Source organism: Pinus tabuliformis, chromosome 6, assembly GCF_031772625.1.
Source record: "Pinus tabuliformis cultivar Carrire ecotype Pingquan chromosome 6, CPIR1, whole genome shotgun sequence".
Taxonomy (NCBI): Eukaryota; Viridiplantae; Streptophyta; class Pinopsida; order Pinales; family Pinaceae; genus Pinus; species Pinus tabuliformis.
Window position 1 is genome coordinate 1,356,573,816 of NC_142292.1, and position 72,089 is coordinate 1,356,645,904.

The following is a 72,089-nucleotide window of genomic DNA, read 5'->3' on the forward strand; positions in this document are numbered from 1 at the left end:
GATTTCACCCCTTATGGGAGTGACTTTTGGGAATCCCTTTCTAATCTATGTAAAGTATTGAGAAAATGCATTGAAATGAACCTCCCAGTGAGTCTCAAGAAATGTGAATTTCTATTGAGTGTGGGGATTGTCTTAGGCCATTTAATCTCCAAGGAGGGCATCTGAGTTGACCCCCAAAAAATTTCCATCATTGAGAAGGTTCCTATCCCTTAGAAACAAAGAGACGTCAGAAGTTTATTTGGGCTAGCTAGCTATTACAGAAGATTCATCAAGGATTTTAGTAAGTTGGCCCCACCATTTTTTGCAATGTTGGATAAGCATTCAGACTTCTATTGGAGAGACAAATTCCAAGAGGGGTTTGAGAAGCTGAAAGAGAAGTTGACCACTTCACCCATCCTCAGAGGGCCAAATTGGGCATTTCCCTTCCACATCCACACTGATGCATCATATAAAGTTGTAGGAGAAGCCTAGGACAAGTGGAAGACAAAATTCCCTATGCAATATACTTCATCATTAAGAAACTTTCTAAGGCTGAGATGAACTACACAGTCACTGAAAAGGAACTTCTATTTGTCGTGCATTTTCTTAATAAGTAGGCACTATATTATTGGATATTAAGTTTTTTTTCACATTAACCATGCAACCATCAGATATTTATTTAAGAATCCTGATGTCAATGCTATAATAATTAGATGGTTGTTATTATTGAAACAATTTAATTTGACTATTATTGACAAACCAAGAAAGGATAATGTGGTTGCATATTTTATGTCAAGAATGGCCTTTCCTGTTGGAAATGAGGAGATGGTGGATGAACACCTCTTTTCCATCTCAGTGTTATATCCTTGGTTTTCTAATATAGAAAATTATTTGGTTGTTGGGAGGTTCCCTCCTAATCTATCCTTCAGGGAGAAAAACAATATCATTAGAAAAAGTGTCCATTTCACTTAGATTGGGGCAAATCTCTTTAAGTTGGGACCAGATCAGATTTTGAGAAGGTGTATGAGAGAAGAGGAGGTATTTGAAATCCTCTCAGCATGCCATGATGGACCCTATGGGGGGGAATTTTGTTGCTAAGAGGGCAGCCTTTAAAGTCCTACAATTTGGTTACTACTGGCCTACTCTACATCAAGATGCAAGAAGGTACACCATCAGGTGTGATGAGTGCCAAAGGATGGGAAAGCCTACACCAAAGGATGAGATGCCCCTCCAACCTCGAGTGACCTTGAAGCTATTTCATTGGGCCCGTTGATCCTCCAACTGGGCAAAATAGGTATATCATTGTGTGCGCTAACTACTTGACCAAGTGGGTTGAAACAAAAGCAGTAAAGGAAGAAATTAAAAAGAAGGTGATTGAATTTATGAGTGAGAACATCTTCTACAAGTTTGGTTTTCCAAGGGAGTCAGTCACTGATCAAGGGACACAATTCACCTAAAATTTGATTGAAGACATCATGGAGTAGCACTAGATAAGGCATAGGAAATACATTGCTTATCACCCTCAGGAAAATGGGCAAGTGGAGATCACAAACAGAGCATTGGAGAACATCTTGACTAAGGTTGTTAGCAATAATAGAAAGGATTGGGAAGAAACACTTACAGAAGCCACTTGGGTCTACAACACCACATGGAAAACCACCACTAGATTTACTCCATTTGAATTGGTCTAAGGGAAGAAGGATTTGTTTTCCATTGAGTTTGAATACAAAACCTTAATAATGGAAGCTGAGTTGGACCTAGACCTCACTACAGCACAAAAATAAAGGTTCCTCCAGCTCAATGTTTTAGATGAGCTCAAAATACAAGCTCTCATGCACACTGAGGTAGTCCATCTGCAGAGGAAAGTTTGGTATGACAAGCACATCAAAGAGAGATCCTTCCAAGTAGGTGATTAGGACCTTATTATGACTCAAGATTCAAATATTTCAAAGGGAAACTAATGATAAGATGGTTGGGTCCCTATTTAGTGAGAAAATTCCATGAGAATGGGTCTATCCAAATCAGAACAGTTGACGAGGAAGGTATTCCACTACTTGTCAATGGTTATCGACTAGAATTTTACAAGAAGCCTCTATCAAAGGAGGAGTTTACCAGTTCAATAAGCAAGGAGTTGAATGTGATTGGGGGCCTCACAACCCTCAGTTCATACAGTCCCTAATAATAATAAAAATAAGAGGCATAGGTGAAAACCTCCATGAGGCACCTGAGGCTAGCTCCACTGTTGAAAACCTCCCCGAGGTAGCCCAAGAGAGAAAATAAAGACGAGAGAATAAAAATATCCATAGGTGAAAACCTCCTTCGAGGAACTGGGGGTAGACCTGCAGATTGAAAATCTCTTGAGGAAACCTGTAGGTCTAAAAAAAAGAAAAAACCAAAGAGAGAGAGAGAGAGAAGGAGCACACATAGGTCAAGGAGTCCTTACATTTGTTCTGCTAACACATTTTCTTTTTCAGGGTTACAGATAGTCAAAGGGGAAAATTTTGAAGAAACAAAGTCCACATCCCATTTCTCCATCTTCCAACCTAACCCTTGCTCTCCCTCCATCATGTCACTCACCTCCCTACCTCCCTACATCCTCAAGAAAGAAACTATACTCAATTATGCCTCAATATTGTAGTGCTACAGGATTGTCCTAAGCTACTACAAGATTGACTATAAATTCTATAGGATAATGATCTCCTCATGAAAATGGGTCAAAGCCCATGTTTTTCTTCTAACAATGTTAGAAGAGGTTCATAAAACCTGCTTTCACCTCTCATCCACTCCATTTAACTAACTTCCTTCTCAAGACTCCACTTATGATTCATTAAAAAAAAAATTGTTTTCCCTGCCTTCACCCCTTCAGAGCCTCCACTCATGTTTTTAGGTTCACCCTGATTTATCCAAGCCACTGGATACATTTCATGAAGTAACATAAGGTTTGAATGAGGTTTTGGAGGGAACTGTGTGACTACTATAAGAGAGAAATCAATCCTGTAGTAGCCTGCACATATCCAACAAAACTAGGAGCAGAGGATTGTTGCATCTTCATAGTGAAGGTCTGACCATCCCTGAGAAACAACAAATCCATCCTTGAGTTTTGATAAAGCAACAACATCCTTGAAGAGGAAAACAACCCACTCTAATAGAGGCATATCAAGCACTAGAGGGCCCTGCATGAAAAGGAAACTGCATCAGTCAAATACCTGTCAGAGAACATCATCAATTTTTTTTCAAACAAGGACTTGTGCACTCGAAAAGCATGGGAGACAACACCTTCAAAGAATAGTTTATTGACCATTGGTTCAAAAGAAGCATGCATGCATCTACAACAACTTGACACCATAGGTAGGCTCAGGTATGACACCCCTCGACTCTTTCCTATGCACATAATGGTTGAAAATGTTTTTAATGAGTGAGAAAAGATTTTTATGGGTTTGAGGTGGCTAGTAAACTTGGCCACCCTCAACTAGAAAGACTGCAGTTTACTCAGCCACCCATGCAACATGGAAAAGTATACTGGAAGAATTGACCATTATGAGGAGTGGGGACAATTACTAAAAAAGTAAATAAGTGCAAAGGCAAGGCTACCAAACGCACCAAGTCCACTACCACAAAAATAAACAAAAGGACGAGGCCCAACTTCAGTTGTACAAATTATCATCCCCAAAATAGTTAGAGAGGTTCATTAAGGCATCAAAGTTCAAGCTATCTGCTACTAGGGACCACCTAGGGTGCTACATAGGTGCTTCAAATTTTGTTTGTAGGTGCTACAAGATCGGGCATGGTTGGTACAGGAGTACTAGAAATGTTGCAGGATTGCAGAGGAGGTGATACATGATTGGGTCGAGAGGTGGAGAAGGGTCCAAATCCTTAAGAACTCTCCTCCAAACCCCCTCAAACATAAGGAAACCATCCCAAGAGGGGTAAGTGGCATCTTCTCTTCCCAATTTTCATACAATTGTTTAGTAAACTATGCCTGCTACGTGAATCTTGTAGAAAACCCCTATAGGCTTGAATTTCTTTGAAAATGTTGTCTTCTTGCACAAGAAGGGCAAAGTGGGAGCAGAGAAAATTTTCTTGAGGCTAGCAGTATAATTGTCTCTCTTTGACTGAAAGGAAGCATTAATCTCCTTAACCTACCTTCATACCCTAAGTTGCTCAAGACAAATCCCTTCAAAAGGTTTTCTCTTTGAATTAACTCAAGAAGACCGTGATAGGAGCCATGGGGGATGTTTCAACCAAAGGGAACCCACAGACACCACTAGAATTCATTAGCATCCACTTGTTAGAGACATTTTATTAAACCATCATTGGATGGGATTCTTTGATAAATTGAAGGGATATGATGATGAGGTAACCCATGAATTTTCCATGGCCCTCCATTCTTAGGGGGAGGACAGTGCCACAACTATTGTTAGGGGAATTTCCATCCATTTGAACGTAGAGCTCATCAGCAAAGTAACTACCATCTCATTAGGAGTTTAACGGGGAAAGGAATATAGGACATTAAATATTGCAGCCAAGAAAAGTGTCTTCCTCCCTAAATAAGACCTTGTTGAAGACAAAATTGAAGCAAGGAGGGAAATCCTCCCCTACTCTTGGGATGAAGTTTCCTACAACATCCTTAAATACATATCTTGTGATGGAAGGTTGAGTATTGTGTATGCTTATCAATTTAGGCTCCTTTATGAGATGAGGTTCCGAGTAGAGTTACCTATTCCAAACAAGCTTAGTGTCCCACACTTCCTCCTCCAATCCATCATTGAAATCACCCAGAAAGTAAGGTAAGGGAAGAAAAACTTTCCACCATGGCAAGTCTATCCATGGATGATCCAGGTAGCTTTGGAGAGACACATAGGACAAAGAGGAATGATGGAAGCTCAAAAACCAAAGTGCTCAGAAGTTTCTCAAACCAATTTCAGGTTGTAGATCTCGTCATCCTGATCGCAACGGTGTGAACGGTTCGTCAATCCGAGTCCGGATACAAAAGTTAGAATCAGTCAAAGTTGGGTTGACTTTTTGATGATTCGGCAGCCTTAAGGAGGCCACAATTTGGACTTGTTCTAGCCACCGGATTCCAGGCGAAATTGTGGGGTAGTTAAAAAGTCTCCTATGCCTTAAAAACCAAATTTCCAAAAAGAACCCTTTTTGGTTTTATATAACAAATATATATATATATATATATATATATATATATAGATAGATAGATAGATAGATAGATAGATAGATAGATAGATAGATAGATAGATAGATATAGATATAGATAAGGGGTGGCGGGCTGCCAACCCCACCACCCCAACTCCTATCCGCACTTAACAAAATCAATGGTGGAGGGGTGGGCCACGACCCCCAGCCCCTCCCACGGAACCACCAACAATAAATACGGGGGTGAGCGGCCATGACCCCGCCACCCCAACCTTCACAAAAAACAAAAATGGGTGGGCCGACCCTTGGGGCATGGGCCCAACCCAAAACACAACATGAAAACCAATGGCCATGGAGTGTGGGTACACTCGATGGGCCGCCCAAGGAGGGCCTGACCCAACCATTAATGTTTTTTAAAAATCAAATTTTGTTTGTAAGGTTATAAAAAAAAAAATTGTTACGTAATAAGGAGGAGGCGGGGTTTGACCTCCCAAACTCCTCCATATTAACCGAGATTTTCACCAACTGCCCTACAACGATTTCCTTGAAGAATTTTCCACCGATTTTGTATTTAAATGCAATTTTTTAGTGCGCTCAGGCAGAGGAGGCAGTGCACAGAGTTCAAGGCAAAATTTTGCAGGTGGGCCGAATTTTTACTTTGTCAAAATTTGACAAATTTTATGTGGTTTCAGCACTTCTCAATGCCACGAACGCAATGGCGATGTCCATTTCTCCATCATAGTTCTACATTTTTCGGCCATTTTTCAGTATGCAGGTGGAACCATGATCGCTGTAAAAACAAGGAGCGAAACCATGATCCTTGAAATTTTCCTGAGGAGGTAATTTTTCTCCATGTCGAAATATAGTCAAGTTTATAGTCATTTTTCACGGTTTTCTGCAGGATCGCAATGAGGAGGTCAGATTCGCCATTTGCGTTGCAGATTTTCAGTCCACCCATGGAGCAAATTCTTTGAGGAATCTAGGGGGAATCTAAAAGATTCGTTGAGCCCCAGATTCTCAACTTCTTAGAATTCAGATTTTGGATAGTCGATTTTGCACTATTCAATGCCACAAATCTGATGGTGCATTCATATTTCTCATTTTCTAATTTTATTCTTTAGCCACTTTTCTAAGTGGAATGCAGGTGTAAGCATTTATTTGCGAACAACCATTTCCATGCAATTGATTCCGTGAGATCGATGGCACAAGTAGCTCCAGCAATTTGACAACCGCTTCTTCAGATGGCCCCTTGATGTGAGGTATATGCAGCGTTCATGTACTTCTTTTGCTATGCATTGTGTTGCACAAGTCCTTGATTGATGTTTGATGTGGGATCCTATTTCTTACTCATTTTTATGATTCCTGCGTGATGTAACGCGGAATCGCCTATGTGATGTACTTGTTGTCATGATTATCATGTTTTGTTTTGAGATCCCTTTGTTGTATGTTGATGGGATACTCATGTGTTGCTATGCATGTTGCTTTGAGATCACTTTTATGCCATGTTGGCGGGATGCTCATCGTGCATGAGTTTTGTGTCATACTGATAGGAGTCTTTTGACTAAGAGTTCCTGTAGTGGAACATCTCTTATAACCACTCCTGCGTGAGGGAATTTTTCTTGTATGATCGCGACATCATCTCTTGTGTACATCATCACTATTGACAACACTTAACGCAGCGGCCTACACCATCTTCACACCGGCGCCATGAGACGTAGTCCCTTCTGGACGAACTCCATTATCAATGGCTTATGTTTTTATGTTGCTGATGAATGTCTTGTTCCTCTTATTTACAGCATGTAGATGTATTCATTAATGTTCTTTTAAAAATGTAATTTAACACATCTTGAAAGTAAAAGGTCTTGGAAGGGTCCTTCGTCACACTCAGACCTGGATCAATGGAAGCCATCTATTGTAGGAAATCATCCAAGTCCTATGCCATGTTTTTCAAAACGAAATGGTTACAATACCAAATAAAGAAATTTGCACATTATGGTTCTCTACCATTCCAATATTATATAAGGTTCATTGACTTTTTCCAGCAGGTAAGCATTGAGGATAGGGCCAAATTGGAATAATTTTACATGCATAAGTTGATCCTCACAGACATGAAATTTTGGGACCAATATTCAAGATTGGGGGATGCACAACTATTGGCACCAGACTCTTCTCTAGCACACGAGGAATAAGGGCTAAGGAATCCAAGAAAGTAATGGCCAAAGAGGCAAGTGATCCCTTATACATTAGGGCAGAGTTAGTGAGCCCCAAGGTTGTCTTTAGTAACCATAACATCATCTCTACATATCCAAAATTAGCCCCTTTCTACCTAGAAAATAGAGAACAAACTATCCTCCATTTTGAAGAACTCTTTAGGTTATTAGGAACCAAGAGCTTGCAAGCTTGTCAAGGAAGGTGGCATGCTTTACCCCACATCTTGCAAATAAGGGAGTATCACTCCCTTGAAAGGCTAAGAAATTCCCTAGAAAGGACCCCATTCTACAAGAGGCTTATGCAGAGATTGAAAATCAATTGGATAGGGCTCAAACTCAGTCCTCCTTTACTATTGGGCCTATAGTAACGAAGGTGTGGGAAGAAATATAAGAAAATCTAGGATTTTACCCACATGAAGGCACCCCATCTGAGATACCTTGAGATGTCAGGGAGGCCACCAGGGCCATGAATGAACTTCACATTAGTGAGTAAGTTTCTCAGAGGGTGAGAAACACCTTCAGCAGGGGGTGATGATGGGTCCCATCAATAGGTATATTTTGAGGCCCATTGTGTTATCCTCTAGCACTTAAATTCTCTTTTTCTCACATTAATTTACATTTCTTAGCCATAATGTGCTTAGTAGGAAGACTAAAGGGTGCTTGTCATATTTCATGGCCTAATGTGGTTAATATGTAGGAAACAAAGCATTTTTGGAGACATTTACTATTCAGGGGCACGTTGGAGGCATCTAGAGAGAATATACGAGCCTTGTCCACTACATTAACTCTCCAACTCGACTTAAGTCCCAATATTTCTCACCAACAACTTAAATTCCACTAGTAGCCGATGAACTCAATTGCATGCAAGGTCCTAAGGGGACTAGATCCACTAATTTCAAGGTTTTGGAGGGAAGTAGTCCTCCTTTCAAGGGAGTTTCCCTCAATCATATTTTGTATAAGTAAATGAGCCCAAGAGCTCATTAGGATTCAAACTTTGGAGAGCTAGGAAGAGCTATTAAGAGCCAAGTGCTCAAGACTGTTATTTCCATTTTGATGTGATGTATTTGAACTCTATTTTTTGTTAATGAAAGGTTTATTGTTGGTCTCTAATTGAGTTAACTTTAGAGGGTTGAGACCCTTAGGTTAGGGCCCAACCCAAAGGCTTTAGTCTCTCTCATGTTTATTCTATTACTTGGATAATAGTAGTCCTTTTTTTGTTTTATCATAAGTTAAACTACAAAACTTGTGGTTGTAGGTCTAAGTACCACCTCTCCTTTTGGAAGTGTGGTTGTAGAACCTACAACAACAAGCCAAAAATACATGTTTGCTTTACTTTGAAAGTTGTTAGGATTTGGTTCATGGTTTCTTGTATACTTTATTTCTGCATTCTAGAAGATACAACCATGTCCCTGCATAAGGATTAGATGCATGTTGTATGTTAGAATAGTTCTTATAAAAATCAACTCATCCTTTCCATCTTGATTTTTTTTTGCTGCAACTTGGCCACTAGGTTGAGGTTCTTTCCAAGAATAAACAAGGGTTGATTGTTGGGCTGCAGGAACTATCAGTGATCTGCAGTGACTGGCACATTTCATCCTACATCCACTTTGTTATTTCCCTTCTCCCCCTTGACCCCTTATAATGTTCCTAAACTTTTCCATTGAGATCATGTTTTCAAGGTCATTGGAGGACACCGTGGGCATGTACCTTTGTGCAAGATAGACCTATGAGAGGTGCTAAGCTTGGAAAAAGGTTTCACATATCCTCCATACACCTTCATCCACCTTTTCCCACCTCTAACACACCTTTTTTGACCTCATAATTCTCTCAAATCTAATCCTGTAGAAAAATAGGGCAATCATGTAGCAGTCCTGAGTATCCTGTAGCACTGTCTTAACTCAGCCATATTTGCCTCAAAACCTTGATCTTTTCATTTTTTTATTGAATAATGACCTCCATGCCTTGAATCCATGGTTGGGGAGGATCAAAGACCACTCCATGTACATTCCTCCTTCACTACAAGCACAGATTAAAGTTTAGTAGAGTTATCATTTACATGTTGCAAAGAAAATATTGATCTGATTCCTGCAAGTAGAATATCATGGTTTGTTTATGAAATTAGCATAGATATTTACTCTTTGCAATTGTAATTAGTAATTACATCTGATGATTCATTTCTGCAATTAGTGTAGTCCTTTTCTTCCTGTAATGGTAGTTAGCCTTTGCATTTGATGAATGATACTTTCCCTTTTGCAAATAGGATAATGTCTTTAGAGTAGATTAGTGTCTCTTCATGCAAATTTTCTTTGTAATCTAGTTGAAGGAGTGGTCTTTGTATGCCTTAATCTAATTCAATGACTAAGGGTGACATGAGTACAACATGACTTATTGTGCATATAGCACTGCCACCTCTAAGTTTGTACAAATCCCATATTGATAATTAAAGTTGGTAGCCCTAGGAGTCTCAACATTCTTGGTGAGATACTGGGGCTCATCATTTAGAATATAACAGTTAATTTTGACTAAAAAAGTATTGTTTATTAATAACGAATATTTTAATATATTGAATCTAAATGTTAGAATATAACAGTTAATTTTGAATCAATAAATAATATTTATTCAAAAGGAATATTCTAATATAATAATCATAAATTAACAAGGAAATAAAAATATTATAAAATAAAATAAAAATAAAAATAATATAATTTGTTGATCAAACTTAAATAATCAAATGAATAAATCTAATTAATAAGAATCTAAAACATTAAGCTAAAAAGAATGAGTAAACCAAGGTCAAGAACAATAAATAAATCAAGAAAAAAAATCACATTAAATAAAGGAACACATCAAATTATAAAATATCCAAAATATCACATTAAATAAAGGAACACATCAGATTATAAAATATCCAAAATAGAAAGTCAAGATTAGGGAAGAGATTAAATCAATGAAAGAATGATATTAGGAAAAAATTAAAATTAAAATTAAAATGTTAAAAATATAATAATAATTAAAAATGATTAAAATAATTAAGGAAAATAAAATAAATAAATTAAGAAATTGACCCATTCTTTTCTCTTTATTTTTTGTAAGTCATCAAAACCAAATTTATTTAATTATTTTATTTTTATTTTATTTTATTTTATTTGTAATTTTTAGTTTTTGGTAAAAATAAAGTTAAACAATCCAAAAATATAAAATTATAATTATAACAAATATATGAAAATAAATAAACAAAAGAGAGAAGAAATAAATATGTAAAAACAATAATAATAATAATAATAATAATAAATAAATAAAAACCCTAAGAATATAAGGCAAGGACCGAACAAGTGCTAATTTTCCAACCATCGTCTCTATTCAAATTACTTGGTCTCCTTTCAATTTCTATGGCATCCCTAAACTTACGGTGATGGAAACGATCAATCCTTGCAATGATCTAGGCCTCTTCAATGCATATGTGATGTTTTATCTTTTCTGTGTGTTCCCAAAGATGAGGAATATTATGTAGCATTTTGATGCATATCATAGACGGATACCTATCAATATTTACTAATAATATAATTTATATGACAATTTTATTCCTATAAAATATTTACAAAAAATAAATAAATCTTTTTATGCACAATATTTTTTAAATTATACAAAATAAAATTTTGACCATACATCACAAACCAACTACAAACTCTTGTAGTTTATTTGCTATAAGTTGTGTACGGTTTTCAACATATTTCTCCTCTAATTTGCTTAGAATTCCATAGGGATCTATTGGAATCACAAGTATAACTTCAAGTTGTGAAGTCTCCACAATCTTAGTATCACAAGGTTTTTCACCGATTTTTTCAGGTTGTTGAATCCATTTTTTTTTTCAGAAGAAAAAAACAAACATTCTTCATTAATAAATGAGAAGTTACATAATTAATATACAAGTAGTTGTCGCCCTTGAGAAATGGATTTAAAATTGAGTCAAACCAAAAGAGAATAGAAAAATAGAGTAGAACAGAGATGGACAGATAGTACAACATAGGAGTGAATAGACAAAAACATGGTCGAGCCCTTTTTTAGGCTAATAGAAAATATATCCATACACACAAAATTGTCCATATAAAAATCACTAGGGAATTAAGACCTCAAAGGATCCTGAATTATGAATAGACTTGTCAATCAAGAGTTCAAAAAACATTATGCCAGAGAAAAGAGGGATCTCGAGATTGTACAGAGCATCCACTTCCATATTTTGTTCTTTGTACACATGGAGGAAAGAAATGTCATTGAAGGAGGAGTGGAAGACAACTATGTTTTCCATTTAGTGGTGAAGCAAAGAAACCTAAAGAGATTTTTTCCCTTGCAACCAATCAATGGCTATTTTAGAGTCTCCAATAATCCTAATGGAATTGATGGCAAGCCAAGCAACACTCTGAAGTAATCCCCACAACACCATGATCTCTACCCGACAATTTGTGCCACCATCTTCATTCTAATAGAAGTGAAATTCCTTGCTTGGATAGAGCTTGATAAGAGCTCTGCAACCATAGTGACCATCAGCAAAGGCTCCATTAAAGAAGCCAAAAGGAAAATGCAACCCCAAATCCTAAAAGTGAACAATACATTAAAGAGACCTAGGGGTCTAGGAGCCAATCTCAAGTAAGTAACTAACAATTTATACACTGGTAGAATGGAAATTTGGGTTCTAATTCTCAAAGACAGAGGTGTTCCTGGAACGCCAAATCCCCCATAGAACATACAAGGGGAGCGCTCTATAAGGTCTTTAATTCAAAGTCCAATACATTAGCATTTTAAGATGGAGTACCAATCCCTGTAAATCCTGGCATTCAACAAAACCACCACATTGTCCCAAATGTCCTTAGAAGAAGGGTAATCCAGGAACAAGTGAACAATATAAAAAGTAGATTGACAGAATTGGCAACAACTCGGACCCTGAAAACCCCTTTTCGTCAAATTCTCCTAGGTTAGGAAATAGTTAAAAAGGGTCAACCAGGTAAAGCATTTAATCTTCAAGGGGGTTTCCCATTTCCACATGGGCACAGTCCATTCATCAAAGGGACTTAGAAGTAGTGAACCAAATACGTAAGAGTAGATTTCTTTGATAGTGATGCTTCCACCTATAGCTTGACCTCCCCAGGCAAGAGAATTGGGCCTATCATTTAATATATTCCCTACCTCTATGAGTTTGTGTCTATATGACTCTCATTCAAATTCAAACTCAACATTAAGTCCCAATTCCCAAGAATGAGGCCAAGAAGGAAAGGGGCGTGCCTAAGGGGGCCAATTCTTCAGGTCAGCTAAATTTCAGACTCTTAGTTGATGCAATGAAAATATGATTTAATGAGATAGGTTTTGGTCTCCATTCATACCCTTGATCACGTCTAACCTGATTAGGATCTTCGCACCATTGCCTCCTTGTCATATCATATTTCCAGAAAGCCAAAATTTGGCAGACATCAAGATGCTCCAAATGAAATATTTCCTATTCTTGGAGGGGGCTCCAGCAACAACCTAATCCTCTAAGCATTGTTTTTGGAGATATTTTCCTCCGATGATTTCTTTCCATAAACCCTGAACATTGAAAACCCTCCAAATATTGTGAGAAAGGAGGGCCGGATTAAAGGACTCCATGTCCTTTAGTCCCCAGCCACCTGAATCTTGAGGGCGAGTTAGAGAATCAATATTAATGAGTCATAATTTTCTAGTTGGTCCTACTCCCAACATAGGAACTTAGCGATGATGGTGATCATCCCAATTATTGCAACAAGAATGATGCAACTCCCAAGGCTACTAAAATTATCAACCCGGGGTTCGTACAAACTTAAGAGGGGACTGCACCATATGTACAATAGACACCTTCCTCTTCCTGTTATAACTCCCTTTGATGCGAGTGAAAGAAGACAATAAAACAACTTCAAATGAGAAAATATCTAAGTAAGACTTTGATCCTAAGTTGCGAAAGGTAAATAAAAATAAGCAAGCCTATTCTAATTTTTTTGGAAAGGAGATATATTTTATTTGCAAAAAGGTAAATCACAATGACAACTAAGAAAATTTAATCTATCTTGCTAGACAATAAATGGAATTAAAAGGAAATATATTCTACTTTGAAAGAAAGAAGTCCTAGATTAGTTTTGCAAGAAGGAGAGCACACTTTGCTTAAACTAAATTGCGGAAAAGGAATCTAGACTAATTGCAGAAATCCAAGTTTAAGAAGAAAGAAATGTAAGAGCTAAATGGGGACCTAACCAAGTCTCAGATCAACCAGAGTGGTCTCAGAGCATTCATAGGCTATAAATGTACTTCTACCACGAACTTGGAGTGAATTTGGGAAAAGAAGATCTCGAAAACAAATTGATATAGGATTGTTATTTCTTGAGTTAACTTGCTAAATGCCCAAGAAAATCAAATGAAAATGAGATGGGACAATTTTTTTTATTAAGTAGGATTTTTTTAGGATTCAATCCAAGTGGAATCAAATCAAAAGAGCCTTGTTAACATGCTCTAAAAAATAACAAAAAATTACTATTAAAAACAAGAAATTTCAGACCAATGAACTAGTAAGCTGATCTAAGTACCCAAATGCATAGGCTAATCAAGTGAAAATTTTGTGGGGTAAATTTTGTTATAAAGTTGGATGTTTTTAAGCTCCAATACAAGTGTAATAAAATTTAAAGAAACTCATTAACACGTGTGTTACACAACATTTTGTCATTGTCCCTGTACTCCCCGTTCCTCGATCCTGGAGGACCTCTACAGTGACCCTCATGTGTTTTCTTGTCATGAATAACATGTCCTTACATCCCTCTTCATCTACAGAACTTTTCCCTCTTACATCATTTCCCAAGAATATTCCTTCAAACTCAGTTTTCAAGGCCGGCGCTATCACTCAGTTTCTTCCCTGCACCGATTTGTAGAGTCTAACACTGGGCCTAGCGCCGAACAACGCTGGTAATCCATTCATGACCCACGCCGACCCTCTTTTGGAAATTTTTTAAAAATGGAGTCAAAGCTTCCAGGTCTAGAAGCTTCGTGAACAGAAGTCTAGTAAATGGTTAGTCGAGATAGAGCTGAGAGAGATTGTTTGGGCTTCTTTCCCCTATTAAAATGTAACAAACTAAAAGGGATAAGTCCTCTCCCATCATAAGAGAATCCGTGTACCCTATCTCAAGCTATATAAACTTCTCCTTTTCCAACCTCAGCTAGCTAATGAAAGGGCTGGAATAATCTGCAAAATCTTGATAACCAAAAAAACTCTTGAGAGCTTAAGCCTTCTAGTTTGTGCTTGTAAAGGGAGAATAAGTGTGTAGTTTGTTTGGTTTGGAGCAAAGAATAAAAAGCCTTTATCTTCCATTGTTTGAGGTGAATCATGAGATGTTAACAGTGGTGCTAGAACCCGGACACGTTGAAGGAAACTTGCAATGCTAAGGTAAGGTCGTACTTTCCTTTTTGTCATAATAATAGAACTGATATTTTGTTTCCTATATCAATTACATATGTTATTTGGTATCTTAAGACTCCTTAGGCTCTTAAGTAGGTTGAATATATTGTATTCTATCATGTGTGCTTTGGTTTCTTGTCCATTTGTTTCAAGTGCTTGATTGACATTAAGGAGCTGATCGCTGGAGCAAAGACACAAGGACTTCATCAAACAAGGATTAGCGATAAAAGAGGTAGGATCTTATCCATTCTCAATCTAAGGGAACTTATATTAGATTGTCTTGTTTGTGGCTAGACCCTCTCCCCTAGGCTAGAGGGATTGTCTCTGTCCACAGAGACAATCTTCCTACTCCACAAATTGGCGACCATACTGGGGATCCATCCCTCTCTTTGGATTGTTTTTCATTTCATGATTTGTGACGACTTTTCTTGTATCACTCTTTCTCTTTTGTAATTTGTACTTCACATCATCTACTGCTTTGATTCTTGAATTTAGAGTGACAGGTCTGGTTTTGGTTTGTGGAATTTTTTCTTTTTTCTTTGAATCCCTTGATCAGCATTGTTAATTTTCTAACAGTAGCGTCGACCAGCGTGAGTTCCTATTGAATAGTAACGCCACAGCCCCTTATGGTGCTTGTTGCTAGTTAGACAGTCGCGTCGATGTCTGTAGGTTAAAATCGGGGTTTCTCTTAAATCATTTCCAGTGTGTCTTGTCCTCATAGATTCTGTTTCTTGGCTTGTTTGCCTTTATTCTCCCTGACTAGAATGCTTTGTTAGCTTGATTGATTTGGGATTGGCTTACTTGATTTTTTGAGTTTTTGGATGGTTTATGTTCCTAGGGAATCTAGGTAATTGTCCATTTATTTGTTTGTCTACTCATCAAGTCAAGTTGTTGGTTCGCTGCTTCACACATTTCATGTTTTAGACCTTGCATCTGTTTTTCTTTGTTTTCAATTGAACAAGTCAAAAGTTTCATTTTATTTTCTTTTGTTGAACATCTCTTTTCTGAGCATAGATTACATTGCTCTGTTTGTTTTGATTGAGTCTTGGCATATTTTGAAAGGAGTTCTTTTTATCGTGCTTTGCATTTGATTGATGTTTGGTTGTTTGGAAATTTTCATTGAAATATTTATGTGAAAGATTCATTTTAGCATTCCATTGAAGAAAATACATCATTCTAGTTTGTTTAATTGATATGTTGCATTAAGTAGCATCATTAAAAGCTAGAATTACAACATCATAAGCATTTGAAATGAAATGAACTTCTTTTACTATTAAAAGGACTAGTTGAAGTGCATCTGATAGGAAAGAATTTTCATTATTTTGTTTTGAAAAGCGAAGTAGTGAAGAGTCATATTACTTTCAGTTGCTTGTTTGTTGCATTGATTGTTTTCTCTTCTCTCAATTAGTGTAAGAATTCATCGAATTGAAAGGGTTTTGTCTCATATAGTTGCACATAAGAGTTTTTCAGGTGACATCGATAGGGTCTAAAAACTGAGACTTAATTTCAAGATAAACCTTTAAAATGTATTCAATTAACCTAAGGCGCATTTGAAACTAAACACTCACATTTAGAGGTCTAGGCTAGAGACGTGTTCCGGCGTCTTTAAACTTAGTAGTTGTCGTTCGCTTCAGAATTAGACAGCGCTAGTATGAACTTGTGCTCTCTGTAACGTCGCGTATATAAAGGGAGACCCCACTAGATTTGCAATCCTTTATCCATAGGAAACCAAGTCTGCCACCTTGCAAATGTGATACACCGAACACAACATTCGGGGAGATTGTCTGCCCATACTTCTCGGTTCGCCAGGAGGTATTCTGCAGTTCACAATTACCTAGTAATCCCTTTTGAATAGATTATCCTAAGCAGTCATTTTGATCTTTTTGACTATTTAAATTTAAAATATCATCGAGAACTTGTCCTTTCGAGCTCTTTCAAACCGAAAGTGACTAGAGTCATCTTTCCCTCTTTCTCGACTCTTAAAACATGGAAAGGCATCAGTCTGTTTCATTGTCCTAAATTTTTTTTTGCCCATGATCAGATCACATTCCTGATAGTCTTATGTTGGACCACATCGTGAGTATACCCTTAATATATTTTGAATAAGCCTTGAAATTAATATCTCTTCTCTTTTGTTTAAGACAAAGTCATCATGGTTGAACCATCAGGTTTGTCTCGCTCTTCTTCCTCTCCTCCATCTAGAAGGTCATCCGGAGAAACTTTCCCTGAACTTCTGCAGTCACTTGAGAATCAAGGTGTTGAACTTAGGATTTTTCTGAGTATTCAACCTTTGTCTTCTCATCCGCCTCCTTCAGAATCTAGGTCACCTTATGAATCTAGCCTAGAATCCCCTGATCCTATCCAGACTCCTGAGAGTCCGCAGACTTTTAATAGTCCGCAAAGACGGGTTTCTTATCCACCAGACCCTTTTGTTGTATCTCCACAACATCCTTATAGTCCATACGATCAGCCCGGTGTTCCGTTGGAGTTGTCTCCTCGTTCATCTTCGGCTCGTCGCTGGTTGTTTTCTATGGAGTTAGAAGGTAAAATCCCAATCTCCTCTCCAAGTCAGTCGAAATTTTTTGCTACTCACACTCCTCAAGTGGGTGATGAGCAGCCATATGAGTTCCCTCTGGAAGGCTTCCCTTTTACGGGAAGAGTCTCGTCCATTTCTTATCATTAGTATAATGAGCCCATATTGCCACATGGTTACACCTCTCTAGCTCAGTTGGTTTCGGGAACTCCTAGTGCCTCGTCATTATATCAAAACACCATCTAGTCTTCTAACGCGATGCCTACCTCAGGTTCGTTTGTTCAAAACACGACCTCTCGACTGATTGTACAAACTATAGTCACTTCAGTTCTGGTTCAACCTATCATTCTGTCTCAACCTGTTTCGTCATTTTGACCAACTCTTCCAGTCCAACCAACTATCTCAAGTCATGTCTCGGTAAGTTCTTCTACCCCTCCAGTGAGTGGACAGACTGTGCCACCACCTGGGGGGGGAAGATATTAATATCTCCATGATGTCAGGCCAAACCAATGTGAGTGGATCCCAAACTCACATGGTTGGAATGAATCAACCTTTATATGACGCTATTCCTAACCCTGTTGATCTATTCGGGTTAGGTAACGTCCAATACCAGTAGCCATACGTGGCTCAGGTTCCATTCCAACCGGCTTATGTTCCATATGGTTCACAAGCCTTGGTTACTCCACCTTACATTCCTTAAGCTAGACCTTATGTTCAACATGTCCAATCCACTGTGCCTGGTGGATATGGCCAGATTCAATTCAGGAACTATCCTAGAACTGTCCAGCTACCCTTGCAGCAACAAGGGAAACCTTCACAACCGCAAGGGCAAGCATTGCAGCAGCAAGGACAACTACTACAACTGCAAACGGAAACCTTTGCAACAGTGGCATCAACCTTTGCAGTTGCAAACACAGCTTGTTCAACAGTCCTCCCAACCTTTGTCCTCGCAAGGCCAGCCTTTGCAGCAGGAGGGGAAACCTTTGTAGCAGCCACAAGGTTAGCATGTGCAGCAGCAAAGCCAATCTTTGCAGCAACCACAAGGTCAGCCTTTGCAGCATCAAGTCATATATGCATATCAGCAAGGTCATCTCGTTCAAGGCCAAGGTCAACCTTTGCAAGGTCAAGGTCAACCCCTGCAGTAGCAGGATCAAAATTCTTATGTCCAAGGGCAGCAGGTTCAAAATCCTTATGTCTAGGGGCAACAAGTGCAAAATCCTTATGTCCAGGGTCAGTAAGTTCAAAATCCTTACTTCCAAGGTCAACAGGTGTTTAGCCTATTATATGTTCTTAAATTGTAAGCATATATTATCGACCAGGGAAGGTAAACTGATGAAGTACAAGTGCACTATATGTGCTAGAAGTTACTTATGTTGTTAAGATGTTTATGTTATGGTCAAAGTCAAAATATAGAATCAGTATGGAGATGATGTTACAGTCTATATTAGAATATTATCCTTGAGATTTGTTAGTTGGTTATTATAAAATTAATCTTAATTAAATCAAACTTGTGGGATGGATGAACAATGATCCTAACTCTACTCTATTAGACTATTTTTTATTATGTTTGGATTTTTTTATGCTGCAGCCAAACTAGACTAACTATGGAAGCATAAAATGATATAAAGGAGATCTACTTTATTGAATTGGGAAATGAAAGATACTTGAATTCAGTTGCTAAGAAAAGACTGTCACTCCTAACTTTGCAACTTCATTCAAGCAAAAGTAAAAACAAGAACGATATTTATAAGCTATGAAGTAACCAAATTGTGAAATGAAATGACTGAATTATACTAGGTAGAAAGAAAATGAAATCATCTAGTTATGCTAGGTATAAAGCAAATGAAATTACCAATGCAGATGTCAATTTAATTGCGAACTCCATTGGACTGCATCCTAAAAACATAAAATAGAGCATCCATAATTTAATTCTAAGAGACTAAAGACAATCTATTTGCAATGAGTCAAAGACCTGATCTGCACGCAGGGGCCCTCAATGAGGCAGTCAGCAACTTTAATCAGTGCAACATGAAATTTATGAACCAAGACATAAATTGGAAAATAGTTTTAATAGGATGCCTTCAAAATTACATACAGCAGCGCGCACCAAAACACAGAGCGGCCATTGTTCTTATAACGTTTTCTTAATTAACAGCACAAGAAATTCAAGCCTAAGTATCTTCATTACAATCCTTATCAAACCAAATCATATCACTTAATCATCGATTTTCTATTTGGAAAATAAAATCGATAATATTTCGTGAAACTTGGACTCTGTTCCGGCATATTATCTTGCAGTTGACTGTCATGGTTGACCGCGTTGCAGTGTGATTTCCTTGATGGATTGGTTCGAGTAAATAGGAAGAAATCCATGAGGGGATCATTCTTTGTCTATCCATATATTCCTTTGTTGAGTTGGCGCACTTGAAACCTGTCAACAATGGAAGTAGCTGCAGATCTGTGGATTAGTTGCAGAATCAGGTCAATTTCATAGTTGAATGCAAACTTTAATAAAACAATAAGGTATATGGACAAAATATGAAAAAGAGGACATGTAAGTGCTTACCTTAACAAAACCTCATATTTATTGCATTTATTTAGATGATAGGGATAGGAAAAAGGAGGAAAGATGAGCAAAAAGGGTGTCAAGGTAAAGCAGTTCTTAGACTCTACATTCCCCCACACTGGAGGTTTTGTATGTCCTCATACAACTCAACATTGTCATTCTCCTGTACATTTTTGCTATCACATTCATGTTTCACTTTATTCTTCTTTTTAGCAACCACTGCCATTCTTGGTTTCTTCATGAGGATCTTATACTTTAGGTTGATGGTCTCTCTTTACATTGCCCTATTTTCTTTCTTCAACTTCTTGTTCATTTTGTACCATAGGACAAAGTGAAAAATAAGGTTGTCACCCTTGGCAATTTGAATTCCATTCTGTGCCTTCAGTGTTTGATTTTCATTTTTGATGTATCTGTTTAATGTCTCCAGCTCAAATATTTATTTCTTTAAAAAATTAGATGTTGAAGGTTCTTGTGGCTCATTAAACTGATTACTTCCTTCCCCTGGACTTTGGATTGACTCTTTAGTTGTTGCCTCCTTTCTCTCTAATGACTCTATGTAATCATAAATTTCTTGCTGAATAAGATCAACACCTAGACTGTGTACTGGACTTCTTGGAGGTGAACTGAAGGGGGGTGGTGACACCCTTGGTGACAGTCTCAGTGATTCTCCTAGAGAGTCCTTGAGGTTTTTAGTTTTCTCTTTTGACTCAAGATCGATATATTTTGCAACTCTTGAAGCTGATTTTTGTACTGTGTTCAATCTGGTACTTCTTCTTAAACTTGTAGTTGGCAATCCCTGAGCTTTCTTCTCTTTAGGTTTTGGATTTTCTTTCTGAGGAAGGATCTTGGTTTAAGATGAAATTTTTGTTTTCTTGTCATCTTTCTTTCTTCTAAGATTCCCTTTTTCATTTTCTGCAAAATATCTATTATGGTTAGTTCATCCTCTGATAATTCTTGTAGGGACTGGGGTTCCTATTCTTTTACTATTTCCATTTTTCTCTTCCTTCCTCTGAGGGTTCTACTACCACTTGATTGTTTAAGAATTTTCTCTTTAAAATGATTTCTTACTAGAAAGTTTTCCCAATTGTCACCTATACTCTGAAGGTGAAACTCAACCAAGATTTTTATCAATCCATGATGGTACATTGTATTGTCTATAAACTAAATTTTCTTTTGAACATTCATTGACATTTTCTTAAGACTATGCAAGAGGAAGTATGGGAGATTCATTTGATGTTCTTCAAGGAAATTCATCATTATTCTAATGTGGTAGAAAAACATGCATCCAAATCGACCTTCGTAAGTAATAAACTTCTAAAGTACAAGAAGAAAATTTATCCATTTACTCTTAAGGGATGAACTAGGAATACCTTTTCTGAAGATGGTAGTGTCCATGTTTGGATTTTTCAAGAAGACTTTCCAACCTTCCCCTTCGATTCCTCAACCATTTTTCTCCACTTGTGGGTAATTCAGTAGCTTTTGCAATCAGGGAACTCTGTTATGGCGAACTTGGCATCTCCTATTTCAACCTTCGTTCCATCAAACGGACGTGAAAAAATCTTCGTTACCTCCCTGTGGAAACCTTCAAATTTTTCTATGAATTGTAACCACCGTACTTTCTGCGACAATTTCCTAGTATGAGCGTATCCTCCCAAGAACTTCTTTCCTATTGGTTCCGTTCGGACAATAACACCCATGATGGAAGATGCTTTGTCTCAAAAACTGTTTACTTCACAGGGAAAAATGGTGTTGGTAGGGTTTCGTTCAGCGAGGGGGAGAGATGGATTGGAGAAATGAGAGAACAAGTGAATTATAATGAAGGCTTGCGGAAATGAGCTAGCAGTTGGAACGCATTCAATTCAATGATTCAGTGATTAAATCGATGGATTCAAAATGAGGATGAGACAGGAATTAAAAATGGTGGACTATAATGGATTTGACAAGCGACTATCACCCATGATTTGCAATGATTTCATTTTATTTCGGTAGTACTATGTCCACATAATTCATACATGCAATATATTAATCCTTATTGTAAAATTAAAGTGTTACATACCTTCAACTGATTTGCTAACCTTTATTTGTCCTTTGATATCTTCTGTAGGTACTTTGCACTTAAAAGGAGTCATTTATTCTTCAATCTGAACCATCAAGTGTTCCTGTCAAACTGGCTACAAAAATCTTATTAGAGCTGCAGAAACTTGTCCGGGCTGCAGAAAGTCACTAATTTTGTAGCTGAAAGAGATTTTTTTTTTTTGTAAAGAAAGGGATACTTAGGAAAAAGGAATACATTTTTTTAAGAAGAAATGGTAAAGAGAGAAAATTTAAGGTGCCAACAAGAGTTGGTTTTCACTTTAAATTTTCTGTATAAGCATGCCAACAACATGTTGGTTTTCATGTTTATACATTATTATTATTTTTTATTTCCATTTTATTATTATTATTATTATTATTATTATATATATATATATATATATATATATATATATAGAGAGAGAGAGAGAGAGAGAGAGAGAGAGAGAAAATTCTAAGGTGGAAAAGAAGAATTCTTCTCAACCATCTTCAATTCTGAATTGTCTTGGAAAATTTTGACAAATTCTTCTTTTGTCAATGGCTTCTGATAAAGTCTAAGTCAATGTCCATTCACTAAAAGAGGAATTTTCTCTTCATCAATAGTCCTGATTCTAACTGCACCATTGTCAAAGACATTTTCAACTTCATAAGGTCCAAGCCAGTGAGTTTGGAATTTTCCTTGGAAATTTTTGAACTTTGAGTCAAAGAGTAATGCCCAATCTCCTGGATGAAATTTCCTTTCTTTAATGTACTTATCATGCCATCTGGATCTTTGTTGTTGAACTAGGCTGGTCTTTTGGAGGGCTTCTTGTCTTATTTCATCAAGCTCATTGAGTTGTCCCATCCTTTTCTTTTGTGCTTCTGATAAGTCAAGATCCAACTGGATTGTTATTTTATAGGTTTGGATCTGGAACTCTATTGGAAGTAAGACCTGCTTCCCATAAACAAGTTCATAGGGAGTATGTCCTGTAGTACTTCTCCATGTAGTTCTATAAGCCCACAAAGCTTCTAGAAGCTTTTCTGCCCAGTCCTTCCTGTGTAAGTGTACAGTCTTGGTAAGAATTGCTTCAATCACCTTGTTTGTAGACTCAACTTGTCCATTAGCTTGTGGATGGTATGGAGTGGATTTCCAATGCTTGATTTTGTACTGCTCCACAAGTTTTTGCACTAATCTGGATGTAAATTATGTTCCTTGATCTATTACAATTTCTCTTGGAACACCAAAATGAGTAAAAATATCCTCAAAAAGAAATGAAAATACAACATTTTTAGTAGCAAAAGGAAGTGCTTTATATTTTACCCATATAGTGACATAATCAGTACATACCAGAATATATATTTTTTGCTTTGAAGGTGGATTGATTGGACCAACAAAATCTAGTGCCCATTTTTGAAATGGCTCAATGAGTACCTGCAGTTGTAATGGAATTTCATTTGAAAGAGTAGGTTTGCCCATTCTCTAACAACTGTCACATCTTTTAACATATTCCTTGGTATCCTCGAAAATGGAAGGCCAATAATATCCTAAAAGTAGGACCTTATAAGCAGTTCTTCTGTCAAAAAAATGTCCTCCACATGGTTCATCATGGCATGCTTTAAGTATTTCCGGTATTTCATCTTCTCGAACACATATTCTGATGATGAGATCTGGTCCTGTTTTGTATAATTCTCCATTTATCCATGAATAAGATGTGCTATTGTGAACTATCCTCCTCTTTTCTCTAGGAGACAAATGAAATGGTATCTTCCCTGTAGCTAAATAGTTAGCAATATCTGCATACCAAGGTGATTTAGTAGATACTGCAAAAAGATATTCATCAAGAAATTTATCTTCCACAGGTTGATCATTATTATCATTATGAATTCTAGATAAAAAGTCAACAATTGTATTTTGTTTTCTGGGTCTATCTAGAATGGTGATGTTGAATTCTTGTAACAATAAAAGCCATATGGCTATTCTTCCATTAGTGATTGGTTTATTCATAAGGTATCTAATGGCAGAATCGTCGATGTGAATGAAAGTTTCATAGCCAATTATATAATTTCTGAATTTGTTAATGGCATGAACTACAACTAAAAACTCCTTCTCAGTTATAGTATAATTTAGCTCAGTTGGAGTTAAATATTTACTGGTGTAATAGATTGCATAAGGAGTAAGGTGTTTTTTTCCCTAACACAGCTCCTAAGGCTGTATCTAAAGCATCAGTTGATATATGGAAAGGCAATTTCCAATTGGGTCCTTTTAAGATAGGTTCTTCAGAAATTTTATTTTTCAGAGTTTCAAACTCAACTTGACAATCAGAATTCCAATTGAATTCATATTCTTTGGTAAGTATTTTAAGGAGTGGAGATGCAATTTTTGTGAAGTTTTCTATAAATATTCTATAATAACCAGTAAAACCGAGGAAACTCCTCATTGAAAATTTGGCACTGATAGTTTAGAAATGACCTCAACTTTAAATGAGTCTATCTGAATTCCATCTCCTGAAATATGGTGACCTAAAACAATCCCTTCATTAAACATCATAAAACATTTCTCATGACTTAATGAAAGATTTGTTTCTTTACATCTTATTATAACTTTTTCTAAATTATGAAGATTTCTCTTTGGAATGTTGTCGGAGCATTGCATAATCCAAAGGGAAGTACCCAGTCAGAATAAGTTCCCTGTGGACAGGTAAATTTGGTTTTATCTTGACCTTCAGGTGCTACCTGAATCTGATTATATCCAATAAAACCATCCAAAAATGAAAAATACTTTTTCCCTACCAATGTGTCCAAGACTTGATCTATGAAAGGAAGTGGAAAGTGGTCTTTTAATGTTTCTTTATTCAATTCCATGTAATCAATACATACTCTCCATTTCCCATTTTTCTTTAGAACGATTACTAGGGGTGAAACCCACTAACTGTATGATATTGGATAGATGAAATTTACATTTAGCAATTTTTGTAATTCCTCCTTAACAATTTCTTTTAAATTTGGTTTCATTCTTCGTTGTGGTTGTCTAACTGGTCTTGCACTTTTCTCAATGTAGATATGATGTATGCAAGTTTTAGGATCAATTCCTCTCATATCAGTGTATTCCCATGCATAAGCAGAAGAATGTCTTTGTAAAACTTCTACTAGTTGATTCTTTTGTAATTCTTCCATATTTTCATTAATATTCAAAGTTTTACCTGGAAATATTTCTATTGAAGAATTCCCAAATTTCTCCATAGAGAGTAATGATACTTGTCTAAACGAGAGATATTCAGTCATAATGTGAGGAAGATTCATTATTTTCCAGCAGATTTAAATTTTGGTCCTCCTCTCTTACTTGTTCAGTAGTGAAAACAGGTTGTATATCATCTTCATCATCTATCCATTCCTCATTCTCTATTTCTATTGTTGTTTTTGCAGGTGGGTATAATGTAAATTTCTTTGTAGAATTTCCATCTGAGATAAACATGTCACCTAATCTACAACCGATGAAAGCATCAGTTGTAGCTAACTAAGGTCTTCTTTGGATTAATGGATGTCCTCCTAAATAATTCTTGGGCATTAAGACTATGAAATCAACAGGATATTCCCAAGAATCTAAGGATACACAAACATCTTCCCACACACCATCAGGTTTAATTACATACCTATTTGCTAATTATAATAGTGTTAGTGTGTGTTGAAGGTTAGGAAGCCTAAGTGAATCCATAACTTGTTTACTCATTATGTTTATGGCTGCTCCTATATCAATCAGCTTGTTTGGTATTTCAATTCCATTGATGTGGATTATCACAATGGGGCTTCTTGGATCTAGATATTTTTGGATTGTTTTTTTCCCCATCATGATGTCTACAATTTTCCCAACTAATTGAATTCTTTTTATATCTTTTCTTTTTCTTCCTGATCTTTGAGTACTTAATTCCTTAATTGTTTTTGCAAAGATTGGTATTTCTTTTATGGTTTGCAATAAAGGAATTTTTATACAAACATTTCTTAATTCATCCATCATATTATAATCAGGCAATGTGATTTGTTTTTCTACTCCTTCATCAATTTTCAATCATTCAGGAAAAGGTGTTCTAATGGATACCGAGGGTTGCTCTATAACAGGAGTATTTATTGGAACATTTTCTGTTTGATTATTCTCTTTCTAAGGGAGAGAGATTTCTCCTTCTTCATATTGATTTTATGTTTTTGAAGATTTTTCCTTGCTTCTTGAATAACAATAGGGGGTTTCTTTTGCAATACTCTTCCAGATCTTAATTGAACATTATTTAGATCTACTGGAGTTATTACATAGGTTTGAGGACTTTTCCCTTCCATATTGTAAACAGGTTTTTGTTGTGACATCTTATTATTGGGATTCGAAAGTGGTTGATCGGGTAATTGATTTGATTTTTGTGCAAATGGTAGGGAAAGTTGTGGATTTTGATTCTGAAATTGGACTTGAGGTAATTGATTGGCTCAAGGAATTTGATTAAATTAGGGTAGGAATTGTGGTGGAAAATTAGGATAGGATGGTGAATATTGTTGATATTAAGCATAAGCCCCATAAGGATTTATCCATCCTTGATTCCAAGATTGTGATTGTGGCTGAGCCCAAGGCTACCAAGATGGATTCCAATAATTATGTGAAGATTGAGGAAACTGTTGTGGTCTAAAGCCTTATGGTTGATTTGCTTGAGAGTTTTGCCATGGTCTTTTGGCAATAAAGTAAAGGGGTATACTTGTTCTGGTATCCCTTCATCATTAAATACAGCCTTGAGACCTGGTAAAGAAGTACACTCCCTGGTATCATGCTTATCTGCACATATGACACAATTTTTTATGGTTTTTGAGTCTAAAGGGCATTCTCTTAGGGCATGCTTCTTTCGACATCTAGGACAGAAAATGGATAATGCAACATTTTCAGATTTTTTGCTTGTTTTGTATTTTAAGGGTGTCTATTTGTTCACTTAAACTCCCTAAAATATCTGCCTTGAAAGTATCAAGCAAGCTTCCTAATTCTTCCCTATTGACCATCACAACTTCATATTTATAGATTCTTGATAAGAGAGGGTCTCTAGGACTTTTTCCAACTCGTGCTTTACCCCTTGAGATATGTACACATAAGTCACAGATATTTACAAATGGTAATTGAGAAATATCTCCTTTTCCTATTAAGTTAAGGAGATCTATCCATTCATCTTTGATAGCTTTGAGTAGGAGGGATTTCAAAATTTCCTCATCCAAATTGTCAATTTTTTCTCTTTTAATATTATAGACAAATCTCTCTACTAAGTCTTCAAGATTTTCATCTTCCTTTTGTGTCATTTTGAAGACTTCATCTTTAATGTTATGAGGCATACAATAATCTCTATATTTTTCTAAGAAATCTTCTTTCATTTGTGCCCATGTTCTTATAGAATTCATCCCTAAACTCATGAACCATTTTAATGTTGAATCCTTTAAGGTAGCAGGGAACAATTTCAGTTTTTGAGCATCATGCAGATAATCATATGATCTACATAATACTTCAAATTCGAAGAGAAATGTCTCTGGGTCTTCACTTCTTTTTCCATGGAAATTAGGAAGAATAGAAGGTGAAATATTTTTCATTGTGAGGGTTGTATCTTCATCAAAAATAGGAAATCCAAAAGGATCTTGATTTCCTCTACCTCTACCCCCTCCTCTATTTCTATCTCCACCTCCTCCTCTACCTCTACCTCCTCCAATCCTATTTTCCTCACCATTGACATTGTGTACCTCACCTCCCCCTTCTTCAGCCATGACAGATTCTTCAGAACTAATGTAAGGTTCTTCTAATTCTTTTGGTTCTTCTATCAATGGGTGGCCAAAATAAGTTTCTTGTTCTTCTTCTTCACTGGGAATTTCTAATTCTTCTCCTAGAATTTGTTCACCAGTGGAAGGTAGAAAAACTACTCCTGTAGTTGGGGATGTAGGATTTTCTTCAATTACAGCTTAAGTAGATGAAGTAGGTGAAGTTCTGGACTGGATTTCTGATCTTGAGACTTCAGGAAGTCTTTGTCAGCCTGCAAATGCAATTCGGGTTTGAGTAGGTGGTGTGGAATTTAGAATTCGTAGTGAAGTGAGTGGATTTGTGGGAATTAAGCTTCTTCCTCGTCCTACAAATCTACCTCTAGAGGCTCTATCCCTACGCATATCATGTTTTGAATTGATGAATTTTCTCTTTTTTTTTTTAACTTCTATTTGTACTTCCCCGAAAACGGCACCAAAATGTTTAGTCAATTTAATGTTCTTAAATTGTAAGCATAAATTATCATCCATGGTAGGTAAACTAATGAATTTCAAGTGCATTATATGTGCTATAAGTTACTTATGTCGTTAAGATGTTTATGTTATGGTTAAATTCTAAATCTAGAATCAGTATGGAGATGATGTTACTGTCTATATTAGAATATTATCCTTGATATTTGTTAGCTGGTTATTCTAAAATTAATCTTAATTAAATCAAACTTGTGGGATGGATGAACAGTGATCCTAACTCTACTCTGTTAGACTTTTTTTTATTATGTTTGGATTTTTATTATGCTGCAACCAAACTAGACTAACTATGAAAGCATACAATGATATAAAGGAGATCTACTTTATTGAATTGGGAAATGAAAGATACTTGAATTCAGTTGCTAAGAAAAGACTGTCACTCCTAACTGTTGCAACTTCACTCAATGCAAAAGTAAAAACAAGAACAAGATTGATAAGCTATGAAATAACCAAACTGTGAAATGAAATGACTAAATTATACTAGGTATAAAGAAAATGAAATGATCAAGTTATGCTAGGTATAAAGCAAATGAAATTACTGATGCAGATGTCAATTTAATTGCAAACTCCATTGGACTGCATCCTAAAAACATAAAATAGATCATCCATAATTTAATTCTAAGAGACTAAAGAAAATCTATTTGCAATGAGTCAAAGACCTGATCTGCATGCAGGGGCCCTCCACGAGGTAGTCAACAACTTTAATTAGTGCAACATGAAATGTATGAACCAAGATTTATAAATTGGAAAATAGTTTTAACAGGATGCCTTCAAAATTACATACAGCGGCACGCACCAAAACACAGAGTGACCATTGTTCTTATAACGTTTTCTTAATTAACAGCACGAGAAATTCAAGCCTAAGTATCTTCATTGCAATCCTTATCAAACCAAATCATATTGCTTAATCATCGATTTTCTATTTGGAAAATCAAATCGATAATATTTCGTGAAACTCGGACTCTGTTCCGGCATATTATCTTGCAGTTGACTATCATGATTGACCGCATTGCAGTGTGATTTCCTTGATGGATTGGTTCAAGTAAACAGGAAGAAATCCATGAGGGGATCATTCTTCGTCTATCCATATATTCCTTTACTGAGCTAACACACTCGAACCCTATCAACAATGGAAGTAGTTGAAGATTTGTGGATTAGCTGCAGAATTAGGTCAATTTCGTAGCTGAATGCAAAATTTAATAAAACAATACGGTATATAGACAAAATATGAAAAAGAGTACATGTAAGTGCTTACCTTAACAAAACCTCATATTTATTGCATTTATTTAGATGATAGGGATAAGAAAAAGGAGGAAAGATGATTAAAAAGGGTGTCAAGGTAAAGCAATTCTTGGACTCTACAACAGGCTCAACAACCTTTTAACCCATATGCCTATCAACGACCTATGGCAAGATAGTGTCAAATCTACCCAAGACCGAATCCTCCCTACGGGCAAGGTAACCTCCAGTGGATACAAAATCAGATTCCATATGGAAAAAATCCTCCACTATGGGGGAAAAATTCTTACCAACGAGGATGGGTTCCATAGTTTGGGTCTACTCAAAGGCACCAAATTCCTTTTAATACGCAATTGTCATTCTTGGCCACGTTGGAACTGTCGGATGTTTCAAGGTGCACCAATGATCCTATCCTTCATTCACCTTACTGCCCTCCAGTCCCAACGAAAGTTCTGAGCGATTGCCCCAAATTTGAGGGATCATCTCTGTCTGCAGAGAGGATATTCCTACACCACAATGCGCTAAAAATTAGCAGAAAAATTACTACTATTTTGCTACAGGACGCTTCTAGAAACTCCAAAATTGTGAACTAATGAACCAATCCAATTATATCAATCATGGATATGACTTTACAATGTTGTTATAAAGATGCATCATGCTTTTGAATTCATAAATAACCTGAAAAACAATTCACTTCAATCATTTAACCAATATAACCTACAACAAATTAAACATGAATACTAAATGCAAAAATAGGAAAAACAAGAATAGAAGATGGAAGTGAAAACATCCAAAGAAGATAAAGAAATTGTACAACATGTCTCTGAGGCTCATGGGATGGACAAGCCCAAGGATACTTAGATTCCTATCAAGGAAACCAAGCTTTAGAAGCTAAAAATGACACCAAACTTCATTATTTGAATCAATCCAAGTATATCCTTACTAGAAATGAAGGTAGAGTTGCTAAATAACAATTTTTCTCCATAATAAGACTAATAAATACATGCCCCTAGAGGAAAATTTGAATTGGTACTTATACAAATATATGGGGAAGCATCCTCCTTGAAAGGAGGTAGATTTCCCCTCTAAAATCCCTCAAAATGCAGATCTGGTTCCCAACACTAGGAATCTTCAATAAATGACAGAGACCACATTCTTAGATTTTATCAATCACTAGAGCTCCAGAATTTGTTCAATAACCTCATAATATCTTGTGCATTTATTATCCAATCTTGGTCCATCCTGTAGAAGGGAAAAAGTCCCTAAATTATCTCATCCTCCAAATCTTCGTAATTTTCCCAATATTCTACAAAAATAAATAATATTAGGCACATATTATAAACCTTCCTAATGAACATATTAAATCTAAAAATATGTCCTCCAATGCAAAAAGAGATGTTTAATGTGTCGAAGGATGGTCAAATGGGCCTTAATTTATGTCTAATTTAGAGGCCCATTAGATGGCATTGATTTTGTGGATGATCGTCAAAGGAAAAAGAAATAAGTGCCCCAAAACAATGAAATACCTTGTAAAACTAATTTAATCATGATCACCCTACCACCAAGGTTCAACCATTTGTGATCCCATAGAGAAAGATTTTTCTAAATTTTAAGGATCAACCAATTCCAGTCCAAGATTCAGTAGTTACATGGTTTAAGGAAGAAACCCAAGTACTTGAATCCCGAAGATAGATGGATATATTTAATCCCAAAGAGGGTGACTATTTGTTGGAAGATTGCAATGTCCTTCTCATCAGAGATAAGCTCAGATTTTCCTTTATTAAGTATAAGGCTTGTGGCTCTTCCAAATTTAGATAGAATCAGATAAAAAGCTTCCCATTCATAAACTTGGCAGCACCAAAACAAAGGACATCATCCTCAAATAGAAGATGAGTAGTAGAGGATGTGGAAGAGACCTTGCATCCGGAGATGACTCCATTTGATTTTTCTATGCTAACACATCTGCTGAGAGAATCCATAACCAAAATAAAAATGAGCGGGGAGAGAGCACATCATTATCTCATACCCCTGGAGATTTTGAAGAAATATGTGAGGTACCCATTGATTAAGACTGCCATAGAAGTCGAAGTCACACAAATCATTATACATCTAACATGGCAATTAGGAATCCATAATATGCAATGGCAAACTAATTTTAGACCAAAAAAATCAATATTTAACCCAAAAAAGGGGAAACGTTGAATTCTAGCCCAACTCTCCACGTGGGTTATAAAAGAAAACCGTCAACAATTTTTTTATTCATCATGAAAAAAAATCATTTTACAAGTGTTCCTAACATCTTCATATACAATGCAAGAGGGAATGGCATACACGAACCCAAACCGAAGAAGAAGAAAAAAAAAAAAAAAAACATATATATAACACGAGTGTTCAATCGGATTGAATATTTGAAGTCAGAGGTCACATTACGGTGTGAGGCATGATTCCTCCTTTTTTGTACTGAATCTTTATCCAATGCATGCCAGCTGAATTTTTGGCTTTGGCCTTGTTGTTCTGCTCCTTAGAATGAAATCCATGTCCTCTATCAATGACATTGAATTTCTTGTATGGTGTTGCATTCTCCTTGTTACCTACATCCTGAGGTATTACTCGCTTCTTATCACATGTTCCCTTATTCTTGTCATTACCTTTCCAACCCTTCTTAGGCTCCGATTTACACTTAGACTACTCATAACAATGTTTCAACTTCCCAATTACTTCCTCCAACAATCGAGGCTCATCATACTCAATCTGCTCCTTAAATGCTAATGGAAATCCACTGACGAATCTTTGAACCTTCATATTCTCATCCTTAAGATATGGTATATACCTCAGCAGATCTAAGAACTTATTCATATAATCTTCATCTGTCATAGATCCAATCTTAAATTCGTAGAACTCCTTAGCCTCACCATCATAGTATCTTTTTGAAAAGTACTTGTTTTTTAAGAGTCTTTTGAGGTCATGCCAACTCAACTCCTTTGTCTTGATGCCTCTGACACGCTTCACATCTTCCCACCAGATGTTTTCTTTTCCCTTTGAGACTGAAGATAGTTATCTTGGCTTTCATATTCTCTATATAATCATGCATTTCAAAGAACTTATTCATCCCAAGCAACCATGCTTCTGCATCTTCCAGTTTCTTCAACTCTCCATCAAAGGTAGGAGGCTTGGCTTTCTTGAACTCGTCTGAAAAGTACTACTTCTCATTCCTCATGTAAGAATGATAACAATGATGACCATGTTGTCTCCCTGATCCATAACTAGAATAGAATCCATAACGACTACCTTTCTTGTCAGGTGTATCCATCTATCTTCGACCTTTGACCATGTCATCTTTGTCCAACTTGTGCCCTCCATGAGACCTGCTACCACTTTCCCCATTAGTCCTTTCCTCTTGTCCATAATTGATTTGTGGTTGTCACTGTCTCTGTGAATTTCATGAACTCTAAAGGATCACCACATTGAACTCTGCTTTCTTTTCTTGTGCCCTGGAAAGTGTTTCCCATGACTAAATGATCTTGTCATTATCTGCTTTACAACTCCTGATTTCTACCTTTAAACTTATCAAGGTGTTCGTTATGTCAGGAGATTACTCATCTTTGTGTTGCACATTTTATCTATAAGGGGAGTCACATGAATTGTAATCTATCATTTTTCTTGTCATCTTTGATCTTATTCCTGCAAACATACCATGTTAGATAACCAAATATAAATATAATTAAACATACCTCAGTGAATTTCAGGGGAGGCTATCTCGTCTTCACAGTCAATCTAGATTAGCACAACATATGTATATATAATAAAATCAAAATATCATTTGTCTCAACATCAACATCATCAACCTCTACATGATGGCATAACTGCAACAATGACTATCACAATTCATGCATAACAAACACATAGACAACTAACATGCATGCATGAAAAATACATCCCACCCATCAAGTCCAAGTGTTTAAACATGGAAGCTCTAGTACCACCCTATAACCACCCCTCCCACATTTACCCAATTTCACTGGCCTGTTAGGGTAAACATGAGACGAAGAGTTAATATGACATGACCTGACTTCCAAGCTCTAGTTATGGAAGTGGGGACGACAAACTGACATCTCACAACATCCCCTAGAGCTACAAGCCACTCAGGGGCCAAAGGACCACCCCAGGTGACCAAACCTTGAGTTGGGGCTCTTTTTCACTACCCTTATCCTACAACCACATGCATGACAAGGCCTGGGTGGGGTTATAGGCCTCCAACTGCATGCATAACACTGACTTCATGAAGTTATAGCCCAAAATATCCAGTTCAGAGGGTGTGGTCCGGAGATCTGATCCACCTTTCTAGGCCAACCTCTAGACCACTACCCAAAACTTCCTGTAACTTATCAAAATGATAAATGACATAATGACGAATATTTTCATACAAAACTTGAACAAGAAATGACCCAAGACATGCCTAGTCCATAACAGACATTTTTTCAAACACATGGCAAACAAGTAAGTTATAGGTCATGAATGCATATATGATCATGATAATCTAAGATTCATCTTAGAATCGCCAACAAGGCCTTATTCCCTCTCCACATAGTTGCAATAACACTTATTATTCCATACATTCATCAACAAATCCATAACTAAATAATTCATGACAAGAGCCATAGATCATACACATCATATAACCAGCATAGGAACCATGGCAACTCTGCCATAATGTCACCAATATAATCGCTACAATTATACATGAATCACGGTAGAAAAATAGCTCTTATTAGAATCTAAAAATACCAACCAAGTCAGGGACTTCCACGTACAACCCAACCATAGATTGGGTTGAACCAAATCTCTCTTTCAACCAATCAGCCATGCACCATATTCCAAGCATGAATGTGGGATCTCATGGAATAAACCAAGACAAACTGAACCAAGGCTTTCAGAGACCAAACCACCTGAACCCTCAAATACAGTGATTCCACCTCCACGGTTGGACATCACTACCACCAACTAGATCAGTTTCTACCCAAGTTGTCCAGGGCTCTAAGAACTAGTAATTCAACCCACAACCTTCCAGGGCTCCAGAGTGTTTGTCCAACCTGACTCCAGGGACTAGTAGCTCAACCCACCAAGGGCTCTAGAGCATTTGTTCCAACCTAGGCTCCAAGACTTGTAACTAAATCCAAGTTGTTCCAGGACTTCTAGAGTGTTTGCTCCAACCCATATCCATTGGGAACCTGAGCACCAATCAGCAAAAACAACAAGTGGAAAAACCCACAACACCATGGCTATCAAGAAAATGGCAAGGAAAGGCTAAAACCATTTTCAATCCAGGAAAATATTCATGTCAATGACAACATATAACAAGAAAATCACAATCATATACCATGTATCCAAAAATAAAAAAGGAAATCACACATGCAACTCTTTACCTACAAATCAATCCAGTTGTAGTTGTTGATCCACTTGTTCCCTTACACTTTCCTTCTTTCTTTTTCCTTCTCTCTCCAAATCCAAGTGAATACTAGAGTGCTCCAAGAATGCTCTAAGTGTGCAAGAGTGTGAGAGAATGAGAGAATGGAAGAGAGCTCCACAACTGAACTAACAAAAGGTTAACCAGCTAAAGTTGTGAACTGATCCCTAGAAGCCCTTTTATCATTTAGGGCTCCATTTTATTCATTTTCCTTCAATTTCCCTCTCATGCAAATTTGTGTATCTTCACCTTCATTTTCTCCTATTTTCCTTTATTTCATAAATATAATGTCAATTATTTCCACTTCTTCTTTGCCAATGCCTTTGCCAATTTCCATAGTCATTAATTAATCACCAGTGATACCCATCCCTATGTTTTTCCCAACATTAAGCTTGGAATGTGTCTCATGACCTTGGTCTTATTTTTATTTACATAGAAAATCAACCAGAGGTTGTTACCATCAAATCTACCTTAACACTTCTTCCCATTTCTAAATAATGCATTTTATTCATAGGGCATAAATATGTAAATATATATGTAAAAATTTGAAATAAACCTATTTGCAAAACTAAAAAAAAATCACGTCAATCAAATACTCCAACAGGCTTTAAGTTCTTATAATATTTTACTTTGACGCATGACATGTATTAGGTGCAAGCACATGAAGACAACGTTTCTTGTATAATACACTACATAACGAAACACTATGGTACAAATTAGAAAAGAGTCAAAACGTTTTTATTCACTCCAAATGCACTTTTCATAATGGATTTAATGTATCTATCAAAGATGCATTGTTGAAACTTGAATATATATATATATAGCGTTGTCTATGGAGGCCACAAATTCAACCTGAAAGTTATTTATTGTCAAAGTTTGGTGATTTTTTTTTCAAAAAATCTGATCATAGAAGTGTTTGAATTGTTTTTTATGGTAAAAATGGATTCAGCACCTTCAAAAACCTCTTGGGCGCCCAAAATCCTAAAGTTTGATAGTTGTAACCCATATTTCCCAAAATTTCTGCCGGATTTTAGAACTATAATATATAGCTATGTTATGTTATATATATATGTGTGTGTGTGTGTGTGTGAGAGAGATATTATAGTTATAATAGTTATGAAATTATATAATTAAATAGTTATGTCATGAACTATAATTATAGTTATGTTACATGCTTTGCTATATATATATATATATATATATATATATATATATATATATACAAACAATATGTGTGTGTGTGTGTGTTGACAATGGTTAAATATATATAGTTATATAATTATATAGTTGTGTTATGAACTATAGTTATAATTACGTTACATGCTATGCTATGTTTTATATGTGTGTGCGTGTGTGTTAAATAATTGTATGTTATGTTAAATATAGAACGATAGAATTTTGTTATGTTACATTTTATATAGAGAGCTATAATATATAGCTATGTGATGTTATAGTTAAATATAGTTATGTTATTGTGCCAAGAGGCGCTCTCTAGCCTAGTATGGTAGATATGTTGCAATGTAATGTTTAACATTTTGACTACGTCAAATTACATAAAAATAAAAATAAATAAAATTTTAAAAATAAAAAGATTAATGTAATATAATGTAAACATTTTAACCAGGTCAAAATAAAATAAAAAATAAAGATAACCCTATAAAATTAAAATTGAAACAAAAATAAAAAAATGACCCATGGAACTCATGTGGAATGTAGCCTATTTAAAGAGGGAAATTAAACCATCATAGATCCATCTTAACTTCGGATCTACCAAGCGCCGAGAGGAATCAAATCTCTTGATATGCAAACCTCTTTTAGAATGAAAAGAGATTTGATCCCTCTCGATTCTTGGTAAATCCAGAGTTAAGATCGATCTAGGCTAATGTTATGTTATAGCTATATATGTTATAGTTAAATGTTATATATATAACTAAGTTATGTTTTGTTATATAATTACAGGAGGTTTTATATATATATATATATATATATATATATATATATATATATATATATATATATATATATATATATATATATATATAACATTTTTTTTTTTTGGATTTTTAACTTTAAATATCAATATTTTATTTAAGTAATTAAATTTTTTAAACTAATCATAATGTATTTATTATTTAAAAAATATTTAAAATATAAGCGATATGCAGTGGAGACAAATTGAGAAAATTCAGAAGTGTTTGATTACAAACAAATTCAAGATTAAAAGTGCAGTTCCTTATGTTATCTTGCCATGTGAAACAAGGGTTGCTCCTATTAAAGCAATTGCTATGGTGCGAGCCATAAGGTATTAAAAAAAATTGAGCAAATGGAAGAGGGTAGATGGCCTAAGGTTGTCTTTAATGAAAAATTGTGCAACAGAAACACAAAAAAAAAAAAAAAAGATTGGATGCAAAAAATAACAAATGGTTTAGTAAATGGGGTATTTGCTTGAACATGTGTCCCATAAACAAAAAAGAGATAAAATCTTTTGTTATGGATAAGTTCCACAAGCGTACATGAGATAAGGAGCTAGGAAGAAAGAAAAAGTAATATATTGAAGTGTTTAATCCCGCTCATAATCATCAACCAAAAGCATACATAGAGGCCAATATCTCTTGGAGAGCCAAAATTCTTATTGCTCAATTAAGGACTAATTCTCATCAACTCCGTTGTGAAACAAGGCACTGGAAAAGACCAAAATAAGTGTGGGAGGAAAGAGTATGCATTTTTTGTTCTTCCGGAAAAGTGGAAACATAAAAGCATTTCATGTTAGAATGTGAGGCCTTCAAAGACAACAGGGAAAGTTATGCAGATATGTTGGTAGCTAGCTCTTGGGATAATCTCTTTAGTGAGGAGTTTGTCGAGAAGCTGGGGGCATTTATTATGAAGCTTCACAGAAAAGGGTCAAATACATGAAGCAGATGAAGAAGCAATCTGTCTCATAGGCTATCTTTAGCCTCGTGGATGTTAAAATAATTTCTTCTTTTTCTTCTACATTAATTTAAAGTTAAAATAATAAAATAAAACAAAATTTCTTATTTGATATTTAATAGAGGTCGAACAGCATGAGCAACCATATTCATCATGTCAATCTCAAACTCCTAGTTAATTTATTTATTGGTTAAATAGATTGGTTGTTTTTTGTTTTGGAGTTTTTTGAAGTATATTTTTTTATCAAATTTGTTCGAAATTTAAAATGCATTTTAAATAACAAAAAAATAAAATAAAATTTATTTCACTAAATTCCTAACGGAAAAACTTTAAAACCTAAAATAATTAAAAAATAACGTTTTTGCCATTCAAAATCAAAAAATATTTATAATAAACATGATAAACATGCTACCAAATTGCAAGTAAGAAAAAAAAAAAAAAAATCTAAATTATAATTCTTTTGGTGGTTTGAAAGTGTTTTCTCATTGGTTTTGTGGTTTTCTAGATTGTTTTCGTGGTTTGTTAGGGTTTTTTTGTGGTTTTATAAGTGGTTTTGAAGGGTTTTTTTTTGTGGTTTTCATGGTTTTTGTATAGTAAGTTTTTTTTTCCAAATTAATTTACTAATTTTGCAAGAAAAATCAAATAAAAAACACAAAAAGTATAGGAAACCAACCTTAGCTTGAGCCTATGGGAGGTTGGTGGGGTTCTTGGCGAGGTTGGTTGTGTTGCTTCATGCTCTAATGGCTGGATCTAACTCTAATACCTTGGTCAAGCTCTTAGTTATTCTGCAGACTATGCAAAATTGAACCACGGGGATGCATTTTAATAGAAAATAATAACTCAATTGAGAGTTAGAGCTCGATCAAGCCTTAATGATCGATGAAGCGTTTGTTTTAAACCCTCAATCGAATTAAAATTTTAATGCTCCAGTGCTTAAAAATAGCTTAATCGAGTGCTTAAACTGCTCGATCAAGCTTTTTTTTAACCTAAATATATCCTTCTTTTTTACCTAAATATATTTTTTCTTTCTAAAAAATATAACCCAGCTGCATGCTTCACCCCTTATTGATTAAAAAATTTCAATATAATTAGATGATTAAATAACTAAAAACATAATATCTAAATAATCCCATTAAAATTGGGAAGGATGGATTTAAGTCATTTGTGGTTAACCTCAACTATGAAACACCTTGAGTAACCAACAACATTGCTTATCTCCAATGATTTTATGTGAAATTGATTATTTTAAACATGCTCTCTTGAAATTTCACATGGGATCATAAACATAAAGGCAAGTGCATATATGATCTCTCCCCTACACTTTTTACTTCCACGTATCACTATCATAAAGGAGTTATGGTCTACTCAACTATGTAGTGGCTAGAATTTCTTTTCACCCCACTCGCTACTTTATTGATTCACATGCATTGTGTTTAAGTACCATATTTTCCATTTTTTATCTATTGAATTTTTTACACCATCACACATTAGTATATGTGCACTTCTACTATAGAGTGGTTTAAGGGTGAGTTAGGTTATTCAGGTTGATCATAAACTCAACCCCATTGCATAATGATTTAGGTGAGTTAAGTTATTCATGTTGATTATAAACAAAACTCTATTTCATAATAATTTCTTCCTTATATCACGGCAGTTTTTCATGTGGCCTTTGATTTGCATCCTTATAATTTTTCGTATTATTGTTAACTTTGTTACTCTTTTCCATCTTTGGCTTTGTCTTTTCATTGATTTCAGGGTATAATGTTATCCTTTTGGCTTAGACAAAATGTGGTGGATGGTATTTGTAAGATATATTACATTGATTTTATGGTATAATGTTATCTTTTTGGGTTAGACAAAATGTAGCGGATGGTATTTGTATAATGTATTATAATTTAATATTTTTATTTTCATAGTTAAAATATGTTATTGAGTTGAAAAACTTATTTTACAGCTTAGTATGATATGTAATATTGTTTTTTTGTTATTAAAACCCTGCTTCCCTACACATTTCATTTTCTGATTATAATTCTTGTGTCATTTTGCCTTTTCAACCTTTGTACTCGCTACACATTTCATTTTCTAATTATAATCCCCCAATTTGCTATTGCTCTTCGCAGATCCATCAAAGCTAAAGTCATCGTTGTAGTCCCACTGATCTGCCCACGTAAGTCCTGAAGAATTGTTGTTTTAATCATCGAATCTAGGTGCCATTTCACCCGCCCAATGTAACAGTGTGTGTTTTTAATCATGGAAAGAATATAACACATACCCAACAAAAAAAGATAAAACATAGAAATGAGATGATATTATAAATATTTTTATAATTTAGTATTTGACATTTTTATTTTGGTGGAAAGTGTAATTTGTTCTTATAAAGCAAATAAATAACCTATTAAGTAAAGATTAATTCAAAGAAGGTTTATTAAAAAAAATCACAACCATTTATGTTATATTCCATTAATTTTTTTAAACCGACATAGATCCATCTTAAATACGGATATAACATGAGCAAACATTGTTTAAATGCTTTGTATATTATTTATTTATTTTAGATTTTTTTTTTAATTATTTTGGCCAACATGGGAAAAATTTCAACTTTGATGACGAACGAATAGTGTTACACGTCATACTAGGCAGTGGAATGAGCCTCTCAGCTCAATAATTAAAACTTAATTAATAATGAATAAATAAAAAACTATATCAGATAGAAAAAATGATGATGAATGGAGCATACAAAGATAAGGGAGAGGATGGGATGGAGCACAACTTTATGGAACTCTTAAGACTAATATTTATATTGGGTTTCCCAAAGGGGTTTAGGTGTTTGGATCAAGTCATGTCTGCTACTGAAATCAACTATGGGTTGGATCCAATGGACAATGTGGATGTATTTTGCATGTGGTTGCCAAAAGGGGAAAAGGGTGGTGGAAACCAATAGGTTTGAGAGTGGTGGTCACTGATAGGTTCAAGAGTGGTAGCCACTGATAAATTCGAGAGTGGTGGGTGTTAGATCAGAGCATACATAACACACAACAGATTTATACTCAGAGATTTAGACGGCAATAGCAAAGAATAATTCACAGAGACAGACAAATGGAGAAACAACAAGATTACTCAGTCAAAAACAACGGAATAGATAAAACAATCATTGGAGAACAAAAATCACTTAGCATTACATAACAGGCTTGGGCCTTGGCTTGCTATCCCTGGCCAAAGAAATTACAAATTTATAGAGGTAGAAGAAGGATCTAGAATCCTGTATGTGATTCAGATGGAAATCTAGAAACTAATGGCGGTGTAGAAGGATCTAGAATCCTGGAGATCTAGAAACTAATGGCGGTGTAGAAGGATCTAGAATCCTGCATGTGATTCATGAATTTGGCTTCACACTTAACATTCTCCCACTTGAATCCAAATAAGAGTCGTCAAGTCACACCGAATCCTACCATGCCTCTACATAACTCATGTTTGTTTCGTGGTAGAATCTTAGTGAGCATATTAGCAAGGTTCCTATCTGTATGGATCTTTTTCAAGGATAACAGTTCTTCCTCCAACACATGTCGGATCCAATGGTACCTTAAGTCAATGTGTTTGGTTTTTGAATAAAATGTTGGGTTTTTCGCCAAGTGAATGGCACTCTGACTATCACAATATAACACATACTTGTCTTGCTTTATTCTTATCTCCCCTAGGAATCGCTGCATCCACAAAATCTCTTTACAAGCTTTTGTTGCAGCTATGTACTCTGCTTCTGTTGTAGAGAGGGCTACTATTCTTTGTAGCCTTGACACCCAAGATACTGCTACACCTGCAAATGTATACAAATAACATGTAGTGGACTTTCTGATGTCCATATCTCCAACCATATCCGCATCTGTAAATCCTTCAAGCACAGTCTCATCATGACCAAAACATAAACAATAATTACTAGTACCCTTGAGATACCTCAAAATCCATTTTACTGCTTGCCAATGTTGTTTTCCTGGATTGGCAAGGACACTACTCCCACTGAAGATGCAATGTCTGGTCATGTGCATACTATGGCATACATCAAGTTGCCAACTGTTGAAGCATAAGGAATCTTGCTCATCACTTCTTTCTCCTTTTCATCACTAGGACATAATTCAGTACTCAGCTTGAAGTAAGCTGCAAGGGGTGTACCAACTGGCTTGGCATCCTTCATATTAAATCTATCAAGCACCTTCTTGATATATTTTTCTTGTGACAGCCACAACCTTTTGTTTTTCCTGTCACGCATAATCCGCATGCCCAATATCTGTTGTGCTGGTCCCAAATCCTTCATTGAAAATTTGCTACCCAAATCTTTCTTCAACCTATTGATCTTTTTCTTATCATACCCAACAATCAACATGTCATCCACATATAACAATAATATGATATACTTTCCTTGATCATACCTCTAGATATAGACACAATGGTAAGCTTCTAACCTCTGAAAACCATTTTCCAACATGAATGAATCAAATTTCTTGTACCGTTGTTGAGGTGTTTGTTTCAACCCATAAAGACTCTTCTTCAACCTGCAAACAAGTTATTCTTTTCCTTTTTCTATGAAGCCTTCTCACTGCTCCATATAAATTTCTTCCTCCAATTCACCATGAAGGAATGCAGTTTTTACATCTAACTGTTCACATTCTAGGTCTAAAGCAGCAACTAGACCAAGAATGACTCTAATGGATGACATTTTAACAATAGGTGAGAAAATTTCAGCAAAGTCAATACCTTCTTTTTGGGCAAAACCTTTCACCACCAACCTTGCTTTATACCTCTCCTTCTTTTCGTCACCTTCATGCTTAATCCTGTAAACCCATTTATTTTGTAGAGCCTTTCTACCTTTTGGGAGGTTTACCAACTCCCAAGTTTTATTTTCCTGCAAAGAGTTAATTTCTTCTTCCATTCTTTACTGTGCTCGACTTTACAAGCTTCTTGAAAACAATTAGGTTCCCCTTCATCAGTCAACAAAATATAGTTTGAAGGAGGATACCTTTGTGAGGGCTTATGAGGCCTAGAAGATCTGCGAACCAACCGTAGTGGTGCATTACTAGGTTGAATCTCCTGTAAAGGTTCCTGCAAGATTCTTTCTTCTTGTTGTTCTTCATGCTCTTGAATTTGTTGTTCATTTTTTTGTATTAGTGGTATGTTTTCCTGCTGCTCTTCAAACCTGTCAATAATCTTCTTGACCTCCAACTCACTTACAATCTTCTTGAACATTTCTGACTCATTAAATATAACATCTCTGCTTCTAATAGTTATATGTTTGACTGGATCCCATAGACGATAACCAAAATCTTCATCTGCATATCCCAAAAATATACATTTCATAGATTTATCATCTAGCTTAGTTCTATTTTCTTTGGGAATATGTACAAATGCTTCACATCCAAATATTTTCAAGTGAGAATAATTCAACTTCTTACCAGTGCAAACTTCTTCAGGGATACCGCCATCCAAGGCTGTAGTTGCAGATCTATTTATGAGGTAACAAGCGGCCCTGATTGCTTCAGCCCAAAAATTCTTCTCCAAACCAAAATTGGACCACATACTTCACACCTTTTCCATAATGGTGTGATTCATCCTTTCTGCGACACCATTCTGTTGAGGAGTACCAGGCACAATCTTCTCATGCTTTATGCCAAACCTGTTATAATATTCCTTAAATGCATTTGAGCAATATTCTCCACCATTATCTGTTCTTAAACACTTCAGTAATTTAGTTTCTCTTTCAACAGCAACATGGAATTTTTGAAATATTCCAAACACTTCACTTTTATTTTTCATAGGATATGCCCAAACCTTCTTGGATGCATCATATATAAATGTTACAAAATATGATGCTCCTCCTAATGATTTGATGTTAACAGGCCCAAACACATCTGAGTGTACCAATTCTAACACATTTTTCTTTCTGTCATGGCCACCTCCAAGGAATGAAACCCTTCTTTGTCTACCATATATACAATGCTCACAAAGATCAAGATTGTAAGATTTCAAACCTGGCAATAAATTTTTACCAACAAGAATTTTTAAGCCTTTCTCGCTCATGTGACCCAAGCGCTTATGTCACAGATCTGCTGAATTTCCTTCTTTTGTGAAAACAACCAAATCTGATTTTCCTATCAGTGTCTTCAATGTGTATAATGTTCCTATCTTGGGTCCTTTGGCCACGACCAATGCTCCTTTGCTAATTTTGCAGTCTCCTTTTCCAAAGCTTGTGGAATAACCTTCATCATCCAGTCGTCCCATAGAGATTAAACTCATGCGCATTTTTGGTATATGCCTGACCTGTTTCAACAATATATCTTGTCCATCTTTCATCTTGATCTGGACATCTCCCACTCCAACAATACTGCAAAAATGATTTCCCCAAATGCACTCTACCATAATCACCAGGATTATATGAAACAAAACTATCTTTGCATGGGGTTGCATGGTGAGATGCCCTAGAGTCAAGGATCCAATCAAAGCTACTGTTAGATGTATATACACATGCATCTTCTACTGAAACAGTAAACAACACATCACCATCTGTGGCTACAGCGGTAGTCTCACCTTCATTTGTGCTTGATGACTTGTGATTTGTACTGGATGGTCTCCGATCCTTTTGTCATTTCTTCCAGAATCGACATTCTTTCTTCATGTGCCCGGGTTTGCCACAATGAAAGCAGATGATCTTGCCTCTCCTTGATTTTGATCGGCCTCTCGATCTTGATCACCCTTGCCGACCTCGATCCATTCTCCTACCATGATCATCTAGAGCTAGAGCCTCTGACTTGCGTCGCAGCACCTCATTCATTAAACTGTTGCTGACATCATCAAACTTCAGGGTCTCTGTAGTTACTGAAGTGCTCATAGTTACACTTAAATTTTCCCAACTGTCCGGCATAGAACACATTAGCAAAATGGCTCTAATTTCATCATCTAAAATGATTTTAAGATAGACAAATTGATTAGTAATAATATTAAATGCATTCAAGTGCTCAGCAACTGAAGCACCCTCCTTCATTTTGAGATTATAAAACTTCTTCATCAAGAACACTTTGTTTGATGTCATGTTCTTCTCATATAGATCATGGAGCTTCTTCCATAATCCTTCTGCTGTCTTTTCTCTAGACACATTGAAATAAACATTCTTTGCTAAATATTGGTGGATTGTTGCAATTTCCTTTCTATCTAGCTTATTCCACTCTTCATTTGTCATCGATGAGGGTTCCTTTGTTGTGCCCTCAATCGACAAATATCGATCCTTTAAAATCAATGTATTCTCCATTTGTGATTTCCATAGAGCAAAATTAGCCCCGCTCAACTTCTCCATATTTGTAACTGTTGTCTCCATTTTCAATCAAATTCACGCCCCAAAACACAAAAAACTCCACTTAAAAGTAAAACTTTAATTATTACTCTTTAAAATTTAGTAATAATGACCTTCCTCCTTTTAAAATACCCTTTTCAAAATTCTCGCTCCTTTTAAAATATACTTTTCAAAATTCCAACATATAATTATATATGTTTCATAATAAATATAAAAAACATATATAATGTTTTAATTTTTTCACATTTCACACATACATATGTTGGTTTGAGAAAAAACTTGACGTATATGTGCAAGCTTATGTAAAAAAAACTTACGAACACCACGTTTCAACTCCAATCTCCACAGATTTCAAACTCAGCAACATGTTTCAACATAGGTCCACGACCTTGTTTGGGAATCAACCTCTAACGAAAATGATACTTTAGGCCTTAAGGTGGATTTTAATAGAACTAACATGGGAAGGACAAATCCCATAGAACATCCAATTTAATATGAAGCGGAGCTAGGTTGGAAGCTCCATTTGTATTCACTATAGATCTATGTCCCTGTGGCAATTATTCCTCTCAATTTGTCTTTCACTATAGATCTATGTGAAGCGGAGCTAGGTTGGAAGCTCCATTTGTATTCACTATAGATCTATGTTCCTGTGGCAATTATTCCTCTCAATTTGTCTTTCATTACAGAGCTATGTTCCTGTGGTAAATTTATTTTTTTATTTTTATTTATTTTTATTTTTTTAAATTTAAGATAATCGATCATGGTGAGAGTTACCCTAAACAGACGGAGGATCAAGTCTAACTAGCTGCCACTATAAACCTAGGCTACGTGCAAATCCTGAACAGACCCAGGATCAAATCTAACTCGCTGCCACTATAAACCTAGGCTAGGTGCAACAACCTGCAAACCGCACAATAGTAGTGGCCTACTCTTCTAGCCAAGACACAACAGGTCATATATATACTCAATGAGATTTGAACCCTCATCTCGTGGATTTCACCCAACAAAACTTACGTTGAAACCCATATCACTGTGTTCCTATGGCAATTATTACTCAACTATAGGGACCTCATAACACAGCTGACATATTAAGATGGGGCTACAATACCTCAGGACAATTCTCGGTTAGCGAAGCTTACAGTCTCGCCTCTGACTTTGATCTACAGCCTAAGAATCAAGTTTGGCGGGGCTTTTGGATGCACGGACTTTGTCAACAAACCTGACCACTAGTTTTGAGTTGTACAGTTTGTCTTTGCAACAAAAATAATGTCATTCCACCATTGATTCGGTATACTTAGCGGTAAATCGAGGTAGGAACAACTGATTTATCTTATTTTCTAATTAATTCAAGTTTTTGACGGCTTAAAAAAAGGGTGTTGGTTACTCTTAATATTAAAATGATTTACCCATTTGTAACATGTTATAAAAATTATGTTATAAAATACTTGAAATAATTTGAAAAATATAGGTTTATAATTAATATTTATTAAATTATTAGGCTTAAAATTAATATTAATTTAATTATTATTGTTTTATTTAGTTTCAGTTATGATTTTTTATATTAATTTAATTATTATTTTATTTATGGTAGATTATGATACTTTCATATTAATATAATTTATTTCAGACTAAATTGAATTTAGGATGATTTAATTTCAATATTGAAATAGTCTACTCACTTGTGAAATGTTGTTATGGAAATCATTAAATATATAAGTATGTTTATTTTGGAATGGGACTTACAAAAATTTAATTTAATTATTAATAATTATGTATGTGCTTATTTTGGGATATAAGTTCTAAAATTTTAATTCAATTATCAATAATTATTAGATAGATTGTAGAGATTTAATGCAAACTAAACATTTTAAAATATTTAGGTAGCATTTAAAGATCAAAGGTTAAGATTTATCTAAAATACAATGATGCCTTTTCTACCCTTTTAATTAAATTCATTAATTAAAAAAATTGTCATATGATAAGAAAGCATATTTTCAAGTTAAAAAATTTCATTGTTAAGTGGGGTGAAACTCCATGATTAAAAATCTTGTTATGTATTTTTTTAGATGTATATATGTTCAACACGTATTTTTTTTTTTTTGGGCTAAGCTTGGTAGGACTCTCCAATTTTGTGTTTACTTAAAAATCGGAGAGTCCTACCAAGCTTACAAACAAAAATAGATGTGTTTAAAAAAAAAACTTGCCTTTTACATATTAATTCTTTTAATAATAATAAATTTATGATTTTTAAAATTTTGACAATGTGATGTATCATGAGATAAATGTTTTAATGTTTATTATGAATTCTTTCTAACTATTTAATTTATATAGTTGTCATAGTTAATAGGTGGATGGTAGGGATTTAAAATATATGGACTATCCACATAACATTTTTAGTGATAGTTAAGATAAAAGGTTAAGATTTATCAAAAATAGTTACACATTTTTGCTTTTCTATATATATATATATATATATATATATATATATATATAGGTTGCGAAATGAATTATTTTTAGGCATATGGTATTGATATGAATCCTCATAATTAAGAAATTTGTTAGATATTTTTTAAATTGTGTACATATCTAACTTATATACTAATTTATTTTATAATCAATCATGATAATATTTTTTAAAACAATGTTATAATTTAGTTAATTTTTATGATTATTTTTAATTTTGATAATATAAAATATAAAATGTATTATAAAATAGTGTTTTGATGCTTATTATAATATGAAATATAATATTGGTACCTATCAATATTTACAAATAATTTAATTTACATATCAATATTATTTCTATAAAACATTTATAAATAATAAATAACTTTTCTTAATCACATTAATTTCTATATTCAACAGAATAAAATTTAGAGAATTAATCATAAATCAGCGACAATTTTTTTGGTGGTCTATTTGTTATGAACTAGTTTAACCACTGAAAAGTTCTCCTATCAATCCATGGAGGAAGAACTTCAGAGCAAAGATTGGGTTGCGTCATACATAAAGAACATTATACAATGAGGGTGTATCTAGCACCTCAATAACGGACGACTTTTTGTAGGATATTTCTGTAAAAATTGATTGTTTACGTTTGGTCCATGTCGAGCAGACCTCATCCTTGCGAGAAATAATTATTAATAAAGGAGGGACTTATGTCACCAAAGACAGAGACTAAAGCTAGTGTCGGATTCAAAGCTGGTGTTAAAAATTACAGATTAACTTATTATACTCCTGAATATCAAACCAAAGATACAGATTTTGGAAGGTTTTTCAGGATATTTTTTTATTTAATTTACAATTCACAAATTAAAGTTGTGAACTTTCCACAAGAGTACCAAAATTTCGAAAATTTTCAAAAGCACTAAATCTAAATCTATATATGCAATCAAAAATTAATTTTACACAACAAAACACCAAGATTTAACCAAAAATAGTTTACCAAATTCCAACGAAAAAAATCCAAAACTTATAATAAACCACCAAACTTACCACTTGAATTATAAAACAGTAAACCAAATTACAGTATACCAATTTTTTTTATTCATCAGGAAAAACCAAAACATTTTACACGTGTTCCCAACATTTTCATATACAACGCGAGAGGGAATAGCATACATAAACCCAAACCGAAAAAATTGCAAATGTACGGATGAAACAGGTATTCAATCAGATTGAATATTTGAAATCGGAGGTCTGATCGTGTTGTGAGCTATGATTCCTCCTTTTGCTGTACTGAATCTTTATCCAACGCATGCCAGCTGATGTTCCTGCTTTCGCCTTCTTTGCGCCTGTGCTTGCAGCAGATTTTGCCTTTCCAAACCCTGTGACTGCTACAGATTTCATTTTCTTATTATAATCTTCCAATTTGCTCTTGCTTTTTGCAGACCCATCAGAGCCAAAGTCATCGTTGCAATCCCACTGATCTGCCCACGTAAGTCCTGAAGAATTGCTAAATGCTGAAGAATTGTTGTACTGATGGTCGAACCAAGGTGCCATTTCACTGGATTTAACAGCCGTGGCCATTGAAAAAGTAACCTTGTCTTATCTTGAAATTCAGACTCAAACCCTGAGAATTATGGATTGTATACACAGAAATAGGAAACCAAAAGTCACTCGCAGAAATGTATATACCTCCCCGGTAGGCCGATATATGAATATATACAGCCCTCAGAAACTTGTCGCTTCATTCGTTGGGACGGGGCGGCTACAAAAGTCAGAGCAGTGGACGAATAGAGGGTTCTAGTAATAGAAGCTTCTACAAGCTGCTTTGAAGAATGTTATTTGACGACGACCATGCTTGCGTGGCAAAAGCAGAGTGTGACGTGGCATAGAAGATAGTGGCAATGGTTTTCCTTTCTGTCATTGTCTCTTCAGGTTATTGCATGGAGTTTTGAGAGGGTTTAAACCCATTGAATATAAAAATAGAAATGATGTGGTGAAAAAACAAAATCAGGAAAGAAATTCAAAACAATCTTCTAGAGAAATTCAATATATTTCTTGATTCTTTATATTTTCTATAGGTATTTTCTAGAAATATTATAAAAAATAAAATTGTTTAAAGTGTAAGTTTCAATCTTATATAGAAATTATCTATAAACAAATTCTTAAAATACATATAATTATCATATAAAAATATAAACAAATTTTTAAAATACATAAAAATATATATATAATGCCTGAACATAAAAATATACAGAGAGATTTTCTCATAAAACTTAAATTGATTTTTCATTATATTCTTTTCAATGTTACAATACATTATATACACACTGAAACATTCATAAACCTCAATTCATTAACTTGAATTTATTCTTAATCTAGTTCCCTTTAACAGATCTACAAATACCATGGGCAAAATTATTATGCCCAAAAAACCATGTGCAAAAACCATACACACAACCATGAGTAGGTATGCCTACAATCCTTAGGTCCACCCCCCATCCTTGGGTCCGTCCAACCATTATTGGGCCCACGCAAATAAATAAAAATCTTGGGGTGTTGCCCCGAACCTTGTGCATGGGGGCCTACCACCCCCGAGAGTACCTATAGCAATGTTACAGTGTGTGCTTCTAATTGTGGAAAGAATATAACACATACCGAGGCATAGAAATGGGATGATATTCTAAATATTTTTATAATTTAGTATTCAACATTTTCATTTTGGTGGAAAGTGTGATTTGTTCCTATAAAGAAAATAAATAACTGATTAAGTAGAGATTAAATTTAAAGGAGGATGGTCCTAGGGTCTTCGATTTGGTGCTCTATTAAGACACTCATCCATGTGAAGTCACAGGGTCAATTCCCCGTCCAGATCAGGGTGATATATTGGACATGATGAAGATGTAGTCCTACCAAGCTTACAAAAAAAAAATTAAGGGAGGATCATAACAAGAAAATTAACAACCATTTTTTGTTATATTTCACTAATTTTTTAAAATAATTAAAATTTAATTAATAATGAATAAATAAATAAATAAAGATATCACATAGAAAAAAATGATAATGAATAGAGCATACAAAGATAAGGGGAAGGATGGGATGGAGTACAACTTTATGGAACCCTTATGACTAAATTTTCTAATGGGTTGCCTAAATGAGTTTAGGTGCTTGGATCAATTCACATGTGCCAGTGAAATCATAACTATGGGTTGGATCTGATGGACAACGTGAATGTATTTTGCATGTGTTTATGAAAAGGGGAAAAGAGTGATGGCTACTGATAGGTTCGAAAGTGGTGATCACTAATAGGTTCAAGAGTGTTGGGAACACAATGAGAATTTCAAATCCTTTTGAACACCATATTTGGATAGTTGGAGAGAGACATTTTTGGGGATCAACCTCTAACAAAGATGATACTTTGGGACTTGAGGTGGATTTTAATAGGGAGCTAAGGCATAATGGAAAAAGATGATACTTTGGGACATGAAGTGGATTTTAATAGGGAGCTAAGGCAAGAGGGACAAATCCCATAGGACATCTAGTTTAATATGAAGCACAGGGGAGCTAGGTTGGAAGCTCCATTCATAATCACTATAGATCTATGATCCTATGGCAAGTATTACTCTCAACTGTTAGATTGTGTGCTAGGGACCTCATAAGAACCTACTAGGGTTTTGATCTTAGATACTTTGTATTGCAGGAGAAGTTATGACAGTGAAGAGGTTTTGATTGTTAATGGGTTTGTGGGGAGTTACTTGGACATGGAGGAATTGGTAGGGTTTAAGGAGTCGACATCTATGACTCCTACAAGGAAGGACTAGCTAGTGGGCTCAAAGAAGAAGAAGAAGACGGTTAAGAGGAGGGAAGGCAATGTAAAGATAATAATTAAGGGAGGATCTAAAGGTTCAACATGTGCTAATCGATGTTGGAAGAGGAGTCTTTTTTATCAAATCATAAGTAAATCAATTGCAAAGGATTTAGTTCGGGATTTGGTTACATATTCATGGGAAGAATATTTGGGTTACTATTCATAATTTCATTTTTTAACTAGAGGTTGTCTTCCAATCGAAGGTTAATGTTATGAAGGTTTTAGAAGGGTGATGGGTCTGGGGTACTTTCCCTCTTAATCTTAATTTAATGCATCCTTGTTTGGACCTAAGGAGGGAGGCGATGTTGACAACTCCAATCTAGGTGAAGCTTCCAAGGTTTCTCTTGGAGTTCCAAAAAAATATTTTTTTATGGGGACTACAAAACTATTTAAGGAAACATTGATGGTTAACCTATCTTACAAGTACTTTGTGTAGATATCAATGGTCATTAGAGAAATTTTGAGGTCTAAAATGAGCCTCCTAAGAAATATTATAAAATAATAGTGGAAATAATAAAATGAGATTAGATTACTTCATCAAGTTTTGGAGGGAAAAAAGAAAAAATTACTCTTTCAACTCATATATCAACTTTTCTCCATATGATTTTACTCAAATTTCGAGTAGGCGCACTTTTTGGATGCAGAATTTAATTTTTCATCAAAGGAGTATCCATGTTGCATACTTTCGACAGACCCTACTACACGAAAAAAGTGAAATACATGAAAACCATGATTACAACACATTTTTTCATGTATTTCACATTTTCTGTGTAGCAGGGTCCATCACAAGTATGTAACATGAATATTCCTTGAACGAAAAATAAAATTTTGCATCCAATGAGTGCTCCCACTTGAAATTTGAATAACTTATTAGGGAGATAAGTTGAAAATATGTGTTTAAAAACTTTTTTTTTAACATTTTTACTCCAAAAATGGTGAATCATTCCTCATGGTTGATATCATCATATTGAATATTATTGATTCTTATAAAGTTGATTTTTGTTGTACATTTTTGTTTTGAGACACATTTTTTACCTCAAAAATTCTCTGATGTAAGGCCTTAGTGAACATTGACCTTTCTGAAGGTCAGAGCATAGATGTGGAGATAGGGGATTGTAAATACATTTAGTTATTAGATTACAAAAGTGTTCCTTTCCACCATGTGAGGCGTCATGTGATATGCCATATAGTGGAGAATTGTGACAAATAGATTTTAAAAAATATATGGAAAAGGAAGGACTATAGTTTAACTAGGAAACCAAAATAGTCAATTGGGAAGAAGCTTTGAGCCTTCTTGATAGTACTATTAGGAGTCCCTTTTCTTTGACAAAGACTCCAAACTATTTGAGTTAGTATGAGGCCAAATTGGAACATCAAGCTAATTGTTTGGGCCCAATAGATTCAACCACTTGTAAAAGAAGATATGAGACCGTGAAGAATTCAATTTAGAAGTAGGATAAAGAGGTGAAGAATTTACTCATAAAAGCTACTTCTTAACCGAGTCTCAGGTCATCGAGGAGAATGAAAGTGGGACCTTAGGAAGAGGATTGATGGACGCAAATCTAGGAGTTGGGGAAGCTTTGACCTGAGATGTGGTAATTCCACCTAGAGGAGAAGAATACAAGGGCATGATTGTCAATTCACCTTCTACCTCTGGTTTTGTATAAACATGATTGTTATCAATCATTTTATGCATGAAGGTGGAATTACAATTTTCAATGGGGAGACAATGGCTCAGACAAATTTGAAAACTAATCTAGGAAATTAAATACAGTCAATGTCTCAGCCTTGCTTCCAAACTCCGAAGTATTCATCTCACTCCAGGCTCTATGATTTGGAACTTTATACATCAAAATAAAAACAACATTCAAGAGCACTTCTTCTAGGAAGTTTGTAATGGAGGACTAGCCAAATTTTGGACGAACTCTTGGTAGTGGATGCCTAGGCTCTCTTCCCTTAATGATCTGGAACTGATAGCCATTGTAATGGAATCCCGAGGATACACTCAGGTAGCTCACTACGGCCAAATGGAATGCTCTGCGAAATCTCTTACAGCAACGAAAAATATGGTTTTGTCTTTGCAACAAAAATAATGTTATTCCACAGTTGCTTCGGTATACGTAGCAGTAAACCAAGGTAGGAACACATTTTGGTTTTCTAGTTAATTCAACTTTTTGACAGCTTAAATAAAAAAGAGTTGGTTAATTTTGATACTAGAATGATTTACCTATTTGTAAGATGTTGCCATAAAATTTTTGTTATAAAATACTTAAAATAATTTGAAAAATATACTCTTAATTAATATTAGTTTAATTCCTATTGTTTTATTTATATTTTATTATGATACTTTTATATTAATTTAATTATTATTTTATTTATAGTTAATTATGATACTTTTGTATGAATATAATTTCCTTTAGAGTAAGTTGAATTTATGATAAGGTTAATTTCAATATTGAAATAATTTATCTATTTGTGAAATGTAATCATTGAAATCATGAAGTATATAGGCATGTTTATTTTGGAATAGGATTTTCAAAATTTTATTTTTAATATTAATAATTATGAGGTGGATTGTAGAGATTTAACATTAACCGAATATTCTAGAATATTTTTGGTAGCTTTGACACATCAAAGTTAAGATTTGTCTAATAATTATTAGGTGGATTGTAGAGATTTAACATTAACTAAATATGCTAAAATATTTTTGGTAGAACTTGTAGATCAAAGATTAAGATTTATCTCAAAAACAGTTATGCCTTTTCTACCCTTTTAATTAAATTGATTAATTAAAAAAAAATGTTATGATAAGAAAACATATTTTCAAGTTAAAAATCTCCATTGTTAAACTCCATAATTAAGAATCTTGTTATGTATTTTATTAGATATATATATGTTCAATTGATATTAATTCTTTTAATAACAATAATAGCAATTTAGTTAATTTTTAAAATTAACAATGCGATGTATCATGAGATAAGTGTTTTAAAGCTTATCATGGATATTTACCAACCATTTAATAGGTGGATGGTAGGGATTTAACCTTTATGGACTATCCGCGTATTAGTAGTTAAGATAAAGGTTTAGATTTATCAAAAGTAGTTATACATGTTTGCTTTTAGATTTAATTTTAAAAATATTATAAAATAAAATTAAAATAAAATATATATAAAATATTTTGGTTGTGAAATGAGTTATGATTTTTTAGGCATATGGTATTGATATGTTATCGCATTGACCTATGGTATTGTCACAAAGTCTATTTACAAGTTTAAAATGGAGTTGTTTTTAGTACGACTTTTTGGACTTTCCAGTGCTAGAATTCAGCGGAAAATTTTGAGGTGAAATCTTGATTTGTGTTATTTAAACCAGTGTTTTTACTGTATATTTGGATTCAGCACCTGAAAAACCCTTAGGGCACTTGGATTGTGGGGGTTACCCATCAAACTTGTGATTTCAATAAATTCCTACAGGATTTTAGAGAAATTAGACCAAAAAAATTCACCGTAAAAACTTCCAAAAAGTCGCACTAAAGACAACTCGGTTTAAAATCTCCATAATAAAGTGAGATGAATCCTCATAGTTAAGAATTTTGTTATATATTTTTTTAATTATAGACATATCTAACTTATATATTAATTGTTTTATAATCAATAATAATAATAATTTTTTAAACAAAAATATAATTTAATTAATTTTTATGATTATTTTTAGTTTTAATAATATGAAATATAAAATTTATTATAAAATAGTGTTTTGATGCATATTATAGACTTGGTACATATTCATATTTACCAATAATTTAATTTATATAACAATATTGTCCCTATAAAAGATCTACAAATAATAAATAACTCCTTTTATGCACGTTAATTTCTAAATTCAACAAAATAAAATTTAGATAATTAATCATGAATCAACTACAAAAATTTTGGTAGTCTATTAGTTATACATTTTGGAAGTTTTTTCAACATATTTTCTCCTCTAATTTAGTCATAATTCGGCACGGATTTATTCAAATCACAAGTTTAAGTTGTGAACTCTCCACAATTCGAGTACCCAAGTTTTTCAATGTACTGAATCTATATATGCAGCCAAAAATTGATTTTAAACAATAAACATCAAGATTTAACCAAAAACTATAATAAACAACCAAACTCACCACTTGGATTACAAAACAAAACCATAAACAATTTTTTTCATTTATAAAAAAAAATAAAATCATTTTACAAATGTTCCCAACATTTTCATATACAATGCGAGAAGGAATCGCATACACAAGCCCAAACTGAAAAAATTGCAAATGTACCGATAAAACAAGTATTCAATCAAATTGAAGATTTGAAATCGGAGGTCTGATCGTGTTGTGAGGTATGTTTCCTCCTTTTGTTGTACTGAATATTTATCCAACACATGCCGGTTGAGTTCTTTCTTTGGCCTTCTTTTTTGTAATCAGCCTCCTCCCACATCTACCCAAGTAACCAACCAATCGGGGTTAACATGCGACGAGAGGCTACTATGATATGATTCAACCTCCTTGGTGGCCTTAAGGAAATGGAAATGACGGAAACATGTCAAGCATTCCTTCTACATCAGCAATAACACCCCTAGGAGAATTCCCAACAACTCAGGCATCTTGCCCCTGGTTCCCACTTACCTTTTAGATATTTTGACCTCTTGACGCTCTCTTACTATGGGCATGTCAGCATCCATGGACCTCTGGACACTCTCACAAGCATGCATATCTATGTCCAGGGACCTGTTGTAGCAACTACAACCACCCTCCAAAAATTTTCCTTAACTTCATTTTGGAGCCTCCCTACCAACCATCCTCAGCAGCATGTCTTGCACTGTCAAGTACACGAGCTTTAGTGGTTTTCTAGCAGATTTCCAGCTTGTGCATGATATCTTGTTACATCCCCCTCACAGGTTTTTTCTTTGGACTTGGTCTAGCTGCAAATGGAGTAGCTCCCTCAAGAAATTGCGCAATCCTGACTAGCAGCTTGCTGGGCTCCAAAATTGTGCAACTCTTCCTGTCAAGCTTCACTGGAAAAACTGCACAATTTGTCCCAGCAGGATTGCTTAGCCCAGAAATTGCACAATTCTAGGCAGCAGTCAACTCCTCAGCCTAGAAATTGCACAATCCCTTTGGGCAGCGCCCTCCCAAAAATGTGCAAATTTTCCCATCAGTCAAGTAGGTTGTTGCATGTGCCTTCAGGTTAGCCGGTTCCCTCTGGGACTGAACAAAACTGATTTGCATGCATGGACTACTTCTCCCAAGGCAACATGCAAAGGCATCCCTTGATTCAAGGATCTATTTTTAGCAGTTGGAGGTTACATGAAAGGATAATTTTAGAATCCTCCCACCAAGTGTCGCTTTTCCTATATTTGTGGCATGCGCGTCACAACCTCGATTTTATCAAAACTCATCAACTAGACACTGCAGAGCTCATTCCTCACATCGACCTTACAGAGCACCCTTATCGGAGCCCTTTTATTGCATGACCTCAATCGGAGGTTTCACTACGGAATGATGCCTTGTTTCGCCATCCTCCGATCGTCGATAGACCGTGGGCCATGGAACCCCGATCACCGATTTGCGATATCGGCGATCTTTGATCATTGATTTCGCCCCAAAACCTCTGATGTGTGAGCCTATCGATACTACAAGACCTCTGATCGTTGGTTGCTGATATTGATGATCGTTGATCGCAAGATTGTTCTGATCCCCCTTTCTTCTGCTTTAGAAAACTCCGATTGCGATTTGCGATGTGCTCCCAGGCCTCTAATATGCTCTTCTCCTTCATTTCAAAGGAAACAGAACCCCTGAACTTCAACAAGCCATATCTTCTGATCGAGAAGTCCATTTTTGGACTTCCATATACCGTTGGAAAGCTTGTTCTGAGCACTATGCAATGGAGAGGGTCTGATTTAACTTTGAGAGCTTATGTGGCTTTGAAGATGGCTTCACAACTCGCTGCTCTTTTTCACCCTTTTCACAGCTGAAAACACATTTAGCACTGAGTGACACCAAGGGACAAATCCCATAATACACCAAGTTTAATATGAAGGGCATGGGAGCAGGTTGGAACCTCCATTTGTATTCACTATAGATCTATTTTCTTGTGGCAATTATTCCTCTCAAAATTATATTTTGCATTAGGGACCTGTTGTAGTGACTACAACCACCCTCCAAAATTTTGCCTTAGCTTCGTTTTGGAGTCTCCCTACCAACCTTTCACAGCACCATGTCTTGCTTCGTCGAGTAAACAAGCTTCAATGTATTTCCTACAAAAAGACAGTCTGTCTATCAAAGCTTGATGCATTCCCCTCATAGGTTGTTCCTCCTGACTTGGTCCAGCTACAGGCTAAGCAGCTCCCTCAAGAAATTGCGCAATTCTAGAGGGAAACCAGCCTTCCCTCCAAAAATTGTGCAATTTTGTCTGGCAGACTATTGGGCTCCAGAATTGTGCAATTTTTCCAGTCAGGCTTCATCTAGAAAATTACACAATTCTTCCCAGCAGGGCTGCTCAGCCTATGAACTACGCAATCCTGGGTAGCAATCAGCTGCTCTGCCTAGAAATTGCGCAAATCTCCTAGAAAGCCAGCCCAGCTCCCATCCAGAAATGCACATTTTCTCCCAGGAGTTGAGCAGCTTCTTGCATGTGCAGTTGGGTTGACTAGTTCCACCTGGGACCAAGAAAACTTGACTTGCATGCATGGCTTTCTTTTTCCCAGAATAACAAAAGGCAACATTCAAAAATCATCCCTTGATTCAGGGAGCTATTTTTAGCAGCTGGAGGTTGCATGCAAAGATCGTTTTAGAATCTTTCCTCCAAGTGTCGCTTTTTCCTAGATTTTTGGCATGCATGTCATGAGCCCAAACTTATTTATTTGACGCATCATAGATCATTATTTCACATCAATATTGGAGCTCTAACATCCCACAACACATCCAAGACTCTTCAAGACATCTAGCTCAACTATCCATGGGTAAGTGGTCTCAACTTGTCTTTTTCAACATTTCTGTCGTTTTTTGTGTTTTCTCTTGTGTGGATGTTGTTTGCTTGATTTCTTTGAATTATTTCTGTCGTTTACATGCATACTAGCTTGTACTAGCACCATTTCAATTTTCGTTGATATCTCACTATTGTCGCATGCATGAAACTGTTTTGCATGAACAATTGTCGATTCAGCGACTCGCTTCACCCACATGCATGTTGTTCTATTTTTTGAATCTTTCATTCAATGTTTGCATGCACGATCAATCACTTATTCTTTCACTTAGTATCATCATGCATTCACTATCACATTTGCTTTCAATTGTCATCGGCGAGTCTGGCCAGCCTTAGCCCGGACTCTGCCTCACCAAGACAACATTGCACAATCCGGAGAAGGAAGGCTCTGTATTCCTCTCCAGAAATGTGCATTTATGCCCAGTGACTATCCTCCAAGCTTTCTTTGCACATTTCTGAGGGACAGTGACTGTTGGCCCAGAAAATTGTGCAATGCAGTCACTGCCAATTGGAATTGCGCACTACGCAATTCCAGCAGTTAGCAGTCAGCCTGGATTATGCATTGCACAAATATAATAGCTAGTCTTGCCTCCCAGACATCCCAGACTGCCTTTTGCATAGTTCTGGAAGCTAGTCACCCAACCTCCTAGAAGAAATTGCACAATCCCTGCCTATCATTCCCAAGGTATGTGTTATGTCAGTCCCGAATTTGCTTTGGTTTTCGTTGACATATTTCATGCCATGCATGTCGCTTTGTCGCTAGATCTTTCATGTGTTCATCCACCTATTAGCAGTACAGGATCAATGGCCTCCAAGAGAGCAAGATCAAAAGACACTAACAGAAGTGCAACTGGAGCAACGGTTGAGCGAGTGTCCGCATGTCTACCGATCTCTGAAGATACCAAGTTGTTTCTAGACAAGGACATCAAGCTAAAATGGAAAGAGGTCAACGATGCATTTGTAGACACATTTGGGGAAGACTTCAAAGACCGCCAGGTATATGTGAACATCCAAAAGTCTGGCTTGTACCGGATTGCATGGAGATACCCCGCGTTCCCATGTGTGGACATGATACACTGGATCGCACACAGATCCTGAGATAATGAATTTGAGCAGTGTCAGCAGGACGAGGATTGCAACCTTCAGGGCGCGGGATTATGATGAGATGTATCAGATGTTAGAGCCCGTGACCATCATGGAGACTCTGTTATGAAACCAGCTCACAAAAAGATAGAAAAGAGAGATCCACGCCTTAGAATTCAGCCTCTTCGAGGGGGCAACCTCCTTTACATTACATAAATGAACAATTCTTGGATGATACAAATGAAAATACCTCCTTTCTATATATAGGAGTCTAAGTGGTCCCAATACAATCAAAGCCTACATAACAATAATATTGCAGGGCACAACAGTAACAATGGTGGGCTTCTATGTGGCATAATAGTAACAATATGGGAACTACATGGGTACATCAATATAATAAGTGGGTTATACTAATAACAATAAGGGGTTACACTAGTAGTATAGGGGCCTAACATGCCCCTCTCCTTCAAAAAGCGTTGTCCTCAACGCTTGAGTAGTTCTTGATGCTTCTATATAAAATTCTTGTCCTCCCATGTGGAATATTCAGCTGGTAAGTTCTTCCACTTGATGAGATACTCTGAAATTGATCGATTTCGTAGCTGTCGGGTTCTTGTTTCTTTGAATGCTCCAGGTTCCAATATGATTTTTCCTTCCTCTTCAATTTCTGGCAATATTGCTTGAATTGGGATCTTTTGCAACTTTTGAATAAGTGGCCATACTTCTTCGTTCTTCTTCCATTCATCTGTTGCTTCATTTATCCAATTTGGTTGGATAATATAAATAGCACAAAACAATGCTTCCACATCCTCATCCTTGAAGCGTCTTCCCATTCGGTAAGGTCGCCATTTTTTTAAGTGCATGTAGTATTGCCAACATTTCCTTCTCATAAATAGCTTGCTTGAGATGTAGCAGTAAAAATACCCAATCACTTACATCAAAACATTTTTCACTACGATGTTGATCTACCTGTTGTTTCATTTGATTTTGCACTAAAGTGGCGTTATCCTTTAAAAGTTGGAGAACTTGCTGTTGATGCTCGATATGATCTTTCTCTGCTTGAACCTTTTTCTTCTTGATATGTCCTTCTATCTTTTGAGGAGTGGTAATTTCTTCTAGTCCTTTACAAGATATGGTCGGATTCATTTCTTGATGCTCGATGTGATCTTTCACTTCTTGAACATTTTTCTTCTTGATGTGTCCTTCTTTCTTGATAGTTTGAGGAGTGGTAATTTCATCCATTGAATTACAAGATAGGTTGGATTCATTTCTTCTTTCTCGATGTGATCTTTCACTTCTTGCACCTTTTTCTTCTTGATATGTCCTTCTATCTTGAGAGTTTGAGGAGTGGTAATTCTTGCCAATGCTTTACAAGATATGGTCTGATTCATTTCTTCTTTCTCTGGGGTGGTGTCCTGACGTATATCCTCTTCTTTTGATGTTTCTTGATCCTTTTCTTCCTCCTCTTCATATTCTATGTAAAATAATTTCTTCTCAGCACACCTATGACCTTTAGTGCATTTGCTATCACAATTGTAACAAAGCCCTTTTTCTCTTTTTTCTTCCAATTGTTGTGGTGTAACCCTTGTAGGTTGTGGAAGGTTGGGAGAAACAACACTTCCATCTTTATAGTTGTGAGGGGTATGCTTCCTGGTTTCCATAATTTTGCTTTCCATTATGTCACAAAGCCCTTTTACTCTTTCCAATTGTTGTGGTGTTTCTCTAAAGAAGGTGTTGCTCTTTGTATCCTCATAATGTGCTATCATTTCCTCCGTGAAAATTGACCACGTAACAAGTTTTTTACGAGAACAAAGCCCTTTGTACCATAAAAATTGATCTGGTTCTAAATATGAAGATGCAATACATACCTTTTGTAATAGTTGTACACCATGTATATCAAAATATTGCTCCATCTAAAGTATCCAATTTACCGGATCCTTGCCATCAAACTTCCTCATCTTGCTTTTTCTTGATTTTAGGAGCTCTACCTTGAAACGACTGTAACTCTGTACTTTCGGATCTTTAAGTTCTGAAATTGTGACCTGTAGTCGCCCTCTGTGTCCTCTTTCCAATGCCACAAGTTTGATCCAAATTGGATTCTCCAAGAAAGAGTTATGCACAATCTCCCGCAGTGACCTGATTATAGACTAGTTCAGTAGAGCGAAATTGTATGAAGTGCCACGTGTCACTGTTTCAACCTTTGACTCTGAAAATTATATAAACAGAAACTGTAGTCCGTCCTCTTTCTGTAACTTCTTACGAAATTTCAATCCGATGCTCAGAAAGAAAATTATGACGATTTTTCCTAGGTCACCTGTTTTGAGTGTAATTCAGGAGTCTGCACAAATACCAACTTCCTCAGATCATATCTCCGAAAATATCTCGTAAAAATCTCTGAAATTCGGACCCAAGCTTCAGCGTCAATTCTTCTCAAATGAGTTTTTTTTGCGACTTCTGAAACGTCACAGAAAAAACGTTATAGCGAAAATGCCACGATGACTTGTTTGGAGCAGCGAAACCCTAGAATCCAAAGCTCTGATACCAAATGTTATGAAACCAGCTCACAAAAAGATAGAAAAGAGAGATCCACGCCTTAGAATTCAGCCTCTTCGAGGGGGCAACCTCCTTTACATTACATAAATGAACAATTCTTGGATGATACAAATGAAAATACCTCCTTTCTATATATAGGAGTCTAAGTGGTCCCAATACAATCAAAGCCTACATAACAATAATATTGCAGGGCACAACAGTAACAATGGTGGGCTTCTATGTGGCATAATAGTAACAATATGGGAACTACATGGGTACATCAATATAATAAGTGGGTTATACTAATAACAATAAGGGGTTACACTAGTAGTATAGGGGCCTAACAGACTCCCTTCAACATTCCCAGCAGTAGTGCCAAGTCCAGAGAAATCTTGAAGAACTTGGTTAAGGAGCTAGCTAGATTCAGGATGACACCCAACCAGATCTACAAGAAGAAGATATTGTGGTCATATTTTCTTGTCGACTATATGGCTACGAAAGCACGAAAACCTTCCCACAGATTTGGGTGATCATGCTAGACGAACTGGCCAGAGAAGGAAAACCATGTAACTGGTCCAGCATGTTGGCTCATCAATTGAAGGAACAGGTAATGAAGGCTCGACAGTCGCCTGAAGGTATGAAAGTAGAGATCTACATGTCCGCCTACATCTTAGATGCAATTTGTGCCCAACAGGGGTTCCCGGGCTTGAAGTGGACATGGTCACCGACAGAGACTGTTGTAAACACTTATTGTAAGTTTTTGTCCGAATGCAGCTTCAGAGGATTCATCACACGGTTGTCCGATCATTTTGTCACCCCGATTTACAAGATGATATTCGAAGAGGATCCACCCTGCATGTCAAAGGCAGCAATGGAAGCATTGATAAACATTGCTGATTGGTATGCCTCACCATTCGGCACCTTCATACGGATGTACAGCGTGGAGAATCCTTTGCATGTTCTATTGAAGTTTGCCTTGGACATACTCATCATGCAGGAAGTAGCATATCACATCTTGGCAGGATTAAAAGCTAGACTGCACCAAAAGAAGAAGGCACCTTGGCCCACTCTTCTGTTGTGGATTGGGTTATACGAGATCCGGAGTTTCAAGCAAGTGGATGTCGAAACAAAATAGATGAAGAAGTACCCATTCGACCTCCGAAGTTACAATCCGTATGACCCACATTGTCTTGTGAAAGATCATTGCGTGAGAGTACAGTTCAACTAGATCCACGGGGCATTTCATTGGGTGGAAGAGGACCCATGGAGATATTTCTACAGTTTCTCCAAACCCAATGAATAGGTTGGCTTCGCTGTGGAGTGGTTAGCGAAGCAACATGAAGCAGCATCCCAAAGAGCACCATAGATAGCAACAGCAGCAGAAGTAAGCATACCAGTGTGCGACAAGGGCAAGAGGAATATTGTCGATCACATGGAGGAAGAGAAAATTTGCAAGTTCCAAGCAGATCCACTTGTGGAGAAAGAAGCTATGGCTATAGAGGCGAAGAGGCAACATTGCGACAAGCGAATCATGCAAAGGCAGAGAGAGAAGAGGAGAATGGAGGAAAAAGAGAGAGTTGCATGAGTTGAAGGAGCAACTCCAGAAGGAAGAAGATCTAGGCAAACAAGAGAGGGAAGCGTAGAAAAAATAGGTACTGGAGGGGGCACAACATGTGCAAACAGATGAAACAACACCCGTACAGGTAGTGTACTCATCAGAACAGCTGGCATCAGGCAGACAGGGTGAACCATTGCAGGAGCAGGACTTTGTTCGTGAGATAGAGAAAGAACTTCAATAGTTGGATACAGATATGGAGCAACAAGAATTGAAATAGGACATCGACCTTATGCCTCATCACCAAGAGGTCGACTTACCTGCTTCACTGCATCTAGAATATGAGCAAGTCTCAAGCAAATAAGGAGGCACTGAGATCCTTGTAGATTAGTCAGAAGGTGAGATGCACAACATTTCATTCGACGAGTCTCAACATAGAGTTGTGCAGTCTCACAGAGTTTCAACTCTATATGATCATACATCTTTTGCACAAGTTGACGAAGGAGTGATCATGTCTGACGCACGCAAACATCCAATAGCCTTGGCTGATGTTACGAGATTGTATGCCGAAGCCACTAGCTCAAGTGTTCGCTTTCTAATAGCTGACAATGAGCGAATGGCTAAGGAACTACAGACGGCCATGCAAGGAGGAGAGTTGGTGACAGTGTCCGCCTGAGCTTAACTGAAGAAGGCAATATTGGATGAAGTATTGTCCCTTGTCACAGTTATATGAGCGTTGTACTCCAATTTTGGTACCATTCATAAGGCAACCGTCCATCTCAATGGATGGCAGCAGTGATGAGTTAGAAGAGCATGTATCTTGGCAAACGTGCATGTTGTTGTTGATTACATTCAAACATGGATGATGAGATGCAAGGCAGCCCCGCTTCACTTGCCTAATATGATGAAGCCCAGAGCGGTCGAGCTGAAGGCACATATCCGAAGTCAGATCCGGAACTATGAAGAGATCCCATAGCTCATCACCAGTATACATGCTTCCCATGCACGTGTATTCAGTAGTATGGATGTTGTGGTGCGCGCACATGCGATCCCATCTATTGGGACTCTCACCCAGGCAAAGACAAATGCACAGGTCTGACTAGAGATTGACTTGTACTTTGACGACTTGATGCACATTTCCACCAACCTAGATCTGCCCATCAGTACAGACATCATGCATAAGTATGTTGTTGGTTCGTTCGCATTGAAGACAATGATGCGCATTCTATGATATGAGTTGGACAAAGGAGCCCGAGCAGTGTACCCGGATGCTATGGAGGCAAGAGTCAGGTTCCAAAAAGATGTCACCTTGGAGCACACGGACACCATCGCGGACTACCGATCTTGGCATCAGTACGCTACTATTGATCATCGTGAGGATGTTGAAGAGTTGGACTTCCATGGTTGTCTAAGTCATAGTGATGTCTTGCATGGCTTGCTCAAGCCATCTTTTCTCACATGGGTACATGAGCATTGTAATGTAACGTCTTGTCAAGTGTAAGTCAAGTGTCGATAGTTGGATGTAACAGTCATAGAGTAGATGAAGAGTCATGAGGGTAGATGAAATATCACAAAAGGGAATGTCAAGGGTCACCCCAACCTTTGTTATAAATAGTCCCTCGTAACTCATTGTAAAGGCTTTTGGTCAGCCAAGCTTCCGATAAGACTATCTTGGAGAGAGCTTGGACAGTATTGTAATGAGCCTTGGCTTCTCCATTGGGCAGATCTGGTACATCTCTTTGGAGAAGCAGGCGGTTGTGGTTGTAACGTTCCACTATCGGAACTAGTGGTTGGACATGGATGTATAACAAGAGCCAGCACATTTCATGCATATGTTGTATTGTATTCTATGTTATCTGGTTTACTCTAAATGATATATGTATTTTATTACTTACGCATGCATGTATAGCTATATGTGTATGTGAATCTTTCTAAAATGTGTTGTTGGTTTAACCATCACTTTGGATTGCTAGCTAACTTTCCTTCCATGATGTGATGCATATTTGCTCGTATGTTCCCTTCTTAACTCTGTTCTATCATAAGTTTCCAAGGGGCACACTCATCTCAACCCCCGTGTGTTAGAACCTCTCATGCACCTTCCTTGGCTTACTGCAACTGTCACACCCTTGCTACCAATAGATTTATCTTACTTTCCTATGTGTGAAATTGTGGTCAAGGCATTACCATACAACCCACTAATGGGACTCCTACACCAAATGGTTTGAGTTCTAATTGGGACTTCTTACCGAGGAGATCCCCCGACATGTTCGGGGGTCTAGTACCATCAACATTTATGGCGCTAGAAGGAGGGCCAGGTGACAAACTGTGCCCTCTCATCGTGTTTTGAACCTTTGCATATCTATCATGGATTCTTGCACTCTTCTCCCTCCACGATGTTTTTCGAATCATGAAGATGTCACCATCACGAGGGAGTTTTTTTATCACTTGTCCACTTACATGTATGATGGTGAAGGTGAAGTGGCCTAGCCTGAGTTCTTACATGAATTTATTTCCATGCTTCATGGGGAAGATGGATGTTCTGACGAATAGGCCAGTTTGCTGCCTGCATACACACTTCGTGAATCTCCACATCGCTTGAGCACTTCTGTGATCTCATTGAAGATACTTTCCATAATTTTAATCTAGACCATCTTGACCAAAAACTGTTACAACAACAGAAGACTCTGCATGAATCGACTATGGATTTTTGGCAACGCTTTCGTGATTTGGAGTTTCAAGATCCGAAGAGCCAAATGAAATTTTTCTATCTTTGGGATTGATTTGAGTACTATGTTAAGAAGTATGATCGTCCCAAGAAGAAGTTTGAAATCAAGCCTCACTCAGTGTTCTTCAGCCATGGAGCTGCACAATCTCAGACGGAGACGGTCACTGTCACAAGTGACTATCCACCCTCCCAACATCACTTCACTTAATTTTCGCGCAGATTTGGTTGTGAGCCCATTAAGTTATCACATGCATTTTGTTCCACAACCTTCGTCTTCATACTCAGTTGTTCCTTCGGATGATACCGTCATGTGTTCTTCCATTCCAGACTCTACACTTGTTGTGAACGAGGAACAATCCACTGACGGAGTTGGTGTTGCAAAACCAACATGCGTTTTCATTCATGAATAATATGACTAGGAGCTTGAGCATCAACACTCGGTGAAGGATGACTTCCTTCCATCCAAGCCTCCCCTGTTCTTCCCTGACTTTTTTGGTGAACCTGCCATCCATGATTTTGCATGTGTGTCTTCATCCACGGATGCACTCATTATTGATCATTCGCAGGACACACTAGATGTCAGTCCATCATCTGACAATGGAGAGGATAAGTTATTCATTGAAAATCCACTTGATTTTTCATCTTCCTTTTTCGGAAACACAGAGGATGAATTTGTTCGCCACTCATCTACCCCTCTGTTTGATTCATTAGATCATGAGGATGCCAATGAAATCATTGATTTTTTTCTGATCATGCCGGTCATGATCTATTTACTCTCATATTCGATCATGATCATGATTCTATCATAGTTGATTTTTTAAGCCACCAGTTTATGATGATCTATCTGACGATGAAGTTGAAACACCCAAGATTGTCGAGGCACTTCAACCCGAGATGATGGTTATGTCAAGCCCTCGCTTTCCGAAGGTTGATTTCACTTACAATCAAGAAACTGTTCAATCACACAAGGCTCCTCATCACTCATATGTATGCATTGAAGATCAATATCACACACAGATCATACTTCCTCCACTCGAACTACATGATCCCATTGCTTATGCATTAGAGGAATCTTACATTGCAAGCACACGTGCACGACGCAGGTTGTCTTTGTTTCTTTCATTTGCTTGCATTTCATAGTCAAGAGTGTGCATTGCTTCAAAGCTGCACGGAGTGTCGCACAACACCATGATATGTCCACGGACTGCTTGTCATGTACTTGCACTCACTTATGTCTTGTGGGCACTTTGAAGCATGAAGTGTGTTTGTCTTCATTGTTATATCTTTCTTTCTTGCTAGTTCGCACAACCGGGTTGCTCGCGGACCAAGCCTTCACCAACATGGGTCAACCAATGCATCGGTGGCTGCATTGGAAATATCACTTCATGTGATCAGGCCCATGCACCGTTAGCTTAGGAGTAGGAGTAGTGTTTTCTTTTAGTTGGTTTGCTTGCATGCTTGTTTTCTTACTTGTTTTGTTTGTTTGTTTGCTTACTTACTTTATTTTCGCTTTTGCTTCTGCTTCTACTTTGCTTTGTTGTTTGTTTGCTTGTTTTGTTCGTAGGTTAGTTTCGCATGAAACCATGTATGACTCTTGAAACAAGATGGGTAAAGTACAAGAGGCCTTAGACAACTATCACTACTTGGTTATTTGTCGTCCTACCTCAGTATGAAGAACCTATTACTTTTAGTCCATGATACATCGATGGAAAATACATATCGTTGAAAGTGAACCTTGGTGAAAACATAATGCTTGTGCACTAACTAGTGTCACCTAATCTAGTTGGTTGTTTTTGGGTCAACCCTTGTTAGCTTAATCAAGTAGAGTAAGGTGAAGGGGAAAACCTTAACAAGAACGTCAGAGATATAATAAACTACTTCTCTATAGGAACAACCTCTTCTACTCTTAATAAGTTAGGATCCCTCTTCCGCCTCTAAAATGAATAAGTGCTATGCACAGTTATGAAAAAAAATGAAAAATGAAAAAAAAATGAAAGTGAAAAATTTCAAAAATGAAAAATGAATAAGGCAAAAGAAGAGAAAGGCTTCCTATGCAAAGAGGTGATGCAAGTAACTTCGTCAAGGTACTGACCAGGCTTGCTGGCAGCAGAGCCATGCTTGTGTTCCAATGTGACTCACCGAGGTACTATCCAGGCTCGCTGGAAGTAGAGCAACACCATATGAAACTAAGACTCTGACGACTATACTACTTGTGCACCAATATACCCATCAAACCCAATCAAAACAACTTTATTTCCTTGGCTTGGAATGTGTGTCAATCGACTAAGAGCTTGGCAGATGCTACATCTTACAATCAAGCTAGTGTGAAACCAAGACAAACTGAGAACTGAACAATACTTCCGGAGGTGTTAAGCTCTCTTTTCACGAACAAGGTCCATTCAGAGAGCTGGAGCTCTACCAGTGTGTCGCCAAGTGTTGTTGTGGCTACAACCACCCTCCAAAATTTTGTGTTAGCTTTGTTTTGGAGCCTCCCTGCCAACCTTTCACAGCACCATGTCTTGCTTCGTCAAGTACACAAGCTTTAATGTTTTTCCTACAGAAAGACATTTTGTCTATCAAATCTTGATGCATTCCCCTCACAGGTTGTTCCTACGGACTTGATCCAACTATAGGCTGAGCATCTCCCTCAAGAAATTGCACAATTCTGGAGGGCAACCAGTTTTCCCTCCAGAAATTGCACAATTCTGTCTGGTAGCCTGCTAGGATCTAGAATTGCGCAATTCTGCTAGTCAAGCTTCATCTAGAAAATTGTGCAATTATTCCCAGCAAGGCTGCTCAACCCATGAATCACGCAATCCTGGGCAGAAGTCAGCTGCTCTACCCAGAAGTTATGCAATCTCCTGGGTAGCCAGCCCAGCTCCCATACAGAAATGTGCATTTTCTCCCAACAGTTGAGCATCCTCTTGCATGTGCAGTTGGGTTGACCAGTTCCACCCGGGACCAAGGAAACTTGACTTGCATGCATGGATTTATTTTTCCAGAAATAGCAAAAGGCAACATGCAAAAAGCATCCCTTGATTCAGGGAGATATTTTTAGCAGCTAGAGGTTACATGCAAAGATAGTTTTTAGAATCTATCCTCCTAGATTTGTGGCATGTGCGTCATGTGCCCAAACTTATTTATTTGACATATCAGAGCTCATTCTTTCACATCGATCTTGGAGCTCTAACATCCCATAGCGCATCTAGGACTCTTCGACACATCCGGCTCAGCTATTCATAGGTAGGTGGTCTCACCTTGTCTTTTTCAGCATTTTTGTCGCTTTTTGTGTTTTCTCTTGTGTGAGTGTTGTTTGCTTTATTTCTTTGAACGCTTGTTGTCATTTACATGCATACTAGCTTGTACTAGAACCATTTTAGTTTTTGTTGCTATCTCACTACTGTCACATGCATGAAACTGTTTTGCATGAACGGTCGCTGATTCGGCAACTCGCTTCACCCACATGCATGTTGTTATGTTTTATTAATCTTTCATTCAATGTTTTCATGCACGATCAATCACTTATGCTTTCACTTAGTGTTGCCATACATTCACTTTCACATTTTCTTTCAGTTTCCCGTCGGCGAGTCTGGCCAGCCTTGACCCAGACTCTGCCTCACCAAGACAGCATTGCACAATCTAGAGAAGGAAGGCTCTGTCTTCTTCTCTAGAAATGTGCATTTTTTCCCAGTGACTGTCCTCTAGGATTTCTTTGTGCAATTCTGAGGGATAGTGACTGTTGGCCCAAAAAATTACGTAATACAGTCACTGAGCCTACAATCATTGCCAGTTGGAATTGCGCATTGCGCAATTTCAGCAGTCAGCAGTCAACCTATATTGCGCATTACGCAAATCCAGTAGCTAGCCTTTCCTCCCTGATAGCCTTGACTGCCTTTTGTGCAGTTCTGGCAACCAGTCACCCAGACTCCCAGAGGAAATTGTGCAATCCTTGCCTATCATTCCCAAGGTATGTGTTATGTCATTCCCAAATTTTCTTTGGTTTTCGTTGACAGATTTATTGACATGCATGTCCCTTTGTCTCAAGATCTTTCAGGTGTTCATCGCGGTATAGGATCAATGGCCTCCAAGAGAGAAGGATCAAAACCCACTGACAGAAGTACAACTGGATCAGTAGTTGAGCGAGTTTTTGCATGTCTATCAATTTATGAAGATACCAAGTTGTTTGCAGACACATTTGGGGAAGACCTAGAAGACCGCCAGGTATATGTGAACATCCACAAGTCCAGCTTTTACCAGATTTCATGCAGATACCCCGCGTTCCCATGCGCAGACATGATACACTGGATCATCTCGCACACAGATTCTAAAACAATGACTTTGAGCAGTGTTAGTGGGACGAGGATTGCAACCTTCAGGGCATAAGATTATGATGAGATGTATCAGATGTCAGAGCCCGTGACCATCATGGATACTCCCTTCAACATACCCAGCAGCAGTGCCAACTCCAGAGAAATCTTGAAGATTTGGGTTAAGGAGCTAGCTAGATTCAAGATGACACCTAACCATATCTACAAGATGAAGATACTGCTAAAGGCATATCAATACTTGGTCATATTTTCTTGTCGACTTTAAGGCCAAGAAAGCATGGAAACCTTCCCATAGAGTTGGGTGATCGCGTTGGACCAATTGGACAGAGAAGGAAAACCATGTAACTGGTCCAGCATGCTGGCTCATCAATTGAAGGAACATGTAATGAAGGCTTGACAGTCGCCCAAAGGTATGCAAGTAGAGATCTACATGTCCGCCTACATCTTAGATGCAATTTGTGCCCGACAAGAGTTCTCGGGCTTGAAGTGGGCATGATCACTGGGGGAAACTGCTATAAACACTTATTGTAAGTTGTTATCCGAATGCAGCTTCAGAGGAGTTATCACACAACTGTCTGATCATTTTTTCACCCCTGTTTACAAGATGATATTCAAATAGGATCCACCCTTCATGTCGAAGGCAGCAATGGAAGCACTGATAGACATTGCTGATTGGTATGCCTCACCGTCCAACACCTTCATACATATGTACAACACGGAGAAGCCTCCGCATGTTCTACCGAAGTTTTCCTTGGACATACTCGTCAGGCAGGAAGTAGCATATCACATCTCGACAAGATTAACAGCTAGACTGCACCGGAAGAAGAAGGCAACCTGGCCCACTCTTCCGTTACAGATTGGGTTATACGAGATCCAGAGTTTCAAGAAAGCAGATGTCGAAGCTGAACAGATGAAGAAGTACCCATTCGACCTTCGAAGTTACAATCCGTATGACCCACATTGTCTTGTAAAAGATCACTGCGCGAGAGTACAGTTCAGCTAGATCCACGAGGCATTTCATTGGGCGGAAGAGGACCCATGGAGATATTGCTACATTTTATCCAAACCCAATGAACAAGTCGGCTTCGTTGTGGAGTGGTTAGTGAAGCAACATGAAGCAGCATCCTGAAGAGAACGAGAGACAGCAGTAGCAACATAAGTAAGCATACCAATGTGCGACAAGGGAAAGATGAAGATTATCGATCACATGGAGGAAGAGAAAAGCTTCAAGTTCGAAGCAAATCCACTTGTGGAGAAAGTAGCTATGGCTATAGAGGCGAAGAGGCAACATCACAACAAGAGAATTGCGCAAAGGCAGAGGGAGAAGAGAAGAATGGAGGAAACAAATAAGGA